Here is a 62,064-nt window from a genome sequence, read left to right as displayed (position 1 = left end):
CCAGTCCGTTACCTAGCAACCCAAGCTGGGATCCAGCAGCTTATTTGGATTTAAAGTGACAGGATTCCCTAAAACAGCTCATTCCGGAAGGAGAACAGATTAAAATCTCATTATCTAAGATTTTGTGCAAAAAAATGTGATGAATATGTTTTAGATATTCTAACTTGTTCAAGGAAGAATAACAGATTATCTTGTGACATAATGGGGGAGGGGGTCGGTATTTGTTTCACACCTTGTAGGAGCTATTCATTGCTGTTCATTTTTAGATTGTTCTTACTTTCTGTGCTGATGAAGCCGGGGGAATTCACTGGAATTTGAAAATAGATCAAATGTACACGATGGGGAAAAGTTACCCTGGATGGCAGCAGGGCTGACATTTCTCCCCCTCCTTCCACTGCAGTCGTTTCAGTCTCGGCCCAATACTAAGAAACGAGGTCTTGTATTACTTGGGGATTTCACCTGCACACCAGGCACAGCACACTCCTTACAGAGCCTCTCTATTCACTGTAAAACAAGCAGGTCCAGGCCTTGAACAGATCCAGGAAACTTTGAGACAATAACACCGCCACTACATCCAGCAACTGAACTTGGAAAAACATGAGGAAATTCATTGGAAAGGGAAAAGAAATTAGGGGAGGGCAAAGTCAGCCAAGAGCCAGTGTTAGTGAGTCAGTGGTGGCGGGAGTCCCAGCCCTGCAGAGGAGCCGAAACAAAAACAGCAGCAGTGAAGGTCTGTGAGGAGCTGCTGGGTGTGGGGGCGTTCAAACGCCGTTCCTCAATCTGGACTGGGCATTTAAAGATGACCTGTCATGCTTCCTTAAACAGGTTAGGATAGGTCTATGAACTGTAAAAATAAACATGTTTACTACATTTTAGCTCAAAATCAATCTTAGAGAATGAGATTTTAATCTGTTCTGAGCTCCTTTCAGAATGAGTTGTTTTAGGGCGACTTGACACTTTAAATCTTAATGAGTTGCCACTGGATACGCTCCCCAACTCAACATTTACACTCGCACATGAAAATGGCTCCAAATAGATGTACAATTAGACAACCATACATTTTTAAAAAGTATTAGTAGAGCCTCCTGCACAACCAACAAGAATGCAGCATGCAGTTATTTGACAGTAAATCAACAACAAAATATTTCTCTTTTCCAGCAGCCATTGTACAGAGCATACCAGCTGACCAAATGTGTTGGAGCTCAGCTTGAGTTGCTAGGTAACGGACTGAGCTTCACTGGGGTAGCACTAGGTAATGACACTCTGCCAGCTGATTTGTGATGTTACATTCCGGAGGTTTTTGAAAAGGATCATTTTCCAGACACCAAAAAACATGAACCTATTGTCAAAACCTTTTAAAGTCTTTCACCACAAAAACACAAAATCTTACAAAGTATTTTTGTCTAGTTTCTTGTGCTAATATATTTTCAGACATTAAATAGGACAAAACTAACTTACAATTAGCTTTTAAGTAGGATATAAAGGAACTTGTTGTAAGTCAAAAACTCCTTAATATTGATGAAAAAGTATTAGTGCCATTGTCAGATTATTTCACTTATAAATTTGGAAAATGTCTAAATACAAGTGAAATTATCTGCCAATATAATTAGAAACTAGACAGTTTCTAATTTGCTGTGCTGGGTTGTTTGTAGAAGCAGTAGAAACCCAAATGCAAATACAAAAATGTGCAAAATGAGAATTTGCATAATACGTCCCCTTTCAGGCCCTCCTGACTGTTTTCCTGTGAAAACATTCCCCACCCTCGTTCACGCCTCTGCCAAAAGATGGCAACACCAGACCTCACCGCCCTGTAAACCATGAAGAGACAAAACGAGGTGTGAACTCGAGGCGCTTCCTGCCCGAGGCTCTGACCTCATTGTTGTTCTCCCCAACAATGTGACAAAGTATTCATTCAAACAGTGGTCATTTTTAGACACGTTTTAACTAAATCACACATTTAATTTAGCTAAATTAATGTAAGCTGTAAATAAGAGTTTTAAAAAAGAACACAATGTATCTCCTTAACAAATGGAAAAGGTATTAACCAGTGATTTCCTTTTACTGCCCTCAACCTCCCACTGTTTTTCCTAGAGAGTTCAGATGTTAACTTACCAACAAGACCCACATAAAAACACTCAGTTAAATCCACACACTCATATAGTCAAACTGGGTTTTTTACTTTCTTTTGCTACAGGTTTTACGAGGCAGAATGGGTCCAATTTGTTTAATTCTAAAATTAGGAATCTAAGTAAACAAAGATCAGGCCTGGCGTTCCTCAAGGCTCCATTCTGGTGCCACTTTTGTTCAGCATACAGCTCTGGAAAATATTAAGAGATCACTTAAAATGATCAGTTTTTCTGATTTTACCTTTTATAGGTATATGTTTGAGTAAAATGAACATTGTTCTTTTATCCTATAAACTACCAGCATGTCTCTGAAATTCCAAGCAATCAGAAGCAGTCAAAATAATGAAAAAGATGCATAACTTTCAGACCTCAAATAATGCAAAGAAAACAAGTTGATATTCATTTAGAAACAACAATACTCATGTTTTAGCTCAGGAAGAGTTCAGAAATCAATATTTGGAGGAATAACCAGGAGGTTTTCAATGGGGTTCAGTGCTGTGGGCTCTTAGTTTTTACCAGAGCTGAATATATCCTCCTCTTTAAGCAGATTGTGGTGAACCGTATAGCAAGAAACTTAGCATTTCTGGGTCGCATAATGACCACAGCCCATTTACACTATATCAATGTGTCCACAATATCAAAAAGTGATTATTTTCTGATAAAATAGGACACTGAAAATATGCTGTGTGCTTCTATTTTCAGTAGGTTAGAGTATTTTGAAGTTATTCTTTTTTTAAATAAAGTTTTATTATTTGACAAAAGAAAAACACAAAAAGATTCAGATTTGTGGTGCACAGAGGCTGAATGCTGCTTTTCTCCATGTTTGGTTCTGACTCAATCTGCTGTGAGTCAGAACCATCGACGTAAAAAAAAAAAAAAAAGCTAAATTATTTTGTGTATTTAAATTTGTCGGCTCGTTCTTTCTAGACCAGACAGACGTGCCTCAGAGATTAGACCCGGTTCTGCTGCTCTGTGGGCAGCTGATGAGGGAGGAATGTGAGAGTGGGGACGTTTAAAGGGGCGGTGGGCATTCCTGTGACCTACAAACGGACAACAGAGTCCAGTTTGTCCCCCTCTGTGGTGACAAAGATCCACAAGAAGATTTTACTGATGTGAGTTTCTAACCGTCTGACATTTGTGTTGTGGTCGTCTTCCTCTTCTCCACACAAATATTTCTAATTTCTTCCAGACATCAATTAGAAACCAATAATCTGCAATATTTAACTGTTATTTTTTACATTCTGAAGACCAATTAAATTATATAATTCTGTGGATTCAGTCATTCTTGAGCCCTTTTGCATATTAAATCTTTGCATCATCCTACCCGTAGAAACAAAAAAAACCCATCCGAATAAAGAGCAGAATCTGTTGTTTTTTTACTTCTGAAGGCAAATTTGCTAAACTTTCACACCAATCTGTCAGGATATTTCTGAGAAACATTACCTTTAGTAGAAAGGAGAATCAGAATCAGAGTAAGCTTGTTTATGTTACTGAGAAGCTACTCTCATTCAAACACTTAAATATCCATATTTATAAATATAAGTGGCATCACATTTATGACACAATTGTGAAATTACAAGTAATTTAAATATGACCTAAATATAAAATAAATAAAATGAAAAAAAAACCAAACACAAGTATGAAAACATATGCATTTACCTGAGTCCAGACCAAATAAAATGTATTTATTGTGTCTGTTAAAAATTCACAGTGTAATCTGCATAACAAATGTTAGGATGCTGCCCTCTAGTGGTAACTCAGCTGAACTATCGGGGCTTTGCAATACAGTATGTGTATTCCTCTGTATTTTAGTTTAATTTTATTTTGAAATATAAATATTATTAATTTTGTTTCTAAAAATACATATAAAAACTTGTTGTTCCCAGTTGACATTCATGGAGAAAAAATAGGAGAAAGAAAGAAAGAAAGAAAGAAAGAAAGAAAGAAAGAAAGAAAGAAAGAAAGAAAGAAAGAAAGAAAGAAAGAAAGAAAGAAAGAAAGAAAGAAAGAAAGAAAGAAAGAAAGAAAGAAAGAAAGAAAGAAAGAAAGAAAGAAAGAAAGAAAGAGTGAATTAGACTCATCTCAAGACCTGAAAAGGTCTGAAAATATTACAAGAATAAAGTCAAAATAATGCGAGAATAATGACATAGTTTTACAAGAATAAAATTATAACATTATGAGAATAAAGTCGCACAAGAATAAAGTAAAATAATATGAGAATAAAGTTAAAATAATACAATAAATACGTAGTAATATGAGGGAAAAAGTCAATATTTCAAGGAAAGTCACAATATTACGATAATATAGTCATAATATTACCAGAAAAATATTATTCTCTATTATTATTATTTCAGTTTTATTCTTATACAATTTCATTCTCATAATTTTATTTTACTTTATTTTTATGGCCCACACACACCGTAAATGAACAGACCAATGTTTTTTGGGGGTTTTTTTTTTCAATAACAAACTCACAACTCAACCACTCTTTCCTCCAGTCAAACAGACCCGTTTCTCTTTAGGAAAAAATATAATTTTGCACAATTTAAATCTTGAGAATGAATCTGAGACGGGTTGTAATATAAAACAGTTTAACCTCCATCATTTTCTGTCGATGTTGTTCTTTTTGCTCCTGCTATGGAATGATTTCTTAAGCAAGCAGCTGCTGTCCCAGGTTCTGCCACCAGATGGCGCCATAACAGTATTTTTATGAAACAAACGCCGTCTGCTGCAAATGTAGGCAAACTAAAGACATTTAAAGTGACCACAGATGCACCGGGTGACGTCTGCTGTTGAACTGAAGCATCTTATGATTGATTGTCTAACAGATTCTTAAAAAAATATTGCGACTCAATTATTACGTAACACTTTATAAAATAAACTCCAGGATAAACAGAACCGCAACAGAATTAGAGGTGTGGAAAGAAGAAGGTCATAATTCATGAGATATGTTTGTAAAACATGATACGTGGATGAGATGTGGAAGTCTGATCATTTCACATTTGAAACTGGAAAGTGGAACTCGATAAGGACAGTGGCGACTTTAGCCTTAAGGAGGAATGTGGGAGTGAGATTTAAAAAAAACTCAAACTCTGGTTGATGAAAAAGGGAAGTCACAGCTTCATGTTTTCGTCATGGGTTCAGACTGTAGGATCTCCAAATATGTACATGGCACAAAACAACATTTCTGCTATTTCACACCACGTCTGTCACTAGAGCAGATAAATATGCACTGAGGATGTCCCGAGTTTTATTCTAATTATCTTCTGCTTTTGGTACAACAGTTTAAATATAGCTCAATTTTTGTGCTAATGGAAAAACTCTTTCGAGAGAGAAATACAAACAAAAAGTCAGAATACCTCATCACACCAAATACACAACACTGCAAAACTTCAATTCAGTTAAATTAATTTTAATTTATTCACACGCACACACTGTTAATAATACTCACTCTTTAAAACACTTTCTGCTTCTTTTTCTTTGTTTGTTTTGTGATATTTTTAAATTTTTTGGTGATGCTTTGGGCAGGAAGAATCTCTGATAGCAGTCAGTGCTACAACATATTTGAAGAGGCTTCTGACTGAAGACTGTTCCTACAGTAATCGGTTTTGTTGGATTTTTTTTTTTTTTTTTTTTTTAGGCGAACTGGAGGCAAATAACTGCCCGAATTTTCAGATTTTTATTTATTGGTTTACCATGTTCAGCATCAACAAAACATATTTAAATTTGAGGTTGTTGTGGACTCTTGTGCAATTTTCCATCTCTTCCTGAATTATTCTTATCTGTTTTTGCATGCTTCCGGTTAACCCAGTATGTACTCAGACTGGAAACATGTTAAACATACTTAGAGATTCCCACAACAAAAGCGGTTGCTAGCAAGCAGTGCACATGTTGCAGATCCCGTTTAAGAATACACATGACCTCTTGCAAAGGAGAAACCGATGGGAGCAAAGTTACATCTGAATATGATTGGCTTGTTATGACCTTCCAGGTTTCCTCTCCACTCGGAGATGTAGATATTTTAAGTCCAGAATGTAAGATGCATCAGATGTAACTTTAGCTCCTGATAGAGTGGGCAAGAAAAGAGGCTGCTGTTGCTTGGTTTGTTGTAAGATGGTGACGTTAATGACTTAATTACATGCAGGGCTTAGGTTTACATTCGCCAAGGGGGTACAAACGTTTTGCCACATGGGCCAAAATTGTGGACTCAAAGAAAAAACCCGAACATAAAATCAGGCAAATAAAGTAGCCCAAAGTTTAATGTAGATCCAAAACGTGAAAGCGGTTTTTACGACAGTGTATTATGGCCGTTGTAGGAAGAAAAACAGGAGTAAATTTCTACTGTTCTAGAAAAATTTTCTAAAGAAATTTTTCAACATTTAAAATTCTGAAATTTCCAAGTGTTTTTCTAGAAAATTTCTGAGATTATTCTCAAAATTTGCACTTTTTTAGTGTTTGTGGCATAAACTTACTACTTACAACTACTTTAATTTTGCAAGTTTGCTGTGTGAAAAGAAAGACATCTAGTTTTTAGTTTCCTTTACACTCGATTGAATGAATTTATTTTCAAGAATATACGTAGCCAAGTTTAAGAAATAATAAAAGCTGATTTGGGTGCACCAAAGTTTCCTTTTCAGTAAAAGTCTCTGGATGAATTTGGTTTTACCTTTTGTTAAAACTTGGTTATAAGAACACAAATACTTTGTGCAATAAATTCCATTTTCCCATGTAAGAAAATTATGCTGGTAGCAATTTTTACCCTGATTACATTCAAACTGGGCTGAATGAGAGACGCAATTTACTTTAAGGATTTTAATTTGTGCTGAGAAAAAGATATTTTCTGTTTTTCCTTTGTTTCCTACAATTAGTTCATCACAATGTCATTTTTTAAAGAAATATTTTTTTAAAAACAGGCCCCATGAGGAAAAAGTATAGCTTAAAAAATGACTAACAAATCACATTCATCACACCAAATACACATAGCTAAGACTTTTTCACTCTTAAACATTTAGAAGTGATCTCTATAGATCTATTCTCACTGATTAAAATAAAAAATCATTCCTAATGTTTTATTAATAAGTTAGAACTTGATTTCAATATGGTTACTAGCTTTTCAATTTCTAAAAATCAAATACTCTAGATGTTTTTCACAAGTCTGAAGAAACAATTTCAAGAACCAAAATAACAGAAATTTTATTTTGTTTATTTAAAAACAAATTTCAATTTTAAATGGAATTTAAGACCTATATCTCCACAGAAATGTACAAACTTTGTACAAAATTTGGATTTGCTTATGATAGATGCAAACAATGCTAGCTAGCTAAGCATATATTAGCAGCTAATTAGCAGTAGCCTCAACCACAGACATTCGGTAAATATAATAATAAGATAAAATTTACTACCTGGGAATAACATATTAAAAGCCAACTTATTTTTTATTGAATTTAAGATATTTTAAGGTTTTAAGTTTAGATAAATTAAACAAAGACTTTTTAAGGATGCCCAAACCAAACCTGTAGAATCAAGTAAAATCAAATGAAAATAAAGTACAAACCTTACTGATGACATGAAGTAGGCTTAAAGATCTCAAAACACAACACCTCATCCTTCAACCCAAATAAAATTCAAAAAGAGGTGAGAAAGAAAGAAGTTTGATCCATCAATCAAGAAAAGCTTACAATCTTCTAGGATTGTGGCATTAGCATGTTAAGCTAGTTCTGATTTTTCTTTTCGTAGACCTTCATTTATAATTGTTTTTGAAGGATTTTCACTCTTTTTTTTAACTTTCAGACAGTCTTCAATCAGAAGCTCTCTTCAGATTCATTGCATTACTGACTGCTACTGGAAATCCTTCCTGCCCTCAGCATCACTGTCCATGATGTTTGAAGATGATTGGATAATGTGAGTTAAGATCCAGTTGGCACAAATAAGGTATTTTCTTGAAAGCCTTTTCAATTCAGATTCATCAATGATGCCTTGGAAGAACCCAGAAAAACCACTGCAGGTCTCGCTTTCCTCTGACAAGGTCAAAGGTTATGATTGAGCAATAAGGAGGACAGAAATGGCCTCCATGGGAGAGCTGTAAAACCAAAACAATTGCTGACCAAAAAGTAAAGAAGAGGCCTAAATACCTGAATATTGTACCAGTCAAACATGGTGGAGGTACAGTGATAGTCTGAGTTGCTTCACCAGAAAATGAAAACATTAACTCAGTTGTCTAGCAGAAAAGCTTGAGGGAGAATACCAAGCCATCAGTTTGTCACCTTTAGCTTAAACACATTTGAGTTGCATGAGGCTCCTCTGAAAGTGAAATTCAAAGCTTGTTCATAAAACTCTTTTTTCAGAATTTAAAAAATTCTGTAAAGAGTTTGACCTCAGATCTTCCTGTTCACCAGTTAGCAACAAAAAACGGTCAAGTTGGTTTAGATAACTTTCTTTCCCTTAATAAATTCTCCATAGCTTAAAATTATTTGTTTTTATTAACTTAGGCTATGTTTGTCTGATATTAAAATCTGTTTTATAATTTGAAACATATAAGTGGGCTAAAAATAAACATCACAAGAAATTTGTCAACACTGTACATGTGCTATTCAAGCCTGTGGTGGACTATTAAAGCCTCAGCTCTGCTCTGGAAAAACACAAGTTTGTGTTTTCTAAAAATGACCAAATAAAGGCTACAAATGGAATTAGAATGTTCTCCAGGCATTGCAAACATCTAAATTAATATATGATAATCATAAGTATAAATAGGAAGTGGAATTCTGGAAAAAGAAAAACATGCAAAGAGCAGCAGATAGCATCTTTTCTGCTTCATTTACATCTGCATGCAAAGTACCAAGGATTTGACATCAGCTGTTGCTCTATTTTTCATCTAGAAGAGTTTACAAGATTTGATAAATGCTGCTTTTAAAACTATTTTCATCTCATACAATATACATTACAAAGGAAATCTTCTTTGTGGATCCCCTCACTGCTGTTCTCATAGTTTGGAAATATTTTTAATCAAACTTAAAGCCTTTTCAGAAGCTTAGTTGAAGTTTTAGAACAGAAAAAGGTGGTGCACAGAGAGATGGCACTGTATTTGTGGCAAAACATAATGAGATTAATGATTGGGCCATTACGTAAGTCTAAAACTTCTCAGAAAAGACTGGCAGAAATTCAAATTACTGGAGTCAATTTGAAAATAATGGTTGAAATTGAAGAAAGGATCTAATAAACTGTCATAAACAACAGGAACAGTCTGATAATACAGACTACAAGACAAGTAAAATAATTTATTGTGCTCTTAGGAGAATAAAAACAGAAATAAAAACAGATCAAGTGTTTGAGGATCAGTTTCCAGTTCAAAGTGGCAAAAAAAGAAAAAAAAAATCTACATAAAAAATTTGTTTTGGAAACTGATGGTGGATTCACTTTTGGTGAATTTTAAATTAAACTGACAGAAAAATAATTTTATTATCATAGTGTCCTTTTTTGGGGTCATATTTTATGAATTAAATATTTGTGTCCATGTGTTTGTACCATGTTTTGCATAACTTTTTCAACCATAAACATATATTCTATTGCGGTTTTATCTGACAGGATAATGCAAAGCAGTGCAAAATTGTGGAAAATTACACATGGTTTTCAAATTTTTACAAATATAAAAAAAGTTATATTTGTATTGTTGCTTCATCAGAATCAAACTAACTACATTTAAAGAAACTACTCGTCACCATCAACACATATATTTGGAACAATCTATTTGGTATTTCTTGCAGTTTATTTACAATTATCTGTTAAAATAATTAGTAATTTTGTACTTTTCTAACTTGTCCTACACACCTCATCATTTAATCACCTGTTCAGAATGGATTCAGATTTCAAAGTTGGTCCTCAGCTTTTAACTCCAAACGTAATATAAGTTTAACTAAGTTTAACAGAATTGTTAACAACAATTCAAGCAGAAAATGGGCACCGTTTGATTTGAAGACCAAACCACATGTCAGAATTCGTCTTATTTAATATATTCAATATAGAATAAAGTGTAATTCGGTGCATTTAATTGAAATGTTACAACCCCAGCTGTTGCCATGCCATGTGGCAACCTGGGCACATGGCATTGTACCCTGTCTGAAACTCAAGTCTATTGCTATTTGCAAAGCTAAAAATACACATGTGAGTAATAAATAATAAGATGAATTGCATCTTAAATTACAGAAACAAGCTCAGCACTTCGTGGGACTACCAGCTGATTTTATTTTTAAATTCTAACTCTTAACTTTGGTGCATTTTTCAGTGAATATTATTGAGTTCTGTTTATGCTTTTCATTTATTTACACAAATACAATGAACACTGTTTCATTAACCTTTAAAAAGGAAAGATGCACGGTACCAGATTATAGTAAAAAAAAAATGTACATTTTCACCTGGTTGGTGTAAACAAGCATCATAATCCAAATCTCACTAAAACCAAACAAACCAGACTACAAACTAGCAGACAAGTCATAAAACAATTTACCTTTCTTCATCAATAATGAGTACAAATGTGCTTATTTAACAAGTATGTTTTTGCCAAAAGTGGAAACATTTTACAACTAGAACATGGACTGCAAAAACATACAATTTTATTCTAGTTTTTGAGCAAATATGGTACTATACTTGAATTAAGAGAAAACCAACTTTATTCAGCAAGTTATACTAGGTTGTTTTAAGTCAATAATTCCTTAAAATGTATGACAAAGTACAAGTTCCACCAACAGATTATTTTATTTATAAAACAGGAAAAATGCCTTACTATAAAGGAAATAATCTGACAGTGGAGCTAGGACTTTTTCATCAATATTAAGAAATTAATTACTCAAAACAAGCTATTATATCTTACTGAATAGATACTCGTAAATTAGCAATTATTTCTCTTATAGCAAGACATCTTTCCCATGTTATAAGTGGAATAATCTGCCAGAAATCTCAGTATTTCATCAATACTGAGGAATTATTTACTTAAAACAAGCTATTAAGTAAATTGGCGAAAAGTTACTAAGTTAGTTTGGACTTATTTGTAGTGTACTGAGATATTTGTACACTATAAATTTTACTTATTGGGTAAAACTGTCATGTTTTTGCGGTGTGTAATCTCATTTGGCGAACTATTCCATCGCAGCAACAAAAGAAAAAAAAGTAAAAGCAGTGATACATTTATAACCACAGAGAATTAGGAAATATTCTCAATTTGAGCACATGCGCATCCTTTTTTCAAAGTATTTCTTCCTGAAAACCCTCTAAGAACGGCCTAAAAATACCGGATACTTCCTGTTTCTAAATGACGCAATCATTTCTCTCTCTTTTGTTTCCTATCCAGGAGTACCATAATGTTAAAAAAATGAAAGAAAAAGTAAAGTTTATCTCCGTGTGTTGCGGCTGCCAGGATCTACCTGCTGCGGGAAACGCTTTAATTCAGATTTAATGGGCTTTATCTGTGTCTGGGTCTCACTCCGGAGGACAATGCTGCGGTTCTTCGCTGCATGCGCGTCAACGGAATCCCGTAGTGCGTCATCAGACAGCCAGTCTGTTGGGCGGACTCTCGTGATTGGCTGCGGGTTGGAAACCTCCCCGCCCACCGCGCACACTCGCGTGGAAACCTCTCAGTGGCGTCATGGAGACATTGAAGTAAAGTATAAGAGCGCGGCGCGGAGCGGGGCGCAGGGACTGCCGCTCAGCTGGGAGACGCTGGAGATGATACATGGTCGCTTGTAGACGGTTTTGAACCCTCGTTCTGACCAGACAGGTAAGAAACGGCTTCAAATTTATAATAATAATAATAATAAAACATTCATACGTAAGGACTAAGCTTTTCTTTCTCTTTTGTTTCGGTGGGTGCTGTCAACTCAGGACGGAAAGCAGCTTGTTTTATAGTTTTATTGAGTTATATATTGTTTCATTTGCGTTAAATATCCATAGAATAAAGTTTGTGTTGGCGTGTTCATGTGTTGGCTCAGTCTTTAAACGGAACCTCTCTGCAACTTCGCAGCGGTTTCTAAACTTACTACGAAGGAATAAATGATAATGTGAGCAGCTCTAAACTTTATGATTTATGCCAGCAAACTCAGAGGGTCACAAAGCAGACAATGTGTTTAGTTTAAGAAGGAAGGTTATTGAATGAGTTTAAAGTTATATTTGGCGTAAGGTTTCCCTTTGATTACTGTGTTAACTTTGGTTCGTGTGCATAAACTCTGAAAAATTGGAAAAAACAAATTTTCAGCACAAATTGGAAAAATATATTATTTCAGTATTTATGAACATTTACTCACATTGCTACTACTTTTTGTTGAGATAATGCATAATTTTAAAGATTAAATAAAATGTGCCTGGTTTTCAAAATGTTTTAATCAATTGATTATAGTCAGTACTTCATAGTACCAGCTGTTTACTTCTACTACACTGGGAAGTCTGTTGTTTTATTCCTCTGCCAGCTTTAAAGAGTTAGAGACTATAATTATATTGCTTTATTTTTTGCAAAAATGCACAACCAAATTGTATGAAGAGCATCTGGAAACTTTAATTTCTTAGTCGTACCAGAGAGGGTTGAATTTCCAATCAACTATTACCTGTCTTTGATTGGAAAAATGACAATGACAGATTATTTCACTTATAACAAGATATTTTTCTTTTATCAGTAAAATAATCTGCCAGTGGAACTAGCACTTTATCATCAATATTAAGAAATTATTTACTTAAAACAAGCTCTTAAATCTTGATAAAAAATTACTTGTAAGTAAGATATTTGCACTAGAAACTGGTACAAATATCTTACTTGTACTTAAATACTTAGTAAGATTTTGTGTTCTTACAGTGTAGCTTATTTAATACAGTCAACTTTCTTAAATACTTATTTTGATGTTTTGAATTTTTGTTAGATTGCTTTATCAAAAGAAGATTCTCTTGTAAATGTGATCTTAGATCATTATTATTGATTAGTGTTTTTTTGTTTTAAATATCTGAAATGCTGCTGCCAAACCTTAAACTGCTCAACATGTTGTTGCTAGGTAACCAAAGAGCGAGTGAGTTAGTTGATGCCACCTACCTAGCTTAGCTAACTGTGAGAGGTCTTTCCTCTGCCTACATTCCCCAGAATGCTTTGTGGTTCTGTAATTCAGTGAATATTCTATCAGAGGTCTTATCTATTGATATTGATCACGCGTCTATCTGATATATATTGTTATTGATTTATTACCCAACCCCAAGTTTAAGGGGTGTGAATATTTTTAACTTCATTAACAGTTTTTAAAATATTTTACAGTTTTTCAGCCATGACTTGCATACATCCCCAGCACAGATCGCAGCTCTATGAGAACAGCATGAGCAGCTTGGAGTCTCAGGGCGCAGACATCACCTCTTGGCTGGACATGAGCAGCCCGCAGCACCTTTCCGCCTCTTCCCTGCCGAGTGCCGCTCAGGTGCTGCTTGCGCCCGCTGAGGACTACGAAGCCTACTCCTGCCAGTTCACTACAGCCCCAGCAGTCACGTCTCCCTCGCACCAGGAGGGACAGTACAACATGGAGGATCTACAAATCTACGGCTGTTACCCAGGGCCACTTATGCTGAACTATCCAGGGGAGGCCATGTCTCCCAGTAGATCGGATTATTACGGCAGCCCTGCCGCAGCTTCGTCCCCTTCGACGCCCGGATTTCAGAGCCAGCCTGCGTCCAACTGGGATTCAGTTTTTGGGACATATTCGGCCAGTCCTGAATGTTGGATGGCCAAGGACATCTCAGGACCAAATGCATCCACTTTATTTCCATTCGGCTCCGGGCCCGTGGAGGATGTGCCTCATTTTGGGACGTCGCTTTTGCAAGAGCAGGAACTTTTTACTTTGGCTCACCCTCTTCAATCCGGACTGACCTTCCCGACTGCGGTGAGGGAGCCGGGGTTCAGCCTCCATGGCAACGAACAGCTGGACGCCACTTTATCGCCCAAACTGAAACGTGGAAATGAGGGCGACTGCGCTGTGTGTGGAGACCATGCTTCCTGTCAGCACTACGGCGTTCGCACCTGTGAAGGATGTAAAGGCTTTTTCAAGGTAAACAGCTGATAAATACATGTAGAAACTGTTCTTATAAAGAAAAAGACATTTCTGTGCCGCTGTGAAGTTGGTGAAGTTCACACTAGGGTTATAATAGTTCTGGGTTTTTCATTATAGTTTATTGTATTTTGTTGTGACCTTTTGTTGGTTTAACTCAGGCTTTGCAAGCTTTATACTACTTAGAGTTTTTATTCATTATAGTAGTAGTTCCATGTTTTTCATACTTTGGTAAATTTTTAGCTGCAGGATTCAAAATTCAAAATTATGTGATTATGTGTGCATCAATTGGGTAATGATTATTCAACAGAAGACACCATTTTCAAACTAAATTTATTCATCTGGTGTTGAACAACCAACAGACTTTTTAGTTGCCATTTTGCAGACTAGCATAAATCCCTCCCAGTGGATTATGGAGTACCATAATTTGCCAACAGCTGACTTAAACTGCTTGTGTGGGGAATAAAAAACTATTTCACAACAGCTCAAAGGGCTAACAAATAGATTAATAAACACAAAAATGAAGGATATCAAATTTATGTCTTCAGTATGTTTTAGTCAGTTTTGTAGTTCATTTAGTTGTAGTTTGTCCTCATTAATTAACATTTTTATTTATTTTAGTTTTTGTTCTTTTGTTGGTTTTAGTTAACTATAATAACCCTTCTGTGTTTTGTTTTGCAGCGAACAGTGCAGAAAAACTCCAGATACGTTTGCAATGCCAACAAAGACTGTCCTGTGGACAAGAGGAGGCGCAATCGGTGCCAGTTCTGCCGCTTCCAGAAGTGCCTCGCTGTGGGGATGGTGAAGGAAGGTGAGTCAACCCGGACCTGACTGCAGATCAATTATTTACTATTTCTCTGAAGAGGAAACTGCTGCCAGATGTTGCATATAAAGATTTTCTCTTTGTATTACCGTGAAAGTGTCTGAGTTCTCTTAACTCTTGCCATGAGTTTCTTCCTGTTGTTTAAAAACATCGTTGCTCACTCTGGGGGCTCAAATTAATTATTCTAATAATCACCAAGTTAAACCTGCAACTGCACTGACAAAACTAACTTACAAATACAAAGAATACCTTAATATTGATAAGAAAGTACTAGTTCCACTGGTACTTAATTTCTTGTTATAGGTGAAATATTCCTGATTCCTGACTTAAAACAAACTCTTATTTCTTGCCAAAAACGTCCTCGTACTATAACTTTTTATTGTTGTACTACTACTGCCATATTTACACTAGAAATTAGACCAAAAGACTTGGTAAGATTTTGTGCTTTTGCAGTGTTAATAGTATTTTACTTACCAATCTGCAGTGGCTCATTATTATATCCAAATTAATTGGTTATAAGGGGAACCCCTGTTGCAGTCTGATTTTATTCTGACTCATTCTCTGTTGAAATAAATCCCTCTGCTGCATTAAAGCAAAAACTTTATGTAATAAAAAGATTTGTTTAGTGCATTTGCAACATGCTTTCAAATATTTAAAGATATGTTGGTTATTTTAATTCCTCAAATTAGATTTCAGGGATATTTTGCCACTTTTTACAATACTGTCACTACATGTTACATAAAAAAGCTTTGCAACATTTTAAGAAGTGTTCTTCAACCTTTAGGTAAAAGCATGTTAATTTTTAGTGCGTCCTCAAGTGACATAATTACAAGTAGTTATCCTAAAGCATAACAAAAACTTTATTTTGCTTTGTACTGTAGAAACAAATTGAACTTGAATGTTTTTTCTTCCTTACAGTTGTGAGAACAGACAGCCTGAAAGGCCGCAGAGGTCGTCTACCTTCAAAACCTAAAGTGATTCAGGACACGCCTGGCCCAGTATCCCCAGTAAACATGATTGCTTCCCTAGTTCGAGCCCAAACGGAGTCAAACCCCAGCATCAGCGCTCTAGATTACTCTAAGGTGAATAAATACAGTCTTTCCACACTTTTGAGTTGCAGTTTGACTAAAGCCTGTGACCTAACATCTGTTTTTTTGTATTTCTCTTTTAGTATGTTGAGCAGAAATTCAGCATGAACCAGAAGGAAGACGTCAGTAATGTCAAGCACTTTTACGACCTCCTCACAGCGTCTTTCGAGGCCATCAGGAAATGGGTGAAGGACATCCCTGGTTTCTCCAATTTCTGTCTTGAGGATCAGGAACTTCTGCTGGAATGTGCTTTCATTGAACTCTTCATTCTGCGTCTTGCTCATCGGTAGCTACAACTTTCAATCCTTTGTGTTTGGAACATTAAGACATTAAATTTACTTTAAGACATTAAAAGAAAGACTTCAAGCTAAACGTTGGTGTTTTTTATTTTTTTGAAGGTCAAACCCTGAAACGGGTGAACTCATCTTCTGCGACGGCACCGTACTTCACAAAACCCAGTGTGTTCGAAGCTTCGGGGAATGGATCGATTCCATCCTGGAGTTTTCTCAAAGTCTTCACTGCATGAAGTTAGATGAGGAGTCCTTCGCCTGCCTCACAGCCTTGGTCATAATCACTGGTAAGATTAACATCCAGATCTCCATTTCAGTTTAAATACCACTGAGCCTTGACAGCCGAGGCAAGAATACACACAGCAAATGTCCATTAGGTTTTATTGTATTCATGCAACATAAGACTGGAAGAACAGGTGTGTAGGGAAGAGTAACACAAGCTCCTTTATGACAAAATGTCATATGTCAGCCTATCGGAGTGAAGGGTAACATGTAGACTCAATGAGCTGTGCAACACAGTGTCCTGCAAAAGTTCACACACTCACTTAACTTTTTGTGCACTTTATCAGGTTACAGTCACTAATTTTTGTGGGATTTTATGTTGTTGTGAAGCGGAAGAAACATTATGCAATATTTTCTACATTTTTACATCCATCAATTCATCATTTACCAACCTCACCTTGTAAATACAGTTTTGGAGTTTGTTGGAGGACATAAGAGGACAAATATTTTCACGTATACCAAGAAACACAGCAGACAAGTCAGGGAGGAAGGTGTGGAGATGTTTAAAGCAGGGTTTGGTTATAAAACAGTATCTCTGAAACATTGTAGAGTATGGCACAACTGCAAATCTTTGGTGATTTTTGAAAATAAGTCATAATAAGTCTTGTTTAAAGCGTCATATTAAACATGTGGAAGAAGTTGTTCTGGTCTTACAAGTTAACTGAATACTGTGTGGGGTGGAAAATTTGCATAGCACTTCATCATGACCACGTCAGTCCATCCCACGGTGAAATGTGGTGGTGGTGGTTTTCTTCAGCATTGACAATGAAATCTAGACATTATGAATAGATGAAGATTAATATATGACAACTCTGGAAAAACAACTGTTAGAGGCTGCAAAAGACTTAAAAGGTGAAGGTTTACCTCCAAACAGGACAATAGCCCTAAAGATACAGCCAGAGCTACAGCGACATTCATGCCATCAAGGCTTGGTTCGTTTGGGGAATGCACAATCAAGCTCCAATGAGGACCAAAAAGTGAATTCTAGTCCACCAACAAACTTAGGTCTTGGTTTGGTTGAAGTGAACTCTGACGAGGTTCGGATGCATATGTGCACGCCAAGCAGACCGGAAACTGCTCCAAACGCAGGAAACAAACTGTAGGACAACCTAAACACGAGAGTCTGGCAACTAGAGGGAGAAGTGGCTCAAGGTCTTTTTCCAGAGACAAGAGAAATCCAACAACCGCTAAAATCTGGTGCTACTCCCCTTTTGTTTACATTTTTGTGAAGAAGAAAGTTGTGTTCAGTGTTTTCTTCAGAGGTTTTTGCATTGTTTCCTTCAGTAGTTCTTGGTACTTTGCTACCAAAAGTGAGGGAGTGATTAGTTTTTTCAGTTTGGTTCCTTTGACAGTGCAGTGTGAAAGCAAATACACCAGGTGAAAAGGTCACAAATGTTGCCATTTTTGCCTCAATCGAACCAAGTCTACCGGACTATTGGGTGTGAAATCGCCCTAAATCCAAGACCCAGTGGATTATGGATATAGGTTCTCTAAATCTGATTGAGAACCTGAAGTAAGACATTAAAACTGACACACAGACACTCTTCATCCAATCTGACTGAGCCTGATTTTCAGTGTGTAAAGCCTGTAGGAACATTCCTAACAGGTTGTAATTGCAACAAAATGTGGTTCTCCATAGTACTGAATCAGAACACAAACACATCCACCTAAACTCCTATTTAAATATACTGAAGTTAGTGGCTGTAGCATGACAAAATGTGAAAAAGTTCAAGGGTTTTAGATACTCTCAAAAGTCACTAGAAATTGTGCTGTTATGTTGTGTTTGTAAAAGTGTGAAAGACGAATCTCAGCATGTTTATCTGTTTCTAATTGCAGATCGTTTTGGTCTAAAGGAGCCCAAACGTGTGGAGGATTTTCAGAACCAGCTCATCAGCTGTCTTAAAACCCACATGTCTAGCTGTGGCTCCGAGTCCTTGCCGCCCAATTATTTGTCCCGACTTCTTGGGAAGCTGCCTGACCTCAGGACTTTGAGCACCCAAGGCCGCCAGCGTATATTTTACCTGAAACTGTCAGATCTTGTTCCCCAACCTCCGATTGTGGAAAAGATCTTTATGGACACGCTATTGTTTTAAATGTTTGGGGGAAAAAAGACATCTTCAGCTTGTTCACACTCTTCAGGTGAAATGGCAAGAAACAAAGAGGTGTTACAGTTTGGTGCTACTTCTTAGTGCTTGTATACATAGGATCTGGATCCAGTACAATATGGGTATCATGGTTTTAGATTGAAGGTGGAATTATAAAGGTCCATTCAGACCAAACGGTGATTGTTTGCAATGTGAGCATACATTCTCTATCCAGCAGAAGGTGTGAAGCTTGGAAATAAGTTACTAAACTTCTGTTTAAACATTAAAATTATTTTACAAAACCAACTTCTGATCCAGACAGGCTTCATAATTCTCAACATTTGAAAAAGAAGTCTCTTAAAACCCCATTACACTTTATATTTAATGCCACCACAATGTTTTGGTGATATTTTTTGTAGCTTAAATTTACAAAGCTATTCAGTGGTATCATTCATGTATCATGAATCAGCATTGAGCAGCTAATATACTGTGTATTTTTTTAAATACAGTCTGACACACTGGTTTTCTTTGTGTTTTTGACTCTGTATTAAACATGCAGCTGTTTTGACATAGAAATAATGTCCCAGTGTACAGAGATTTTGTTGTGTGTTTTTTTTACCTGTAACTGTGAAACTTCATTGCTAAAATGTAAATAAATGCAAAATATCACATCTTACATTAAATTGTCATCTTCACTACATATCATGAGGTTTGAAGATGTGAGTTTTTGCAGCTGACAAAGCAGATTGTCGACCTGGTCAAGTACAGACTCCTTTTAGCTCCTTGAGGACGACCTCAATGCACCCCCACCCAGTTACAGTATGTACTGGTCTCCTTTTAGAAAGCAATGGACCTCAATGTCTTGTCTCAAATAACCCAGACTGCTTCATCATTACGTTACGCAATTATTTTATAAGAAAACGTGTAGCACCACAAAATGCACACCTCTCAGTGGTTGCAGTAGCAGGTCCTTGAAGGAAACGATGACTCTTTTAAACGGGAAGAATTGGATCATCAGTGATTAGCAGTAATGAGCCAAGCTAGTCAGATTGGAGCAAAGAAGGAAAATAAAACAGAGGACATGGAGTACAGCTTAAAGAGGGGGAGAGGCATTATGCAAAATCAGCTGGGTTTTTTTTTTTTTAGCTTTTTATAATGTTATTCCATCATTGAAAACATACCTGGGTGTTGTTTTTTCATGCCTAACTGAGGAATCCTTTAATAGGTATTCACACAAATATCCCTCACATTATTGATAACTCTATTAGAAGGGGTGTTATTTACCATTAGTGTTAGTCAGTAAATAAAGACACTTTTATTGCAAAGTGGACTTTTAATGAAGATTTTAATGGAGCTTTGCTGTAAAAGAGTCATTTACCAAATGACACTTCATAACAGTCATAAGCATTCATGAAGGCTCAATGTTCATGACAGTTGTAACGTTTATGACAGTGTCATCTTATGCACCCCACATTAAATAAAGTGCGGGATCGTGTGGTGTGAAAATTTGTTTTCTATTATCGTGTTGCGAAATAAAAACAAATTTTGAAAAACCACTGCATCCTACACAAAAAAATAAACAGTTTTTTAAGATCTGGTGTATTTCCATTAAGCATATTTATTTTTGTGATTTATTTGCTCAATTTTATGATCAGTGGAAATACAGTTACAGTCCAGCTGTTCTGTTGTATGCTTCGCTTCACAGACGGTCCGGATCCTCGGCTACTGAAAAACGATTGCTTCCTGGAGACGTGAATCCTGTTAAGGTTTAAATTTGACCAAATTGCAAACTTTTGGCCGTGACATATGTAATGTGACAATTCAACTCTATAAAGCTGACCGGAAAGTACATGCACAACAAACATCCCCCATTACTGAGCCAAACAAGATGGCTGTTAATGTTAATTCAATATTTGGAAGCATGACCACCACGGTCTGAATGGCTTAGCTCACTTCCTCTGCTGCAGCTTCACTTCCTGCAATGGCAGCGGAGGAAGTGAAGCTGCAGGCAGAGTAAAATTTTAAAAGGGTGCAGAAAATCATCATACACAACTCTTTCTTCTGTTTACTGATTGGTCCAGTTAAAATTCTACTAGAGAAATTCACTTCAAAAGGGGGGAAGCCAGTTAGGCCAGAGGTCTGAAACCAGTCCTGATACCCATTCCGATCTACAGTGACAACAGCTGCATTTCCAATTACCTTAAAATTTCGCAAAGTTAAGTTTGCTTAATGGAAACACGACAATTTTGGAAAAAGGAAAGATGCGTTTTTGCACTCGTGAGGTGGGTTTTGGGCTCTAACTAAGTGTATTTCAATGGAAACACTTTTCGCATCACACGAGTGATGTGACGAACAACTGGATGTTACAACTGACGAAAAAGACAACAGGAAGTGGTAGGATGATGATGTTTTGAATGATTTATTGCAAGAACAAACTTATTCACGTGACTTTTAACCGTATTTCTTATTGAATGGAAATACCGCAATTGCAATTTTTTATTTATTTTTTTTATTTTTTACATTAGCGGAATATCAACAAAGTCTCACACACATTTGTAATGGAAACGCAGCTACTGTATCATAAACCGATGTTCTGTCATGCACTAATCTCAAGGTTTTTCCAGGCTAAAGTCTCCCAAATCCAGTCAGGTGCAGTAACGTAATATAAAACTTGGATGCTTTCATAACCTTGCAACCATGCAGAGCTTATGCAACAAGAGAAACTGGATAGTAAGCATCACCGTGATTACACAGCCTCCCCGTGTGATGGTACACTGATAAAGATAGCGCGGACAGCAGCTCCCTCGTGATAGGGCCAGCAGCACCATGCCTCTGCTGTAACTCTGTAAAGCGAGAGCAACGTGAACGTGCCTCGTTAGGAACGCAGACAATAATAGAAGATCACAAGCTTTGGGCAGACTCACAGGGCAGCAAGTGTCCAAGAACATTACTGTTCCTCGCACATTGCGCTGGACTCTCAGATGAAAAGAACTGAGCGAGTGTCAATTCACAAAGATAGGTCATTGGAGAGATATGCATTTCAAAAACATGCCTGAAAGGCTCTTATAAAGGCCAAGAGGCAGGTTTCACAGCCAAGTCGATCCAGCAATGTGATTTGAACAGGGTGGACCGCATCATTTGATCCAGTGAGGCCGGTGGCTCAGTCAAATCACCATGTCAAAAATGACCCCAATTCCGAATGTGTAAGCACACACTCTGACCTGATTCAAATGTGTGCCAGCGTCTGTTGTGCACAGTGGTGCCGTTAGCAGTGCTGTTGCCTTGCAAAAAGAAGGTTCTGGGTTCGGATCACTCTCTGCATGGAGTCTCCTAATGCATACCTATGTTCTCTCCAGGTACTCCTGCTTCGTCCCACAGTCCAGAAACATGTCTTAGAGCTAACAAAAATGGGTTTTTTTCTCCATATTTGTTACAACTGTCGCCTTGTTGTGACAGTAAAGAAAAGATGGATCATCTGGAACAAACTTCAAGAAAACTGCAAAACAGCTGAAACACTGAGTTCCTTTAAATCAAGGCTAAAAATCCCACTTGTTTAGAGTTGCTTTCAACACAATCACTGGAACATTGATCAACATATATGATATTTATTGATGATTTTGATAGTGGCACTCTATTTTATTTTGTATTGAGTTGTCAAATTGGTGACTGATGTTTTTACTTTAATTTTGAGTTATAATGTAAAGCATTTAAAGGGGCGGTATAATGTATTTTCCCAACACAGTGCCATTTTATAACATAAATAACTGTTACCTTCAGTTGTTATATAAACGCTGCTGCATATGTTAAACATAACGAGAGAAATTCAAAGCCTTGAAATTGGTCTCTGTCTCTTTAAGAAGCTCCTGCTCTTTCTGACGTTCCCCCTTCAGCACGTTATCATAATGCTACTCCATTATGCAGTTTACAACGGTTTGAGGAGCATTGTTGGTATAATAAGCGACAACATCATAACACAATAAAGTCAAAAAAGTTGACTTTACATCATACTTCTCCCTTTAACTCACTCCTATGACTGCAAGTGTTAAGTTTGGATTTTTGGTTACATCTGTCTTTTAGCAGGCTGTTAATCTGGGGCAGGATATAAAAGGCTTTTAGAGTTCAGATTGTTTGGAGAATGAATATGGATTTGACTTTAGATTTCCAACCAAAGGGAGATGGCTTTTTAAATCAACAATGCTTCATTACTCCTCAGTGATGTCAGAGAACACTTTGCATCAGGATTGAGACAGGAAATACAGTACAATAAACTCTGAACACTAAAAAAACCAAAATGAGTCTTATGTGTACTGATCTCTTAGGCAGCAGCGTTCTCAACACTTCTATTTATAAGTACAACTAAAACAGCCATAAAATGAAATCAATAATGCCACTTAAATATGACTGGGAGGAGCTGGCTGGCAGCCCACACACTTGTCATCCTGAGGTCATTCATAGTCAGCTGTCCTCACTGAGGGCTTTACAGCTACATGTTTATTCACTACAGGCGCCATCTAGTGGCCAGTTTTTTGGTTTCCAAATTTGGATTTTCTGAAGTGAAATATTTTGATATTCCCGCAATATTTTTAAATTCTGTAGATCAGCTTCCATATTCCTGTTTATTTTACCCATTTTTTTATCATTCAAATCAAATGTTACTCTGAACTGAACAGAAGTTCAGTTTGTGTGACAAACTTTGTTTTTGACCAATTTAAACCAATATTTTTCCTCATGAAAAGCTACACAATGTACCCATTATATATTGGGAAAGGTCATGCTTTTAAACTTATTTAAAAAAAAACAAAGAAAAATTCAGTTTTCAAACTACAGAAGTCTCAGTCTCTCTGGCATTTCTAAAGTTTGCTGTTTCAGGGTGATTTGTCTTAAATTTATTTTTCCCCCTAGATGTTACAACAGTACCATCCTTCGCCAACAATATGCTGAAGCAAGGCTAGAATTTATATTAAAAATGAAAACTGGTTTCTACCTATTGTTACCTTAATTTTTAGTTTAAGCAACTGAAGCAGACTCAAGTGTCAGATCCTGCTTACTGTAGTCACTTCCATCCAAAACCATTTAACACCAAGAAAGTAATCAAACTTCACTTTGGAAGTTGTAGGAAGTCAACAATTGAGTGCATCACCTTTGATTTAATGGAGAAAAGTGTTTCCTACAGGAAAGATTGTATTAACACCAAGATTATGTTGAACTTTTAAATAGACATGACATGTATGTTTGCATCAATAAAGACACTTTAGCACGAACTTCAAATGCTCAGAAATTTATTCAATTATCAGTGAGGGAAAAAAATAACTACTGAGCCTATACTGCAATCCTAAAGTAAACCTCAAAGCCTACATCTCAAACTAGCCACATCTTAACCCATAATTGGGGGATGGGGTTAAACTGCTGCTTAAATTACCATATTCAAGTAACAATCCTTAACTATTGTGTTCCAGACAAGATTATGTCTGGATTATGGGAACTTCTATGAAAAGAGTTTACATGCAGTGCAACGTTTTTAGTGCTTACAAAAAAAGTTAGCACATTTAAAGATAACTAAACCACACAATTCTTCAACAAAGGAAACTTTACTAAAAAAAATCTAACACAGCAATGTCACAACCTTAAAAACAATAAAACTTGCAAAAAAAATAATAAAAAAAAGATTGCTCAACTACAGGTTATATTTGTTGTAAAATATCCTCTGCACTTAGTGACTAAATGAGATTCATGCAACTACAAGCCATGTGAAGTTTCAAATAGTTTATCCACATTCAAACTGATCAAAACATGCAAAGAACACCCATCCATAGGAACAGCTTCGGAAGACCTTAGAGCTCGTAATTGGGCCATGGCAGGGTACTGGGAGCTCTGAAGTTTGGACTAAGGTTGTTACTGGGTCTGGTGGCCAGTCTGTAGAAAGAATAAGAAAAATAAAAAACAAGTCAATGTGAAGGAATATATGCACAGAAAATCTTGAGGTCAAGACCACCACTTACATTTGGTTCAACTTGGAGCTTACACCCCACACAAATGGAGTTTGAACGTTATCTGCTTCTGCAAAACAAGACAATTTGCTACCATTATATATGAGTGTAATAATTTATCCAGAGAATTATAAAATACATGACAATATGGGAGAAGTTTCATCTAACCAACCCTTTCTCAAACTGTGGTCTGCAGACCACAGACGCCCAATAGTGGTATGCAAGGTACTTTGAGCTTAAAATGTGTTGAATACAATTAACTTCCCAAAGATTTGCATAGAAAATAAGAATAATTTACTCAAGAGAAAAGCTGAAGATGCCAGTGGAAAGAAAATTGCAGGATTCCTTAAATGATCAGAGGAAGCCAAGTTATAACTGCTGAGTGTATTGATAACATCCACGAGTGATTAGATTCTTTTGAACTGCTTTATAATGTGAACGAGTCTTTTAGCGAGAACTGTTAAGTTATTTGCAACTAATGTCTGACATTATTGGAAAGCTTAGAATCCACCCTTTCAGAATCCATAAATAACTCAAAATAGCCTGAGCAATAGTTCATGGTTTTGTTGTGGCCATTCACATTTAAAACAGCACTCATCCATCCATTATGATGCACACTTAACCATAAATGGGGTGATGAGAGGTACTGGTGCCCATCTCCAGAGGTCAACAGGCAAAATACACCCTGAACAGACTGCCAGTTCATCGCAGGGTAACAAAGACAAACGGGACAAACAATCATGCACACCCACACCTAAGAAGGATTTAGAGAAATAAATTAACCCAACAATCACGTTGTTGGACTGTGGGAGGAAGCCGGAGTACCAGGGGAGAACCCACGCATGAACAGGGAGAACATGCAAACTCCTTGCAGATAGACCGTCTTTCAAGGCAACATTGTTACCAACTGCACCACTAGGCAGCCCCAAAACAGAACCATCTTTCTCATTAGGATGGACAAAGACAACAATAAGAGAGATGAGTAATATTTTAATTCTAGGTTTTATATTAAGATGTCATTTCAAGTTAGGTGGTTCGTGAGTTATTAAATGGGGTAAGTAGTCCTCAGTCTGAAAAAGTGTGATAAACACTGATCTGAATACATTTCCTCCAGACACATTTAATGTGATCTCTTCTAAACCTTTACATTTTAACCATACCCTTATCCCAGTCCTCAGTCATGTTTGGATTGACCCAAGTGTTGACTGGAACATCCCAGCCAACATGTCCATTTCTGCTTCCAACTGTAAAGACACATGTACATTACACCATTTAAAAGGAAACAAACCGCAACAGCTCTATTAGGTGGATAGAAAATAAAATAATCTCACCATCTTCAGTGTCCACAGATATTCTGTCCTCGCAGGTCTCTGTGTGGCGAGCAAGCTCATGCTTGGGAACCAGGTGGCGAGCATTAAATGGACAGGTTTTCAGCTCACTGGCCAGTTTTGGGTGATTCTTTGGCGAGAGATTTATTTAATTTACCAATCAATTGCAGCAGGACAGTCATTTAACTTACCCACTTCTACAATCCAAGAAGGAATTTCTTTAAGACACCAGAAGTGGGGAGGATCTTTAAGTTTGCTGAATTAGTAATACAAGCAGGTGATCACATGTTCACTGCAAGTAACCTTTACAATTATTCTGGTTCACCTTTTATCAGTACTCCAAACCTCAGGAAAATCACCAGTACTTCCATTATCATCGTTACATCTTAAAATTATTACTCCAAGTGCGGATTTAAGCCAACTACTAGTAATTTTAAAAAATTGCAGCCATATTCTGCTGCAGGCTAAAACCTACGTACATGCTCAACTCCATCATTGACTGATCTGGATCTGAATGTATGGGAAACAGTTGCTAGTTAGGTTTTTAATCAAATTCAAAAGTACTTTATTTATCCCAAAAGGGGAAGTTAAATTATTAACACCATGTAATCCAACAGTGTGATATTTGTATGTTATATACATTGATGCTAAGAAGGAATGACAGAAGAAAGTCAGCTCCAAAACTACAAAAAGCAATGTTTTGCACTTTTCCTGCAATTGTATTCACAGAGTGCCCAATAATATAGTCTATGACATGACAAACTAATCAAATTAAAATGTTCTTTTAAAAAAAAGGCCATAAATAGTATTAAGGAGCAACTTCTATGATATAATCCTCTAGGGTGCCAATATACCAAGGAGGGACAAATGTAGTCTGGTATAGTGGGTATAAATTCACTGAATTCAATTCAAATCCATTAATCTGGTAAATCTAAAATATAATAATATTTTATTTCTGGTAGAAAACAATTTTAAACCCACCAAACACTACTAAAGCGTTTCCATGAGTGCAGATATTTCCCAGCCCTTTACCAACTCACCTTCCTGCACTTAATCAGGTGATATGGGAAGCGGCAGGAGCGGATTTGGTGGTTTTTGTCAAAAGGACACTGTAGAAGTTTGTCTGGATCACAGTTTCCCCTGCTATCTAAAGTGGAGTGAATGGAAAATGGATTCAGATGGAAAACTGGAAGATTTTGCAGGTTACAAATAGTTACAAATCTTAAGCTTTACCATAATTTTCAACCTCTTTTACCCCCTCTTCAGAGGCCACCTTGCATGGACTAGTACTGGTTCCGAATTTTATGAAGGCCATGTGGAAGACAAATTTACTTTGGACGGGCCAACCTGTGAGAAAATAAAATGCTATTAGCATGAAGTGTAAAAAGCCAACGTAGATTTCAAATAAAAACAGACGCAATTTCCTAAAACATTTCGTTTTACGGAGATACACAAGGCGACGTATACCAAAAGTTTCACTTAATTCCTTTCACTCTAGCTCAACCAGTCACAAATTCATTTCTAATACGTACGCAGATTTAGCAACACATGACAAAAAATATAGAAAGAAAAAGAAAAAGTTGGCTCGTACCCAAATTTGCTAACATTAAGCTAGCTTCGCCAGTGACTGACCTAGCTTATTCATTATTCTTATTTTACAAATAAACGAAGTTAAATCGCATTTATGTAGCTTATATAAAGTAATATTAAGCAAAAATAAGTAAAAATTTGTAACTTAACCACACAAAAGGAACCTTTAGACCGCTGAAGAAGATAGTCTTCGCCTTTCTCTCAAACGAAGATTAACGGGCAGAGTGACCTCCTCCGGCTTTATAGTGTTCGTTACTCACGTGACTATCAGCCTGCGCGAGCAACAAATGTGAATTTAAGTTAAAATTCACTCACTAACTCCCAATTTTTTTAATTTCTGAAACATATACAAACGCCGGAACAACTTTAAACAACCAATTATGTTTAAAGACCGGTTAGTTTGCAATATTTCGAAAAAAAATGCCGCGTTCCATTTAGCTCGGAAATCGGAACTTTGGACCGTTTAAACGTCAACGGTACGTTTTAAACGTCTCAGCGTCAAAGGGACGTTAAAACGGGCGAGCATTTGGGAAATTTAAATGTTGTAACTCACGTAATCTAATCTTCAAAGATTCGTTGTAGATGGTGATGCTGTGGGCAGAAAGAATCGTTGGTAGCAATTAGTCCTCCAACGAATCTGGAGGGTCCTCTGACTGAAGACTGTTGCTGTATGACAATCTTAAGACTATCATGACATGCTAACAGCTCATTTTCTATGGAGCAGAGACGATATTCAGCAGAAACATGTCCTGGATGACTCCATCAGCTATTAAACAACCAATTATCTCATTTGCTATTGCCACACCCCTTTATCTCTGTCTGGCCATAACGTTAGAAAGCCAGGCACAGAAACAATAACTAATGGGGCCAATTAAATTGTTTAACCTTCATACTTTTATTTCAACAATGAATTAAAAATTAAGATATTGTAGCTTCAGTCATAATTCAATAGAATCCCAATTTTCGTCTGCTAAATCAGGAGTCTGAAAACTGAAGCTGCAAGTGGCTATCTGGCTCACCTCATATAATAAACGATCAAATATTACCATGTCATTTCTGATTCATTCTTTAGTTCTGTGCGCCTAACACTGGTCACACCATTCAACCCTGGTCTATAACCGCCACTGTCCCGGTGAACATTCTAAGCAAAGAATTTATTATTTTTATTTTCAGTAGTCATACATATGATCTAACAACTAAACATATAGGGTTAATAAAGCCCCATATTCAGCAAAAACGTAAAATAATGTGCGTTTCGTTTTCTGTGTATTACGGTAAATGATCAACTCTCAGCCTTCCCGTATATTAGCGTCGTCACGGTAACTGCTCTTCCTGTCAAACATGGCGCTTTCCTGCTCGAGTCTGTGCAGCCGGTTGTCTTTGACCCGACTAAGTGGTCTGAGCACAAACAGAATAACACATGGCCTTCATCTTCAAGACGTATCCTGCCAGTCCAGGTCTGTCTTTCCAGGGTGAACCTTTGCCTTTTTTCACCTTGTTTTATCATGGTTTGATAAGCTAGCTACACACCTGCTAAATAATCAAACGTTAAGTACATTTAAATCTCAATGCAGACAGTCGATAACCTGCTCATTATTTGAAAAATGTTTATCGGAGATGTTTACAAAAGGTGTCACTTATACATGTTCCGTGTCATATTATGTAGTGTTCTTGTACTTCTAACTCATTGTGATAGGACTTTTATGTATTTTATGTAACGTTATATGTTTTTTTACGCCACAGGTTAGTTTTGTGCAGACATTTTACTTCTTCTAAAGTCAGACGAGGTATTGGACGATATGTTTCCTCCAGAATCCAGTGGGCAAATGCCAAATATGAAGACTTTCTTAAAAGACGATTTCCTCGATTTTTCCTGCTTTATCACACCTTTAAAGTAGGTAAGAGCAAAATTCACTCACCTGCAACACTACTGATGTATGTATTACTGGAGCATTGACCAACATACTTAATGATGGCACTCAGCAAAATGTAATGTTTTTCACTGGTTTCACAATGGGTGACTGGGATGTTTCTATGATGCCTTGTTGCTAAAATGTGCTATGCAAATAAACTTGACTTGAAGTGAAAGGAAATCAGTCATTTGAATCAGGTATGTTGGTGCAAAGATGCATTTAAAATGGAAGGAAGAGTAAAAACCACTGGGGTAGATGAAATCAATTTATGTGTTAAAATGGCTCAGTTAAAGTCCAGACCTAAATCCAATGGAGAATTTCTGAAAGATTTGTCAGTTTTCATGTGAAAAACGTTTATAACGTTGTATTACGGCTTCTAGCTGATGCCCTCAGCACCCTGAACAAGACTGAGATGGGTTCATTCCTCACCACAGCTGCCTTTCCTGACTCTGCTTTTAAAAGAAATAGTGATCTAGAAATAGTGTTTGGCTATTTGTGTTATCTAGTTACACTGGAAATCTGACACCTAAACAAGAGTAAAGCCAAAATCTGTGCATATAATAAAGAAAAACCAGCTTACAGAGTAACTACACTGTGTATTATTAAAAATAATACACAGTGTTATTGCTCTCCTTGAATTCCTCTATCTTTATGAATGTTTCCTTGAATCTTGTTCAAGGATTCAGGATGCTGTTCCAGGATGCCAGAGATGTGAAGAGGATAAAAACCAAAATGCTGGCGGAAGGAGTGAAGTTCCACGATTTACACTACAGGGAGATGGAAAAACTCAGACAGGTCAGTGTCTTAAAGAAGTGAACATTTTCTGAGTAACAACGTCTCCCCCTGGTGGCAGCAGCCTTTCATTGTCTATGGTGCGCTGAGAAGATGCCTTTGATCAATACTGCATCTACACATTGTAAATCTGATTTCAGTCGATCTAGGTCCATAGAATAAATGTTAAAAATACATTTTTTAAATGTAGCTGACATGTGTATTTATGTTTGGTGGCTAAACCTAGAATGCTAAAACTGGCGCTTTCATAAACAAGAAAGTATAGAAAACAGATGAACAATGTATTTTTATGTCATTGTACAATAACAAGATTATGTCCTTTAACAAGAATTACAGAAAGACAACTGGATGTCCTATCACGACCAAACATGGGATCTCTATGAGACTCCCATCATATAATCTTAGGACTTAATCTTCTTACAGATTACTCACTTATGCTGTTTTACAAAAGCTACACGTAGTAGCTAACATTTAAGATCTCACTGCAAATACCCTCACCAAGTATTTTTAATCAAGTTTCTAGTGCAGATATCTTAGCTTTGTCTTATTTCAAATGTACTAACTTACAGGTAACGTTTAATCAAGATTCCTTAACATTGATGAAAAGTACGAGTTCCCTTGGAGGATTATTTCACTAATAAAAAGACATTTTCCCATGTTATATGTGAAATAATCTTTACTTTTCCATAAATATTAAGAAATGTTTGACTTAAAACAAGCTGAAAAGTTACTTGCAAGTTAGTTTTGTCTTACTCCAAGTGTGCTAAGATATTTGCACTAGAAACTAGAAAAAAAATACTTGTGATTTTGTGTTTTTGCTGAGCTTGAGTTTTTCTCATTTTATTGATTTCTCTGTGATGTTGTTGCATAGTAATGTAACCTATGCTTGTCAGTTTCGCAGAGACCTAATAAAGGCCATCCCACTTGTGATTATTACCATTCCTCCTTTTGCAAACTACCTGATTTTCTTCCTAATGTGAGTTTCACGTTTGCATGTTTTTTTTTAAATTTATTTTATATTCAGCAGAACATTTTAAAAAGATTAATGCTTGTGCCTGATTATACCACTGCAGTCGCTAACACCAATGTCTCCGTGTGGCTTTCAGGTACTTTTTCCCTCGTCAGCTGCTGATTCCTCACTTCTGGACTCCCCGGCAGCAGCTGGAGTTTCGGAAAGTGTATCATTCCCACAGGACTCGGTACCACCAACCGGTTCTCAAAGAGCTGGAGGATGTGAGCCATCAGGTCAAAAACGGTCACCTGCAAAGTCTTCTGAAGAACCTCTGCACTAAGGTAAGAAAATGTATCAGAAATTAGGGCTGCAGCTAATGATTATTTTAGTTACTGATTATGCTGACGATTAATCAAATTTTATCAAATTGGCACTTTCTGCTGGTTTTACATTGAAGCCTTTTTTATGTGATGAAAATGAATTAAAACAAACTATTCTGTTCCTTTTTAAATAAGAAAATAAACATTTTATTGTCTAAAATGCAGTAATTTAACCCTCTATGGCATGGCGTTGCCCTCAGGCAACAAACCACATAGCTGTACCTCACATTGCTCCTTTATTTTATTTTTTGGGGGGCATGATTTTTGACATATTTTTGTCCAAAAAATAGTTCTTTTATGAATATAGTTTTTGTTTGATTTGTATTTCATTTCTCATAATCAGTGTAGACAATCTTGGTGTTCTAGACCAATGTTACCCTGAGGCAACAAACCCAAATCTGGTTCCAGGAGGTGTCAGAGTCCGATTTTATGATTGACATGTAATTAGGGACCACCAAGCTCCCAAAGAATGCAGGAAAATATTTCTTCCCCACAAAAATAAAAAGTCATGCCATAGAGGGTTAATTCCTTTAGTGAATGCTTGATCATTTGTAGTAAAGGATACATCTGCAACTAAAATAATATTTAATAAATAATATCAACATGTGAAAACCTCAGGCCTTTCTGCTTGACTTAACATCAAGAAACTTTAGGGTTAACTTTTTATTATAATTATTATTATTTATTATTATTCACCAATCAATAGAAGGATAACAAAATATGCTTAATAGGAGATTTAATGTTTTGGGGGGGTTTTAATCAAAACAATTTGAACAGGATTATGCTAAAACTTTTACATTGAGCTCTGGGTGCAACATAATACATTTTTTTATCGTAAATCCAAAATGTGTATATATATTTGGCTTGCTTACTTCTCTGAGTATGTTGTTTTTTGAGTCATTACACTGCAGTACATTAACCATTTGCTAAATTAGTTGAGTATTACTAAAATAATCTAAAAAAAAAAAAAGTCACATCTCATGGGTGGCAATAAATGTGGTTGGTTTGAATATACAGAATATTTAATGATTTCAAGAAAAGATTGTTATTATTTGAGAAAATGGCATTTCGTTTCTGTTTTATTTCGCTGTAACTCCTTAATCTGATCCACGGCCGTGTTTAGACATGCTAATATTTGCGTTGGGCCCATCTTGCTTAAAAATGAGATCAAACTTGTTAAAGTGGCCTGTGATTTCTGGCAGAGATTGCATCTGTTCAGCTTTAACAGGATTACTTTCTGTTTGCATCCAGGTGCAACGCGGCGGAAACCCGAATGTCTCTGAAATCCTGGCTGTCAGAAGTCTGTTCTCCAAAGCTCCTCTGGCCATGAACACAATGAGCAACAATCAGATAGTGAGTAAAACCTTCTTCTCATTCACCTCCTCTCTGCTGCATCTGTTTGAGCTCATCTGTGTTTATGGCTGAGCAGAGACACATCAGCCCCCTCCTCTTCCTGACGCCCCGTCTCCCAGGCTTCCTGATTGGTCGACGTCTGAACAGCCATGCTGTGGAGCTGTTCCAGCTGGACCGAGCCCTGAGCCAAATGGGCCCTCACCAGCTCAGTGAGTGGGAACTCAAACAGGTGTGTCACTATGCGGGTTTTATTTCCCCAAGCTGAAGCGGTTTCTCAGGCTGATGTAAGACTTTCTTGTTGCAGGCTTGTTATGTGAGAGGGATGAACGCTGACAGTCTTGGTACCAGTCAGTCTCGTGAGTGGTTGTCCCAGTGGCTTCAGGTGTCATCTGCTTTAAAAGGTACTTGGATTTAAGAAGCTGTGTTTTGTACTTCACTGAATATACAGCTCTGGAAAAAAAAATTAAGAAACCATTTAAAATGATAATTTTCTCAGATTTTACTCTTTATAGGTTTATGTTTGAGGAAAATGAACATTGGTCTTTTACTCTACGAATTACTGACAACGTGTCTCTGAAATTCCAAGCAAAAGTTTAGTATTTATTTACAGAAAATTAGAAATGGTCAAAATAACCAAAGAAATGCTTTGCTTTCTGACCTCAAATAATACAAATAAAACAAGTTTATATTTGTTTTAACTAATATGAACTTGTTTACTAATGTTTTAACTCAGGAAGAGTTCAGAAATCAATATTTGGTGGAAAAATAAAAAAATACTTTCAGTAAGTAAGTTTCTCATTTTCTATTGGATTATATATTTGTAGATTATTGTACACAAGATCATGTAAGTAGATCATATCTGATTAAATGGGTTGACCAATGTAAAATAATGTGTACTTTTATCTTTAGCCACATACATTTATACCTTCTGCAGTCAGTAGAGGTAGACACCACTGCTGTGATGCTCCTTTAACAGAAACTCAATAAAAACACAAATCCTAAATTAATTTTCTATCACTGAGGGACAACAAAGTCTTTCATAGACTCATTTCATATCATTTTTTTTTAAGATTATTTCCTCATTTTAAATTTAAAGCAATGTGTCTTTAGCCTAAAGTTATACATTTGTATCTTTGTCTTTTTTTTAATTTGCAGAGTCAGAGCTGTCACTTCTGTTGCACTGCATGGTGCTCATGTCTGCAAACTACCCCAGCGCTGCGAGCCGTCACTGACAGGAAGCCTGCTTCTGTGATTATAGTTACTTTTGTGTTGCAATGCACACAAGAGTGTCAACATCTTCTTACTGCAAAGGAAAAAAAAGAAATGTAGAACATTTCCTGGTGAGATTGGGTTCAAAAGAAAAACCCACGCTGGACAGTGATGCTAATTTGCTCTGTGACAATTTAATATGGAAACATGACGTCAGTGTCTTTACCAGAGACAACAGGTGTTTCTATTTGCAGTTCTGATCCTTGGTGGGGAAGTTTAATTTCCTATGAAGCGCTTATCTGCTGTGCCATGCAAAAGTATTCACACTCTTTCATTTTTCTACGTTTCTTCACTTTAAAACCACAATTTCATGTGAAAGACCAACACAAAATGGGATCAGACTGTTTTTATTTCTTAAAACTAAAATCCTTCAAGATCGAACAGAATTGGGACTTTAACTAGGTGATTTTGTTGGGTCATTATCCGACTGGAAGGCGAGTCCAGACCCCAGTCTAATTCTGACCCAGCTGAGTAAAGCGACTCCCACAGCATGTTGCTGCCATTATGTTTCATCCTGTCCTTGGTGTGTTCATATTTTGCATGTTAGGGTTAGGGCTCTGGCTTGAACTGGATTTTATTTAGGGGAATCACAGTAAAAAGGCTAAAAACATGTATGCCATGTTCACTTTTCAGATTGTTAAAAGAACTTTGTATTTTGAACTTGGTATCATTTTACTCCCACTTCATAATTACGCACGGCTTTGTGCTGGTATATCATTGAGTACAAAAAGGTTCAAGGGGTGTGAATACTTTTCAAATGCTTGTATAAAAACTTGTGGTAAAATGTTTATTGTTCCTGTTTTTCAGGTTATTACTGCTTTAAGACATGCTGAGCTTCTGCTTTTGTCTGAGTTTGCACCTACATTTGGACAAAATGCAAGTTGGGGAAACAAAGATAATTCTACTTGAGAAAAAAAAATTAATGAAAAATTCAGATGTAAATCAGAAGTAATAAATGTAAGGAGAACTTTATTCAGAATTTATGGATATGTCATCAGACATGCTGTATTTTCTCTTGCTGTTACCTCATTTTATGCTTTACTTTTATTTTCCAACTTTCTGGTCATGACAAAGTTGTTCAAAAGACTAAAATTAGCTTTTATTTTGAGACAAAATACAGAAATTGGGGGATGAAGCCCAGGTGTAGACTGTCAACAGTAAAGTAAACTTTACTGTTTACTTTTTGAACCCATCATTTTGTTCATGTGGAGATTTAAATTCATGTATTTTAGCATAAAGTTTCATCCAATCTTTTCAAATACCTACTGAAAGTACAAAGGAGTACAACATAACTGGAGTTGTAAAGTCCATCATTATTCTTTCTGTGCCTTTTGTAAGTTTTGGCACTCAGCATCTGAAACATGAATCTTTTTGTAATTATATACTATTTACTCAAGTTTTGAGTGTTTTTTTGTGCCAATATTGCATGTCATTGTTGTCATTGTTTTTTGTTTTTGCAATAAATATATTGATGCTGCTTTTATTTCTTAATTGTTTTTATTGAAAACCCATGTAATTTCAGGAGACTTTATTACAAATTAAACCATAACATAAAAACTTAACTCAAAAATACTCTCCAAAGGTTCAACTGTACGCTTTAAAAACCTCCAGGCTTTCTCTTAACCCCAAGACAATCATCAGCTTTCCTCTGAATGTTTATCTTTCTCTATGTATTTACAGTATAAAAGCAGGATTAATGATCCAACGTGAAACTAAAAACTCAGATTTTGCTATAAAGGAGAAACTTAAAATCCTGTAAATAAAATGGGAACTTTAACTTGAATATTAAATGTTTTGAAATGAAGCTGCTAATAGGTAGGTCCTGACCACCCAGCATTTAAAAACCTCATGCCAATCACATGACTTCATAGCCGCCGCGGATGGCTCTCATCAACAAGCAAGCAAACACGATGCCCAGAAGCTGAAAGAAAGAAATGAAAGAATTAATGTCAACATGAAACCCCACATGATGCTACATTTAAAATATAACATTTTAAACATATGTAGTTATGTCTGGGAGAAAGAGGGTAAAATAAAAGTATACTTGCAAATAAAAACACAAGAATGCTGATTAGACTAAATTAGTCCTTTTGTTTTCTTAAAAGATGTAGAATAAGTATAAAAGCTGATTGGCAGGTCACACACAACGTCTTTTTTCCCCTTCAAATTATCAAACTCATCAAAACTAAGAACTAGTGATGCACGATATTGGATTTTTGGTCAATATCCAATAAGCCAATATACCAAAACTCATTTGGCCAATAACCGATAACCGATACAAATACCAATTAACTAAACTAAAACTATATTGATTTCTCTACTGAGGAATTAAAATACTGAATTATCTTTGTCAATTTATCCAAATGCAAAAAGGAGACTGGAAATGATGTAACACTTTCAACTTGCAAAATGTTTAATGTCAGATTTATTCATGACATCTAGTCTCTCTTAGACAATGGAGACACTCAAAAAGTGCAGACTTGAAGTGCTGTGCTGCAGGTTCCAGTGCCACTGGTTTGTCCTATGAAACAACGGCTTTTATATCGGTGAGTTATTTTGACAGAATGGCAGCTATTAAATCTTAAAGCTAACATCGGCCGATACCGATACCATGCAGACAATATCATGCATCACTAGGAAGAACTCCCATCCTTTTCTATGTAGGAGGACACAAACAATATATTTGTTTCTGCTCAAACAATTGGTCAATTTTTGGATATTGACCAAAAATTTTATATCGTGTTCTGTCTTTAATAAAATTTAGATAAAGATTTGGGATGTATGTTATCATGCATCCCAAATGGATAATCTTGGGGGATAATCTTGTAATTTCTTTATTTTTCTGTTTGTTTCTTAATTGCTGCCTCAATTAGGAGCATGTTTCTCTCTTTTACATCAAGATCTTAAGAATAAAAAAATGATATTGGTCAAAGAAATATCGACAGGTGAATCCTCTGATGATGTGCTTTGATTTACAGCCAGTACGTACCTGGAGGACAGCAACAACGATAGCTGCAATTATCACCCACTGAGCGTCTCTCTTTAGAAAGATCGACATGACGTCACTGCAACCCTAAAATACAAAACAAAAAGTGAGCAGACATTAACTTCCTAGCATGTGATCTGTAAGAGGGACTGAAATCTTTGGCTCCTGATCAAATTGCAAAAGTTCCTAACATAGTTTATCCATGGTGGACTGCTTTCTAACTTACTCACAGTCATTTATAGGGAACGCTTGGAGCAGCATATTTCCTTGCACAACTGGGGAAGGATTAACATTGTGTTGGCTTTCGTAATCCGGTTTGTATCACCTTGCTTTTGATTTATAGAGGCATTAACAGCAGATGTAATGCTGCGTCAGCACCCACCGTACTGCGCATGTCGCCTCCAGAGGATTAGGCAAAGACAATTATTTACAACACATAGCCGATTATTTTTCACTAGAAAATAATTTACATGTTAATAAGGAGTAAAGCACAAAATGGAGACAACTGATCTTTTGCTCTTCCAATTTTCTTTATTGGGTTGATTGTATTGTGGCTAACAAATGTTGATTGTGTCTTGTTTCTACTAATGAGGAAAAGAATAAAAAAATAAAGTAAAAGAAAACTGCATAGTTTCCTTTACACTTTATAATTACTTGCTAGTTTATATTGATCTATCGCATTGATAATACATAGTTCCCACAAGTCTGAGCCGGAACAGATCTTCGCCACTGATCCGCCATGTTGGTAGGCAAGTGCAGCACAGAGCATAGATGAACCATGGCTTCAAGATCAACAAAAAGAGAGTATAGGGGAAAAAATTACTAATATTGTTTATAAGTTAGATAGGAAGGAAGCAAGAGAAAGTTCTACGTCTGTTTATTGTTGTTATAGCAACTCCACAGCAACTGTAATGACAGTTTCGAGACCTACCAAGATGGCTGTAAGTTCCCAGAAGGGTGATGTCACACGAGAACTATGTATACATAAAAGTCGGTTGTTTTAATAAACTTTAAAGGCACAGCTAGCCATCAGGCCTAATAAACTCCTCTCTAAATCCAAGCATCATGACTAAGTCTTAAGTCTACATTTATATGTCTCACAGAAACAATTTTATCTAAGTGGAATTATGCTTCTCCCTAATATTTACATTCCATCTACATGGAATGTAGTCTGTGTTTAGTTTCGGCAAACTTAATATCTCGAGCTACCAGGACCTTATCCGGTCATGATGACTGGTGACATCCTGTTACCTACTGTTCCTGAAACTCCAAGAGCTAAAACAAAATAAATATATTTTACCCGCTGGTGCACTTTGGCGGTATCTGTCATGGTTCCGTTTCCACAGCCTGGTTTGACCTCTAAGCAACATGAGTCTGGCACCGATTGTCCATCGCTGCCGTAATCCTTCCAATCGCTGGAGTTCTGCGCGCCACAGCACTTCCACTGCAAATGAGCCAACACAAAACCTTGATAACAGAAGAGCCAGCTGTGACCTGGGCCAACAGACGGCGCAAAGAGTAATAATGTCACATGCTGAAGGACAAACAGGATGCAGATCTGTTATGCAAAGGTGTTGCTGAGCAATGTAAACAGTGACGAGGACAGTCGACGCTGAACTTACGGTCTCCTGTAATTTATCCAAAGTTTCTCTGAGTTCTGCAGAGCCCACCTTGTAGTTCGTGATCATATCAGAGAGATTGTTATCTATCATGGTTTTGACCTACACGGAAGACGCGAAAGAAAATTAAAACACCCCTCCTGTAGGGAGTTGCACAACATAACAAAGAGTGAAGTGTACACATACCTTGTCTCTGTATATGTATCCAAGCACTACTGCAACAATCTCAGCAATGACGACCAACGAGAGAAAGAAGGAAAACTGCAGAACAATTAAGAAAAGGGAGGGAGGTAAATGTAAAAAATATTGGTTCTCCTATCCAGATGATTGATTTTAATAGATGTGATTGGAACATCTAAACTCAAACACCCGGTTATGCAGGCTGCCGCTACAAACACGGTGAACTCAGTGAATTCCAGCATGTTACTGTGAAATGTTACCAGTCATGAAAAGTCCTCAGCTAAATATTCTACAGGGAACTGATAGTGTTACTGTAACAAAGTGGAAATGATTGGAAATGGCAGCAACTCAGCCACAAAGTGATAGGCTTAGCGGATACTGAGGCACATAGTCCACAGACTTTCTGAGTCTGTCAGTGATGTCAGAAGTGTTCTGCCCTCTGATTGGATGATAGATTCAAAGTGAATTTATCACCCCAAAGTTTTGCTGGCAAAGCATTGATATGTATTCATTTATTTTTATTTTGCACATTAATGGTTGATGGAGAAGGAAAAATTGATTTGGTGTAAGGAATAATTAAACATCCATTTTCAATAAGGACTGTTTCTAAAGAAAAATTCTGAGGATAATTGCAAATTAAATTGCTGGGATTTGCCAAGAATACAACAAAGAACAGAACATAAGAAAGGATTTGTTGATGAAACTGAGACAAAGTTTATCTCTATCACGATTATTGAAGTTTTGCTGTGTAAAGCGAGGAGAATTAATGTTTTCTTTATAGGACTAATCATCAACTGAGTGAGAATTATGTGTTTTATTTACATATGTGGCACATATATAAATAAAGCACCAAATCTCTACACTCTCTACAGTAGTGTAGAGATTTGGTGTTGCCTTAGCTGATTTTCTTAATAAGAAAATAACAACTATATTCACCCTCAATACGCGAAAAGCTGTTCATAATTAATTACCTCTAGGCTAGTTCATGAATAAACACTCCCTATTTTCATTCTGGAAAAATAAACACATTCCTAAACCTTTTGAAAACTCTTTACAGAAGAGTTTAAGCTCTTCATCACATATATTTGTGATGGCAGACAAGCATTCATTTTGAACTATAATAAACATTAAGACACTATTAGATAAATATTCTACAGGGAACTGATAGTGTTACCGTAACAAAATGGAAGTGATTGGAAATGTCAGCAACTCAGCTGACATTTCCAATCACAAGATGCATTACAAACAGTCTTCCTGGTTATTACAGGATTAAACCCATAGGAAGTTATGCTTTAAAAACACTGATAGATCAACAAGAACAAAAACTAAACTAAAAAATAAATAATGGTGGAAAATAATTATAATACAGTTTTAAAGAAATAAAAAAAAATGGGAAAAATAGACAAAACTAATACATTAGCTGTTGATGCAGTTTGTGTTATTATTATACCCATGTTTAATTGATTTTAAAGAAATCTGTGTATACTCTGCTCTGCTATAGCTTTACTTATGACTGTAAAGGATGCTGTGGATCAGTGGATTACCGTGGCGACCATGCAGTGGTTCTCTTTCCAGGCTCCGCAGCAGCCGAAGAATGCGACGAAGAAAGTCAAAAGACCCACCACGATGAGGATAATGGGGCCTGCAGAGGCGTTGACGTCCATGATCCGAAAGGTTTTGTGCATAGAAACCTGCACGACGACTCCCACAGCAATCAGTGCAAGTCCACAAAACTGTAAGAACAACAGGAAATTAGTTTAGTTTTCATGCCAGCTATATCTTGTTGAAAATTAAACTATCTGCTTGTTGTTTAAATATACAAAGCAAAAAATAGTGATTAATGAGTTTTTAACTGTGATAAAACTCAGGTCTAATCTTTAATGTACCCATCTAGAAATATTTTGATTTTAGCTCTAAAAAGAATTAAAGTTATTCTTCGTTCTAAAGAGATTATGTGAGGTTTGATTATTTTGCACATCTGTTTTATACACAGTTATTTTGGACAAACCTATTTCCATTTCATACCCGTAAACAAATCGTTTTGTACTCATGTTATGAAACTTTGCATTTTAGTTTAATTTGCTTTAGTTAAATAATTTGATGTGCCATAGAAGTAAAAAGAAATAAAATCAAAAAAGCTTAAATCTTTGTGTATTTCAGATTAATTGTTTGTTTAATTTTTGAATATGTACAAAAATACAGTATGAACATAATGTCAAAACTTTGGAAGTATAAACCTACCAAAATGTCCTCTCCTTTCCACAAGCAATAAATGTATGGAATATACATGTATTACTTGTACAACCCAGACATTAAACAAATAAACTGGTATTTAATAGTTAACCCATCACTACAGTATCTTTTTAACTTTAATTACAGCGGACGATCAATAAGAAAATTACCAAAACAGTTACCAGAAAACATTCAAAAATTGGTTAAGACTAAGGAGCAAATTAATATACAAATTCAGAAAAAAAACTTTTGTGCATCAGTCAAACCGTGAAATAATTTGAATATTGAACTTAGACGGTGTCCAAACAGAAAACTGTTCAAATTACCAAAAACAACAAGTAATTATTGTTGGATACGATGTATAATATTACAGTCAATTATTGTCCAGCTGTCTGTTCTTTCACTATGTCAACTAATTTTAATAATTTAGGTTTTACAAATGGTGTGTTAGTGTTTCCTAAATATCCCACCTCAGGGATTAGAAATTGAATTTTATTATCTAAAGCTTTTACACTGCCACTAATTGTGGCTGTTCAACTCCTATGAAATATGACAGATTCTCACTCCTGATCAAACCAAAATGTTTAAGAAAATTGTGACAAAATAACCTTGAGTCATGTGTTTTCTAAGCAGATATGAACTGACCCAGGGTCAGAAGAAGTGGATTCTTTTAGAACCCCAAATAGTCGTGTACAAAAATGCCAAAACTACAGAAGTAAGACCTGCTAAATGTGAACAAAGAACAAACTGAATTCTCTCAATCTAGATGACTTACTGTTGCACCTAAACAACTAAACTGATGGGAAGTTACAACATACTTCAGTTCCTGAATGTGGAAAATTATCAGATGATACTTTGTCAATCTTCTGGGTGGGGTGATGGTAGCAGTCCGGACCTTTAACAAACAGTGTGTGTGTGGGCGTGCGCGGGTGTGTGTGTGTGTAATCTATTTGGCTATGATCAGCTCACACCAAGCAGCTCTTAAGCAAACAGGGAAGTACATTCAGTGAACTGTGAATGTGTTTATTAGAGAAGCATGGCTAAAACTTTTTTTTTTTAAAAAAGAAAACGGCTTCTCTAGAAATAGAGACTTGGAAATGTTCTGTTATCTCAGTTTAGTTAAAAATATTCTGCTTTTGCAAACTGATACATGGCTGTGATGACATTAAAACAGAAAAAAAACAGCCCAAAAAACAACAAAGCTGCTTTAATTCTATGTTAGAATATTTTATAAAAATGTTAGAAAAACAAACTTTGAATAATCCATAAAAACTTAAATGTATTATTAGTTTTCTACCTTTCAACATTACTGTAAATATTTATAATACATTATCCGGAAAACTGATGCAAATTTTAAAATTGACTCCTTTATCACAGAACATCAGTGAGAATGTTTGGATTGAAAGTTTGAGGACAGGATGAAGAAAACTCACAGAATGAAGCATGGGGAATGTGTAAAAAAGATATTTCTAATTATTCTACATATCTTTTAAGAAAACATTTCTTGCATTCAAAAGGGCTAATATAGCCTAACACAAGAATCAGTATTCTTGTGTTTGTATTTCTAAGTATTTACTTTTTATTTTACCTTCTTACTCCCAGACATAACTATCACTGTACTGTTTACAACTTTATTGAAGTTTAACAGTAATCATAACCCGCTGATAAACACACCAACAGCAGACTACTACTTGAATATAGCCAACGAGAATAAAAAATATGCCAAACTATCAATGGTAACTATTTCTCATCTTTGACTTTTATGGTGAAAGTCATAAAGGTTACAAACGTTTTGCGTTTCTATTGTTTTTCTGTCTATGCAAAGGGAAGAATATCCAAATTATCATCAACTAATAACTTCTGATTTTCATTTTTACTTCTGCAAATGTATACTTTTAACAGCTGGAGCGTGTTCAAACGTGATTGGTTGGATTTTGAATATCATATATTTGTAAATAATGCCGCTTTTGACCATTACTGTGGTCTGCTCGTTAAACAAGTCCAGCAATTTCTCACCTTGATGTTTAATCTATAAAGCAGTAAGAGATTTTTGCTGCCAAAATATTTTTTGTTTCTTCACAATTGTAGAAAATTGTTGTTTAATAAACTTCTTTTAATCACTGCACCAATTTCATGCATTGAGTCTTACATAAACTCTTCAGCTTGTGAACATCTCCAACTAATGCACACCATCCATTGATTTCCCTGTAACCCGTGCTAAGCACTGGCTTGAAATGAAAACCTTTTCTTGTTGACAATGTAAATATTTGAGCCCGGGTCAATTGGGTAGCTGGTAGCTGACACTGGGGAACAAAAAAGGAGTGAAGACAGCAGGTGAATTGAGCCAATAATGTCAAATAAATCCTGGAATATATTATGTAATAAAACAGAGCTTAATTCAACTATATTTGCTATTTTCTGAGTTGCTAAAACCTAAATATATAAATCTGACACAAAGTGGTAAAATAAAAGCACTGATCCTGAAGAAGAATGGTTAGTCAAACCTAAATTTAATCCTCTCTGCACAAAAACAGACACAAAATGCATTAGTTACTGAGTAACATCCAGCAAATTTTCTATGATGTAGTAAGATAAAAAATCAGGCATAGCCAGAGTGTTTATTTACACGCTGTAACACCTGCATGAAACTTCTAACTCTTAAAGTCGAAAGGAAAGCTAATGTTGAAACCATAGCTATATTGCTTAGTCATTTTGGCTTCCTCATGTGCAAGTTGAAGTTGCTGTATAGTTGCAACCCAGTACAGGGTTTGCACAATACATAGCTAAGTATAGCACAAATAAATAAAAACTGAATACATACTGATTTGAAAGAATCACATGACTCTGATAATCTGGTCAAAAGATTCACATTCCACAATCGCCACCTCTAAAACTCCCAGACTGCAAACAGGCAATAAGCCGGAAAAGTTTAATCTCATCCAGGTTTTCATAGATGTCAAAAGTAAACAAGTCCTGCATATGGATGCCGGAAGAAGAGGAAGTTGTTGTGTGATCAATGTGAGTGTTCATCAGCTGACTTAACAAAGGTTTGGTTCAATTTTAAGTCACAGGCCTGTTCAAGAAGAGACACAAAGCTCTTTGTCCTGTTTAACTTCTGGCTCCACAGGTAAAGGTTTTAGTGAGGTTTAAATCTTTGATAACGTGAAACTGTGGTATTTTCATGCTGTGAAGCCTGTTAGTGAAGTTCCTAGTCTATTTCCACACCCAGTCTGCTAACTTTTTAACAATAAACGTATCAGGAGAAGGGGAATTTGGTTGTAACTTACCAACGAAATGAAGTTGAAGCAGAAAAGTACATATTTGACACATTTCATTCCACCTTCCACAGCCATGGCAGATGATGAGCAGGATCCTGATTTTAACAGAAAGGAAGCCAAATCAGAGATAAATTAAGAGATATATTAAGGATTACATAAGATGTAATTAAAAAAGTGGAAGACCTGACTCATTTTTAGGAGGAAGCGAGTACCGAAAAGCAAAAAGCTCCTTGGTTGAGCTACTGACACATCACAACGTCTCAAAAAGCAGAGGAAAGAGTTTCCAAAATGTTCTTCTGACTTATTTAAACTTTTCTTTTTATATTGGGTATCTCAGAAAGTACAAAGCAGCCGTAAAAAACCGTGAACAGCGGGAGCAGAAAAATGCGCAATGTAAAGAAAATGTGACAAAAACTCAAAACAAAGTGATAAATTTTCCTTTATTAAATTAAAATGTTTCAAAGTTTGCTTTTTAAAGTCACTAGTAACCGCGTACCTCCGTAACGACCCGTTAATTACCACCGACAACAAAACCAGCTTTGTCATCATCTGACCAAATTACAGCAATCGATTAAATAAACAACCATTAAATCACTCAGGTTTAGTGTGAATTAATTAAACTTACATAAAAACGCGTAGTTACCCCTTTTATTTTAGTTTCAATCAAAAAAGGCCACAAAACCCGTTTATTACTGCACACTTTGAAACGGTTAAACGGTCACTTCAAAAAAAAAAAAAAAATAACAGAAACACCCAAAAGGAAGATGCCGAAGCAACGGTATAATTTAATATTTCGTGATATATTTTTACTTACCGTTGAGAGAAACTTGATTTGAGTCCTTTTAGGGTCAAAAATCGGCAGTGTGTCGAAGCTTTGGACCAAGTTTATGAGATCACACTCTCTGCTCCGTCCTCTGCTTTCTACTCAGTCTCCACACACAGCAACCTCCCCTACTTATGCTGCCTTCAGGGACCGTCCGTTAATTACACTACTCTACCTTGGAACCAGGGTGTAACGTGAAGGTTAATGGGTGGAGAAAGAAATTTGGTAAAGTTATAGTTTGTTATGAGAGAAAAATACGATACATTTTTAATAATTGAAAGTATAAGTTAGAACGATGTATTTTTAGAGGGTCATGTTTATGTGTTATGGTAGAACAAGTGGGAAAAGTTAGCATTTCTAAAGTATCATCGTATTTCATGATTTCTACGTAGTTATGTAAATATTAACAGTTTGCCTTATTACTGATTAATCTAATTTACAATAATAAAATAGTGTCTCATAACTGATTTTTTTAAAATCTCATACAAGTTAGTAACATATTATTTTGACTTTGCTATTTTATTGTGATGAGATAATATCTTATTATTGCTTATATTTAAGAGTTTAATGTTACTTTTCTTGTGTTTAGACTGAGGTCTGCTATTATTTATTCTGATAATGACTGAGTTGGTTCACATTCACTGTTACATTTTGCAATAATTGTGAAACAACTATTGCAAAATGTAAAGTGTTTAAGCATATCCACATAATTACCCTTTTTAATAAAAGTAATGCTTCTTAGAAATATGTATTGAAATTGTTTAAATGGATATTTTCTTCATTTTCTGCAGTTCCTCAAATTACTATGAAAATACAGTCTAAAAGATACTATGTTTTCTAGCGGGTTTCCTGTGATAAAATTATTCTTACAGATCCTTTTTTAACATTAGTTACTAAACATTTCTATGTAAATAATGCAAATGTGTATGCAGTTTAAATGTTTAGTTATTTCTTTCAGTGTTGCTTTGAGTTTTGTTTCATCTAAATAAAAATAAAAAACAATAGAAGTAGTATTCTACTACACTGTAGATATTCAGGTAACCCCTCTTAAAAAGTACCTGCCTTTAAGTCACTTTATATTCATTATAGAAATTGTTAATTGCAATAAAAGTCTGTTAATAGCATCTAAGCACAGTGTAGTTAACTGAAATCAATCGTATGCAATATGCTACTAGTCTCCCACGTCTCATGAGTACTGCTCATTAATATTGTGAATGTTTCAAATATTAACACACTTAAAATTATATTTAATACTCATTCCTCTATCTTCTACACATTTAAGAATACTCTGATCATGTGGCATTCTACGTGCAGCAATAGTAAAATCATAAAACTCTTTAAACATTTCCTCTTTGACCTACTAAGTACAGAAAAGTCAGTTGAATTACTCATCCTCCTTGTGAAATAAACCCGATGTCATTGGCCGCCCAGTCTTGCATCAGTAAGCTGCAACTTGAAGATGCATCTAAGGCTTTGCGAAATACATTTGATAAACGTGACAAAAGTCAAATTTTAAAATGAATGTCAGAAAATTATTTGGATGGTGTCCACACTTCTTTTTAAATGTTTACTTTCTTTAAAATAACTGTGGAAAGCTGTTTGCTGTCTGAACTACTTTACGCTTCAGCTGTTATGGGAGCTTATCACCAGCTGTCACCAAATACATGTTTACTTTGCAATAAAATATTTAAAAAACAAACAGTTGAGTCAATGACATGCCTGAGCAGCTCATGCTGGATTATGAATAGCCTACAATGAAAAACATAGATATTTTAATTTATGATCATAAAGTGTTTGCAGTAGATAAAAGGTAATAGCAGTGGCATACTTAGATGATGATAAATTTCACTTTAACTCAGAAGTATCTGTCTTCTACTGCAATAAGCAGTATAAAGCTGCAATGAACAAAGAGTAAGTGTGAGAGTCGACTCTGTTTGCAGTCTCTGGAGCTCAGATGTTGGGTGGAGTTCAGGAGGACAACACTCCATCAAACAATCCTTCAAGCAATACCATTGGTGGGTGTTGATTCTGACATTGCTGCGTGTCTCTACAGCGCACAGAGAAGATACAGATGCAGCTGCTGAGCTTTTCTGGGCTTGTTTGTGTATGTGGAAAGAAGGTTCAGCTAATCATTCGTGCATTAAGCGGAAAAACAGCTTCAGAACTGTTGCACCACTACAGCAATGATACCACAACTTAATTGCAGATTCATGTGGTTCCTCTACTCTCTAAGCAAATCGCTAGTTTAATCAAGACGCTCCAAAATTACCATACTGCTTTCAAAGTTTCTAAAGTAAATGATTGTTGTTAAATGTTTTAATGTAAAAACATCATCAGGCGTAGGCTGATGGTGATGAAGGTTTTTGCAGGATTTCCTCATTTCTGACTGAAACATTAATTGCTGTTAACTCGGATGCTGGCAATGCAGCAGATTGGGTATTCTGTGTATGCTCAGTGACACAGCAAGTCTGGAAAACTTATATTTTAAAACACAGGGGAAACAAATGGTAAACGTTGCCTAACGCAGTTACTGTAAAAATGTATATTGCAAAAAATCTGACTTAAAAAGCCAAACAGAAAACTGTATTACTAAAAATAATAAGGTTTTAGATTATTTCAGCAGGTTTTGTGTTGCCAAGTGAAACGTCATTGTTGTTTCTCCATCTGTCCACCAGAGGAAGCTAAGAGATAGATAGATAGATAGATAGATAGATAGATAGATAGATAGATAGATAGATAGATAGATAGATAGATAGATAGATAGATAGATAGATAGATAGATAGATAGATAGATAGATAGATAGATAGATAGATAGATAGATAGATAGATAGATAGATAGATAGATAGATAGATAGATAGATAGATAGATAGATAGATAGATAGATAGATAGATAGATAGATAGATAGATAGATAGATAGATAGATAGATAGATAGATAGATAGATAGATAGATAGATGAAGGATTAATTATTGGTATGAATTTTCATTAAATATTTTTCTAAAACTGTAAATAAACTGAACTTGTTTGTTTTGTTAAATGTCATGAAGTAATTTCTATTGTGGATTGTGGGTTACATAAATAACCTGAATTGTAAAGTAGTTTAACAGACTAAAAAAGGTTCTTAACTATCAAGAGAAATAAACCATTTTTAACATTTACGTCTTTAAAAAAAGATCAAACCAAACTTTCTCTAATGAGAAGGCAGACTTTTGGCATAGTATAAATAAATGTCATAACGTTAATAACAAAGTCTGCATAGTGTAGTTTAGAAGACTTATTCCTGGCTATTGGGACGTAAATGTGACTTTTCACACAGTAGGACTTTAACTGCAGATTATGGATTCCTGCAGTACAATCTGTTTACTTGACCAAAGTGAACTGAAGCAATAAATCTTGGGATAATAATGTAAAGTTTGGGGTTTTGGTTTGGTGTATTTTAAATTTTGAGTGGATTTATGTTCTGTGTTTGATATTATCGTTGAAATTAATCAAAAATAACACTCATATTCTTTGTATTTTATCTCAGTTAAAGGTTAACGGTACAACCCAGGCTTCTGACATATCTCCTTTATATTGCATTACTTAAAAAAAATGCAAGATAAAAAACAAACTCAAATGTGTCATGTAGACACATGGAGTAGACACAAGAATGCGTCATGTCATGTGTCATGCCAACTGCTGTGACTCAGATGCAACATATGATTCTTTGGCAATTCCTCATTTAGCTTAATCATCAGTTTGATAACCCAAATTGACGTATTCGCAGCCTGTCTTTGTAGTCATGTGAATATGGGTTTTTATGACATCTTCTCCTCATCTCTGACAGAACCAGCTAATTTTAAAAAGACAGGGCTTTTTCATCACCCACTGTCCAAGGTCACTAATTTAATCCAATAACAAGTCCTGGATTATGCTTAATTTATTCATAGTTAAACGTACCTAATGTAACAGATTTACATTAGGTAATAAATGGTTGTGACACCTCTGTCACATCAAACTTTAAACATGCCTAATATGTCTAAAGTAACATTTGTTTTTAACGTATCAATCAATCAGACATTTGTAACATTTCTCATACTTTGTGAACACTGAATCAGTTATAATATTGAGATTTTTGACCTGCTCTAAAGGTTTAGTTGCCAGTCTTTGATGTTTGTTTGCAAGTTTCTGAATATTTTTTTTCTGAATTCTGAATCTATTTCAGTAATTTGATTAAAAATGTGAAACATATTTTTACATAGATTTATTACACAATAGATTTCATACATTTATCTCTCTTAATTGTAACGGTAATGGCATCTTGTTACTGAAACCCCAAAATTCAGCTTCACAGAAAATCTTTAAAAATGTTCAGTATTTGGTTGTGGTTTCTTTTGCATGGTTTGCTGGAGGAGATCAGCCTGTGGCACCGAGGAGGAGAGAGGAAGGTTACTTTGAAAATGGCCTTCAGCTCATCTGCATTGGTGGATTTGCTTGTGCAACTTTTTCTACCACATAAACAGTCAACTTCTTAAGCAATGTCATTTTCCTCCTTTTAGAGGGTGTGACAATGACTGTGTTGGACTTCCCCATTAAATAGGGCAAAACACATATGATTTCTGAGTTAAGAATTCTATTTTTGTTGGTTTTGAGTAGTTGTTTTTTTTAGAAATTACATTTTGGGTTTCATTTGGTATACATAATCATCAAAATTGAGTGAAACAAACATATATATAAATCTAAATAATATGTGTTTGACTTTGTCAGTTGAATTAATGAGAAAAAAGAGCTTTTCTTATTTATTGAGGTGTATCATTTTACAAAATGGGTGGCGTTAGATAAAAATGGGTAAAAAAAAAATCCTGTATTGTGTAAAACATGCAACATACTTAATTACAAGGCTCAGCTGCTTCAGCATTTATGTCTTCTATTACTGTATCTGTGACAGCTCTTAAGTACAAAGCAAGAAACTAATTACTTCCAGGTAACATTCAAAAGCCTTTTCTTTTTTGGACACTTTGTTTTTGTTGGCTATTTTTTATTTGTGTTTGAAATAAAATCAATGAATCAACCAGTCAATCAACCACTCACATGACTTAGAATTCTCCAGTAAGGAGATATAGTTCTGGCCTCTTATGTATTATGGCTTAACAAGGTATTGTCATTAAACAAATAAACAAACAAAAACTAAGTTTGTCATTCAAAGAGAGAAAAAAAGTTTGACTCATTCACCTTAATTTGATGTTGCTTACAACGGAATTTGAGACAATTCCACAGGTTAAACTTGACAATAAATGTCTAAATATCTGTTTTAGTAGTACATATTCTCCCAATAATCTCGCAAAGAAAGGAAAATGGCAAATTAACAATATCCGAAACGAAAACGTCAAACCCTGACGATGACGTCATCTTGACTTGTTTTCTGATTGGCTGTCCCGCCTGTAACTCATCGAACGGTTGCTAGGCGGAGGAAGCAGGAAGAGACGTTAGAGGAGGCGGGAGTTAGCAAAATCATCATGGCGGGATGCATGAAAACTATAAATGGTTACATCTCAGCAAGTTCGAAGTTAATGGTTTTTACAGTGCTTTTTATGTGTCTACCTCAAACGTCACACCAATACACAGGTAAGAAGCTGTGTTATAAAGCAGGTAGAATGACCTTTGCTGGTATTTAAAATATATTTTACAAGCTACGGCTAATACACATTAGCTACTGTTTGTCTCCATTTACATTTGGACTTTGAGCGAGTCAGTGTAACATTTATGGGTTTTTGAAAGACTAGCAGTAGTTTTAACGATTGTTTAGCTTCATCAGACAGCAATAGACGTTAATGCAATTGATAATTTCCTTCGGGTCTTGTTCCTTCGTGGAAGCTTGTGGCTACCATCCATTGTTCCGTTTGGAAATTTGCACCCTGTCATTTTTGTAGGCGTTAGCTTGACATCCCAGAACACGCCCAGGTTGTTTTCATTGAGGCCCTCACTAATCCGAGTTGTTTTGCTTGTAGAAAACGTAATGAATGATAGATAGGTCATAATATATTGCCTCAGTGAATCATAGTCAGTATTTGTACTGAGGAAAGCTGAGAAATTGTTTTACAGAGTTGGCTGAAAACACATTTTTAGGTATTTGTATATTTGTGACAACTTTTTAGAGGTTTGAAGCAGGTAAATGCTAGTTTTTTGCATTTTCGTTTGAGTTCTTATCGCAAAATAAGTTAGTATTTATTTTTTATTTATACATATGTATATCATAATGTAAACATTAAAATAAAGACACAAGGCTGCACAGTAAATAGCGAATATGTCATCGTCAGTTTGTGCAATATTTACATGTCAAAGACTGTTTAAAGTTTAATAATTGTTGGCTAAGTGTTAACTTGCATTGTTCCTAATAACATCATGTTTAGCCAGTTGGACAGTCTCATGGTAGCACAGGTTCATACTGGACAAAAATGGCGTTGCCCCAAACTGCTAAAGGTCACAAAGTGGCGAAAACACCGATGAGAAAGAGAGAAAAGACAAAAATAGTCATATATTCCAACTGATATCATTACAATATCTACCAATATTATCAGCATCACAAAACTTTCTACACAGACAGGCTACTGGAAAACATGAAAGGAGAAAAGTCTTATTTGCTTTGACTTTCAAGTTTGTTTGTTTGTTTGTTTGTTTTTTTTTATTTTGTGATACAGTCACACATTCTGCTTGTTCAATCTAGGTGACATCCGTCCGATAGTTGATCTTCATGATGGCGAGCAGTACCTTACGTTGGGGCCCAACCGGTTCTGCTACAAAAACACAGTTGTTCCAACCTGGAGGCAAACGTGGACAAGAATTCATGCAAGTACCACAAATTACACTGACTTAAGTTTAAAACCTATTATTCTATAAAAGATTTTAAAAAATCCAAATTATAACATGTTGAAACTTGGAAGTTGCTCTGTTAGCTTAAAAATGTATTGTAGGAAAATCCTCTGTGCATGATTGTGATTGTTAAACAGTAAATTAAATGCCTTTTTCTCACAGGTGAAAGTGTGGAGTTCAAAGGTCTTTAAGGTGGAAACTGTGGAAGGTGAAGAAGAGCTGCAGGAGCTGGAGCGCTTCAGTGTCTGGAGCTGGTTTCGATTTTTTCTACGTGAACAGCAAAATGAAACTGTCATTAACATCAACCTGTTCTGCAAAAAGACATGCTTCAAGGTGGATCCTACAGCAGGAGCTCAGTACACCGTCAAACCAATCCGCAGTAAGTAGGAGACCAGTGCAGATCACGTTCTGACTGGTTAGTGACAGATGTAGCACCTTCACAATAACTGGTAGAGTTAAAAAGAAGAGTACATTATAAAATTATTATTATTAACCTGAAAATTAAATGTTTTGCTAAAGATTACAGGAAGAAATGTTACTTTTAATATACTGCCCAGATGTTTACCTTCTCCTTTAAAGGTAATTTTATTTATATAGCACATTTTTAGCAACAAGGCAATACAAAGTGCTATTTTTAGAAAATAAACTTAGTTATACAAAAGGAATACTAAGCAAAGGCAACAAATAATTGTGAACAGCTCACTAATTCAGGGTATAAAAACAATTCAGATTGGAAGAGGATCTAGTTGGTGTAATGGCAAAAGATACTTTTGACTCTCATTTTCAATTAATTTGATGGAAATAAATTAATAAGAGAAAGATGGAGTAAGCTTCAAACCTTCCACATATACCGTAATAAAGATGGACACAAATAATCTTTACCTGGAGTTGAGTAGGTTTTGGTTGTATCCCTGTCAAAGTTCTTTCAGCATTCTTAAATAAAAAATAATGGAGTTTGACTCAAAAATAAGCAAAGAGAGTGCAATGATAAGCAGTTGTGATCAACTAAAACAGTATGGTTGGTAAGTCTCACAGTTCAAAAACTTGTTTGATTTTTCTTCTTTGGTTAAGATTTTTTTTTTAAACTTTCATATGGAGAACTCATCAGGCAGGAGTGAGCCATTCAGAGCTCTTCCTTTGTAATCTTTTCCAAATAAAACACATTTTTTCACGTTGATATCGACACATTACAGATTCGACACAAGAATAAAGGAAGTTTCATATTGAAACCTTTGTAACTTACAAGTTTTTGTAAGTTTACGTGAAACAAAAAACTTACCAGTAAAATGTCACTAATATAAGAACAGACTGAAGTAGGAATTTACTAAGACAATAAATGTTATTTTAAGTGCACAAAAGAGCAAAGTCTCTTTGGAAAGGAAAGGTCAAAGTCTAAGCAGGGTTGCTACAAGCTTCACAGATAATTACCAGCCAACTTTCCTTTCCTTTCAGAGTTTGACATCTATCTGTTTTTGGTCTTCCTCTCCGGGGCGCTGCTGTTTGTTTTTGCAGAATCTCTGAGCAGGTATTTATCTGTCCAAAACCCAGTCTTACATTTTAAGTTTTAACAGGATTTATTACAGTTTTCTTTGTGTTTTGATTCTTTCCTGAAGGAGTCAAATCTTCTTCTACTCTGCTGGAATGAGCACAGGCATGATCGCCTCTCTGATCATCCTCTTTTTCATTTTGTCTCGCTTTTTACCAAAGGTAAGATATTTAATTGCCTTTAAATATTTTTTTTTCAGAATTAAAGTCTTGCTGATCCAGTGGTTAATTGTACCCCTGCTGTTTTCCACAGAAAAGCCCCTTTTACATGCTTATTGTGGGCGGGTGGTCTTTCTCTCTGTATGCCATCCAGCTGGTCTGCAGAAACCTGGGGGTAATTCTGCGAGAGCACTGGCATGCTGCATTAGGTATACACTCGCCAAAAACACAGACTTCAGGCAGAAAATAACAAAGGGGAAGAGTTACAGAACCTTGAAAAAATATTCATTAGTGCTTGAACTTTTTTAATTTTTGTGTTACAACCAGAAACTTGGATAGACCAACACACAGCAGTGCAGAATTGTGAAGTGGGAGGAAAATGTTCCGTGATTCTCTGTTAAATTAAAGTAAAGATCTGAGAAGTGTGACAATATTATAGTTAGTCTGAAAGCTTTAACCCTTCCAGATGGAACGTGTCAGCGACGACACAGCCAAATTTGCAGTATTGTAATTCCGCCATACTTTGCGCTTTCTAAAAAATTCCAGCAGTTTCTGAAAGGGGAGACATTGCGCTTTGAAGCCAGTATCAGGTTATTACGGTAATTTAACACCCATCGTTGCAGGAAGTCAAATTAATCAGAGGGACACTCTGATTTTTCATATTGTTATTTTGCAAAAACATTTGAATGATATTTTTCATCCACATCATAATAATAACCATGCTATGTGTTTGTCACATCAAGCACTTCAAGTTGAAAACAGACAGAAAAGCCATATTTTAGGTTGCAAAACACACTGCATAAATTCTTCTTCCTTGGTTTTTTCTGTCAGGTTACGTAACGGTGGTGGGATTCATCAGTTTTGCTGTGTGCTACCGCTACGGCCCCCTGGTGGATGAGAAGAGCATCAACATCCTGTCATGGACGCTGCAACTGTTTGGACTGCTTCTAATTTATCTGGGAATTCAGATCCAGCAAGTTGCCTTTGCTATCATCCTGGCGTCTTTGCTCTCCAAAAATCTGGAGTACCCAGTCATTCTGGCATTGACGGTGTGGAGGTATGCAACACTCAAATGCTGACAGAAGAGGGCGCAAGAGTACAGCAAGAAATGAGAATCTACTGTAGCAACTGTATGTAGGGAAACTGAAACCAAAGTTGTATTTAAATAAAAAATAATAGTCGTCCAGCTTAGACAGGGAAAACAGGCAAAAGGTAGAGCAGACTAAATACATCATACTGGGTGTCAAATGTTTGCAGCGTTTCTCAAAATGGCGGCTTTTCAGTGATATTTAAGGGAGCATCTCTTTAATGATTGTTGCGCAAATGGAAATTAAACTTTTCTCATTTTCATTCAATTAATTGATTTATTGTTTATTGAGACAGGCTTAGTTTTGAGTCAAAAAAAGACTTTTTCAGCAAAACTTTAGTCCCAATAAAAAAAAAGAACCCCATTGCATAATACTGCCACCTCCACCTTTTAGAATCATAGTTAAAAGTTTGTGCTTGGTTTCATTAGACTGTAACTTGTTTTTTTAGTAAGGTCACGGTTTCCATATTTTATTTACATAAGCCTGACTTTCTTTCACTGCCACTGACTCATAAGTTTGTGCCATAAGATCAGTTTGATTGTTTATAACCTTTCTGTAATCTGTGGCTTTAGCTATAGGATGCAAATGAGTAAATGTTAGAAAACCCCTCACAGGTCATCTGAATTTCATCTGCAGATTCAGCGTTTTCAGAGATTTATTACAGTTTTCTTTGTTCAGTCTTGAAATGTTTGGAAATTTATAATTTTTCCAAGGCTGGATACGTATGGAAATATGTTCCAGACTTCATCTTATTTCATTATTTGAAAGATAAAAATATGATTTTCTTTTGTTTTTGATGGCATGTATTTTTAATTTGTTAGATTCTAACTTTAGTTTTTGTCCACCTAATTATTTGTGTTCTTCTATTTACTAACAGTAAAACACATTCATACAAAAATAAAATGATTTTCACAGTTTGGTCTGTGGATTCTAAAAATAAAATTCTTGATTTGACTTTTATTTTGATGCGAAATTTCATTTTTATGATGTAAAATTAAAGAGTCACTAATTATAAATTATTATTCAATGGCTCAATACCTAAACTTGGATGATCTGGTCCGCATTTATCAAAGATTAAACATTTTAACTACCTATGTTCTTATAGATGCCAAAAAATAAGGGAAATGACCCTTTACATATAACTAATTTAGAAAGTAGATTTAATGCATTTTCTCATAACATGAAAAAGACAGATCATAATAATGTCTATCATAATAGACATAATAAAGACATTAAGTAATACATTACTTAGATATATTAGTAATGTATCCCTAATGTTAGTAATGTATTAGGTAATGTATTAGTAATGTGTGTGTATATATATATATATATATATACATATATATATATATATATATATATATATATATATATATATATAAAACTTATATTTTAAGTAATATTCAAATATTACTATAAATATATTTTATTACATAAATGTGAATGTAATATTTTCACATTACAAAAAAGAATATGAAAATATTCTTTTATGTAATCAAATATTTTACTACATAAAATGTGATGTAATTATAAAATATAAGAATATTTTATTTTCATTTTATTTATGAAAATAAAATATGAAAATATTTTATGTAATATAAAATATATTTTATATGATGTATTATTATAAAAATATTTACAATTACAAATATTACAAAAGATATAGAAGTTTAAAACAGTATCAGTTTTAGGGGTACAATCTGCAGTATTTAGCTTTTCCCCCTCTAATATGTTGGTTTTTCAGCTAACTGAACAAACTTTAGAAATTATTTCTCAGGATCTTTACTTTGCATTTTAACCGGGTGATGCGGATGTGTTTTTATTTTTTATTTCCATCACATCATTTTGGTTTGCAGGAAAGTCAGAGGTTACATTTACTGGAAGCCCCAGCCACGCCGCCTGCTCACTGAGGAGGAGTATCAGAAAGAAGCAGAAGAAGAAACCCGCCGTGCGCTGGAGGAGCTGCGTAAATACTGCAACAGCCCAGAGTTCAGTCCTTGGAAGGCCGTGTCCAGGCTTCAGTCCCCAAAAAGGTGCCCGTTTGGATTTTTAGACTTATCTGTGCAAAACGTTTTTGAAGAAAGACCGTTGTTGCATTTTACTTCAGAATAAAAGCGGCGAGAGGCCAGCAGTGATTAAAAAATATTAGAATACAAAAAAAACCCAGATGAAAATATGCGTCTGCTGCTTTGTTTTTCACTGACTCACAGGTTGGACATTTTGGATATATTACAGGTTGAACAATAATCCAATCCTTTGAACTTCCTGAGTTTACACAGAGTTGATTTATTTACCTAGTGAGGTCACTGTTCAGATAAAAGATGATTCAGTGTATTTTTAGAGCTTCATTATTCATAATCAAAAGTCAAAATAGGAACAATGATAATTAGACAACTCAGCTCGGTCAGCCCCGGTTTACCTCACAGCTTGATTTCTGATTAAGTTTGTTCATTCCTGGCTTCTGCATATTTTCCTCTTTACATTTTTTCAGTTTTTTAACACTGTGGACATGCAAGTATAGAACAGTTATTTTATAATAGACATTTCTTTTCCTCCTGCTCCACAAATCATGAAACATCCCAATGCCGAAGTTGGGTTCTGACTGATTAGTGAGAATAAGGGCTGTTTGACATCATCTCTGATTTGCAGGAGGCCGCCTGTGTAAATATTAAAATTGCAGAAAATCATGTCCTACATGTTGATACATTTTTTCTTTAAAAAATTCTCAGTTTGTAAATAGTTTTCTTGTAAATTGGTGATGCATTTAATTCAACTTATTTCTAAAGCACGAATAAATGTCACCTCAAAATACGGTCAAGGAAAATACAGCTCTGAAAAAATTAATAAACCACAGCACTGAACCCCATTGAAAACCTTCTGGTTATTCCACCAAGTAGTGATTCCTGAACTCTTCCTGAGTTAAAACACTAGTTTTGTTGTTTCTAAATGAATATGAATTTGTTTTCTTTGCATTATTTGGGGTCTGAAAGCACTGCATTTTTTTTTTGGTTATTTTGATCATTTTTCATTTTCTGCAAATAAATACAGTATTTTTGCTTGGAATTTCATAGACATGTTAAGGTTTCCCCTAGAAAACCTTCTAAGCCTGATGGTCAGAGCGCTCAAGCCGTCATTCATCCAGTGGCCCGTTGTGTTTTTGAGTTAAAAAATGTTTAAAATTGACAAGAAATGGGGGCGTGCCGTGGTGGCGTAGCGGTTAGCGCGACCCATATTTGGAGGCCTTGAGTCCTCGACGCGGCCGTCGCGGGCTCGACTCCCGGACCCGACGACATTTGCCGCATGTCTTCCCCCCTCTCCTTCCCTGTTTCCTGTCAGCCTACTATCATATAAGGGACACTAGAGCCCACAAAAGACCCCCTGGAGGGTAAAAAAAAAAAAAAATTGACAAGAAATATGAAAATATCACTTATTTATGTGTGAAAAATGCAAATATTTTTTAAAAACTTAAACAAGCAATGCTTAGCCTGGTGAGGGCACAAGTAAAGCCTGGTGGCCCGCCAGGCTAATAACACACTAGGGGAAACCCTGCATGTTGCCAGTAGTTCATAGAATAAAAGAGCAATGTTCCTTTTACTCAAATATTTACCGATAAAAAGTAAAATCAGAGAAACTGATAATTTTAAGTGGTTTCTTAATTTTTTCCAGAGCTGTATAATCAAACCAGTCCAATATGATCTATTTATAAATTCAAATTTCATCCTAGTTATAGGTCAAATTCAGGAAAAATTGCCAGTTTAAGGATTATTTAGTCTGCAGTAACTCGTCATTCTGAGCAAGCATGTGGTGACAGTGGAGAGGAACAACTCTCTCTTAACAGGAAGAAACCGAACAGAACCAGCATCAGTGTGAGCGGCCATCATCTAGGAGAGAAATAGGCTCTATCTAATGGGATGGACAACAGGGTTACGCAGACTCGGTTTCACCTGTTAAATTAACATCATATCCATAATCAACAGGTTTGCCGATTTTATCGAAGGATCCCCACACTTGAAGTCAAACGAGGTGTCCGTCCACGTGCAGGAATACGGTTTTGGAGGAAGCTTTTTTGAGGACGAGTTCTTCGACACAGACGATGAGGAGGACAGTGAAGAAGAACTGAAGCCTATGAAGAAGCTCGAGTGAGAGAGCAAAGGAAGAAGAATCAAACTGCACCCTCTCTGATGGGCAGGTTGGGGAACGCCTCGCTGGGGTTGTCCAGATCTTCATGCTTGATGGAGGAAATCTCTGGACTGGGCTCCAGCCAGAGCGATCACAGACGCAAAAGAAAAGTTGAGCACTTCAGGCGTATGAATGCATTCTTCAGATGCTAAATGGGTAAATTTACATTGAGAGTTTTTGAGTGAGTCACATCAGGTTTTACTTTGACTAGACGTGCGTTTCAAACCAAAAGGCTGTGAATGGAGAGAATCCGCTTCACGTTTTCTCCACACTGAGACTCCTACTTTTGTAACTATTATTTCAGAAGAAAGACTGGTCATGTGGTTTCTTCATGTTGATTTTAATGGAAATATCTGTTGAACTGTCCTAAAATATTTTGAATAAAAAAATTATATATTTGTGTTTGGGCACCTAGTGATGCTTTTGAAACTTAAATATATATTTTTTTATGATTTATCCTGTCCTAAAATATGACTACTTTACTATATTAATGCTCTTTTAAATTATGTTCCAGATACTGTGGTCAAGACATGGTTTATTTATTAAATGTGTTGTTCTAGATCAGTCTGAATTCACACATCTGTTCCCCAACACAATCTTCCACAATCCAGTAATTATTACTATTGAATGCTTGAAGTAAATATTTACTGTAAAAGATTCAATTCAATTCAAAAATACTTTCCTTGTCACAAAAGGAAAATAAATGTTGCTGTAATTCATATTAATTCAAGATTCTTCAAAAACGTTATTGCACTTGGTAATGGTTGTTGGCAGCAGTCTGTATCACAACGAATTTGAAGAAGCTTCTAACTGAAGATGTTTTTTCAAATGAAATCTTTTAAAAATAATTTTGTTGCAGCTTGTTCCATGTTGTATTAAATTAATCCGTTTCTTCAAAATTCTACACACAAATATGCGTATTTATGCACATATAATGTGCACATTGTGAGAACGTGCACATTTATTAAAAATAATAAGCAAAAAACTCACATTCACATAATTATTAACATTCTTTGTGCTTCATGCTAAAGTATCACTCCAGGCTTCATGTTTGAAGAAAACTCCACCATCCCTACAGTGAGGCATGGTGGTGGTGGTATCATGCTGTGGGGATGTTTGCAGCGGCAGGAACTGGCAGATTAGTCAGGATGGAGGGAAAGATGAATGTGGTGACGTACAGAGACATCCTAGATGAAAACCGGCTGCAGTCTAAGGAGGACGCCTAAGGTTGCCCATAATTTTCTTAGCAGGAAGGCGGCGATTGCATCATGCTGAGGGTTTGTGTCATGAATGTTCTGTTTAGTCACAAACCAACTGAAAGTTCAACATTTTTGGCAGTAGTGGTTTTTATTGAACAGTCATTTTCTCCACAGGAAGCGCCCAGTTATTCAATTTCACCTCACTTCAGTGGCTACTTGACAATAAAACCAAACATATTTCTAAAAAAGGTGTTTTGCTATGGAGAAAGGAGCATATTATTCAACTTAAAGTCTGAAATTTAATGTTACTCTTCTTTAAATCCAAGGAAATCTTTCCATTTAAATCAACTCTGTCAAGATTTGTCAAATATCTGGTGCAGCTTTATGTCTGCGTGTTTTATTTTAATTAGAAAAAAATCCACAAATTTAATTTTTAGCATCCAGCTCTTGATTTTATTGTCATTGATCCATAAATATGTGGCGCATAGTCACTACAGCCTGAATGAAACAAACACTTTCAAAATGCCTCAAAGCCCCAAATAAATGAAATGTGTGTAAAGTCCATGTAAACTTCTGACTGTAAATGTATCTAATTGTCTCAGTTATTGATAGCTGGGTTAGGTTGAGTGTTGATTTCTAAGTAAATCGTAAAACTCGTGTTTTTACCACATTTTTTAAAAAAAAAACGTTGTGCTTGGTAATCTGCAAAACAAGATCAAAGATAATTCAGAAGAAATTTCTGACCTTTTTCATATCTGTTCATTACTTAAAACATATTTGTCTTTCCACGTCAATTCAAAACTTTAAACAAGCAGCTCGCTGTGCACTGAAACTTTTTAAATCTGTTGCTCACAAACTGTGACATTATGACTGATGTTAAATTCAAAGCAGAAGCTGAGCCAGGAATACATTTAAAAAAGAAAAACAGCTTTTCAGAGCAGATAATGTTATCTTTCATCAAGCGCAATCTACGTTTGAAAAAGAAAACCCAACGGCTATCCTTTCTCTTTTACTCTCCCACTCTAGTTTCAGTGACATCTTGGGGACACTGTGACATTTAAAGGCAGCAGCAGCGAGAATCCCACTGCAGGTTTCTTTACAATCTGCGTGTGTCCACGAAACGATCAACACCGTTGGGAATGCTTGCAAACAATTACTCAACAGGTTTAAAACAGCTGATACAGCGAGCAATATTTGCATGTATTTCCCAGGCTCAGCTCAACCTAGGCAACACTCACACACCGCTGTGTTTCCTTTGAACTACTTCCCCGAAACATGCATTACAAACAGGGAAAGCCTCGCTCCAATGCAAACAGGATTCTATTGAATGCAGAAGGGGGGAACCCCTTGGACATACGAGCATATGGAGAAAACTGTGACAGCCTCCTCATGTAAAGTGTCTGGACTTCCCCACAGCTTGAAAACTGGCCTACGTGAGGCCAATGGGATCCTTAAAAAGTTTTACATTAATGTACCTAAAATTAAGGCCTTAAAATTTCTTTAATTTATTGAAAAGCAACAAGTTAGCTTTAAAAATGTTAATCACAGGTCTTAAATTTTGTTGTGGCAGGACTAATTAATGTAATGTATTCTATGTTTTTCTTGCAAG

The 62,064-nt window shown here is 35.7% G+C and overlaps 6 protein-coding genes across 13 annotated transcripts in view; 3 read left to right on the top strand and 3 right to left on the bottom strand.

The window, feature by feature from the left end:
- Positions 1-11,769: 11,769 nt before the first annotated feature.
- On the top strand, positions 11,770-19,417 carry LOC102220936 (probable nuclear hormone receptor HR38). 3 transcript variants are annotated; one of them, XM_023341939.1, is made up of 7 exons: positions 11,770-11,892; positions 13,441-14,185; positions 14,867-14,996; positions 15,927-16,090; positions 16,180-16,382; positions 16,495-16,673; positions 18,505-19,417. In XM_023341939.1, exons 2-7 carry the CDS (start codon positions 13,463-13,465, stop codon positions 18,759-18,761), a joined length of 1,656 nt encoding a protein of 551 aa, XP_023197707.1. In that variant the 5' UTR covers positions 11,770-11,892; positions 13,441-13,462; the 3' UTR covers positions 18,762-19,417. The 3 variants fall into 3 exon arrangements, with proteins under 3 accessions (XP_023197707.1, XP_023197656.1, XP_005799011.1); XM_023341888.1 differs by having other exon boundaries at positions 13,436-14,185; XM_005798954.2 differs by having other exon boundaries at positions 13,405-14,185.
- A 4,597-nt stretch (positions 19,418-24,014) lies between these two features.
- On the bottom strand, positions 24,015-28,343 carry LOC102230894 (gametocyte-specific factor 1-like). 5 transcript variants are annotated; one of them, XM_023338949.1, is made up of 7 exons: positions 28,211-28,343; positions 27,301-27,414; positions 27,108-27,214; positions 26,071-26,197; positions 25,900-25,983; positions 24,752-24,809; positions 24,015-24,665 (listed from the first exon to the last, which is right to left on the bottom strand). In XM_023338949.1, exons 2-7 carry the CDS (start codon positions 27,380-27,382, stop codon positions 24,584-24,586), a joined length of 540 nt encoding a protein of 179 aa, XP_023194717.1. In that variant the 5' UTR covers positions 27,383-27,414; positions 28,211-28,343; the 3' UTR covers positions 24,015-24,583. The 5 variants fall into 5 exon arrangements, with proteins under 5 accessions (XP_023194717.1, XP_005798966.1, XP_023194706.1 ...); XM_005798909.2 differs by lacking the exon at positions 28,211-28,343 and adding an exon at positions 27,808-28,074; XM_023338938.1 differs by lacking the exon at positions 28,211-28,343 and adding an exon at positions 27,822-27,887.
- Positions 28,344-28,988: 645 nt separating this feature from the next.
- On the top strand, positions 28,989-35,793 carry letmd1 (LETM1 domain containing 1). 2 transcript variants are annotated; one of them, XM_005798908.2, is made up of 9 exons: positions 28,989-29,114; positions 29,401-29,555; positions 30,250-30,365; positions 31,256-31,338; positions 31,469-31,655; positions 32,946-33,047; positions 33,124-33,276; positions 33,352-33,448; positions 34,203-35,793. In XM_005798908.2, exons 1-9 carry the CDS (start codon positions 28,999-29,001, stop codon positions 34,277-34,279), a joined length of 1,086 nt encoding a protein of 361 aa, XP_005798965.1. In that variant the 5' UTR covers positions 28,989-28,998; the 3' UTR covers positions 34,280-35,793. The 2 variants fall into 2 exon arrangements, with proteins under 2 accessions (XP_005798965.1, XP_023193706.1); XM_023337938.1 differs by lacking the exon at positions 28,989-29,114 and having other exon boundaries at positions 29,472-29,551.
- Position 35,794: 1 nt separating this feature from the next.
- On the bottom strand, positions 35,795-45,584 carry cd63 (CD63 molecule). The gene is made up of 8 exons (XM_005798907.3): positions 45,426-45,584; positions 44,621-44,706; positions 40,646-40,834; positions 39,108-39,182; positions 38,925-39,023; positions 38,603-38,746; positions 37,306-37,389; positions 35,795-36,237 (listed from the first exon to the last, which is right to left on the bottom strand). The coding sequence occupies exons 2-8, from the start codon at positions 44,684-44,686 to the stop codon at positions 36,172-36,174; spliced, it is 723 nt and encodes a 240-aa protein (XP_005798964.1). The 5' UTR covers positions 44,687-44,706; positions 45,426-45,584; the 3' UTR covers positions 35,795-36,171.
- Positions 45,585-50,895: 5,311 nt separating this feature from the next.
- On the top strand, positions 50,896-59,656 carry LOC102220675 (nuclear envelope integral membrane protein 1-like). The gene is made up of 9 exons (XM_023346713.1): positions 50,896-51,040; positions 52,140-52,261; positions 52,448-52,664; positions 53,738-53,810; positions 53,899-53,992; positions 54,084-54,198; positions 54,821-55,046; positions 56,934-57,110; positions 59,055-59,656. Exons 1-9 carry the CDS (start codon positions 50,932-50,934, stop codon positions 59,218-59,220), a joined length of 1,299 nt encoding a protein of 432 aa, XP_023202481.1. The 5' UTR covers positions 50,896-50,931; the 3' UTR covers positions 59,221-59,656.
- Positions 59,657-61,135: 1,479 nt separating this feature from the next.
- Positions 61,136-62,064, bottom strand: part of ormdl2 (ORMDL sphingolipid biosynthesis regulator 2) — a 9,910-nt gene continuing 8,981 nt past the window's right edge. The window contains exon 4 of the mRNA XM_014468728.2: positions 61,136-62,064. This exon is cut by the window's right edge and continues 1,411 nt beyond it. The gene's annotated coding sequence lies outside the window, so the exon portion shown is untranslated.

This window comes from Xiphophorus maculatus, chromosome 1, assembly GCF_002775205.1.
Source record: "Xiphophorus maculatus strain JP 163 A chromosome 1, X_maculatus-5.0-male, whole genome shotgun sequence".
In the NCBI taxonomy this organism is placed as follows: Eukaryota; Metazoa; Chordata; class Actinopteri; order Cyprinodontiformes; family Poeciliidae; genus Xiphophorus; species Xiphophorus maculatus.
Note: the sequence above shows the minus strand (reverse complement) of the source record. Positions and strands in the feature narration are given on the sequence as shown.

What these genes read in the sequence shown, in the direction of transcription:
- LOC102220936 (XM_005798954.2), top strand. Translation starts at nt 13,415, where the DNA reads ATGACTTGCATACATCCCCAGCACAGATCGCAGCTCTATGAGAACAGC. An exon ending in ATTCTGCGTCTTGCTCATCG is followed by an intron (nt 16,383 to 16,494) that starts GTAGCTACAACT and finishes ATTTTTTTGAAG; the next exon opens with GTCAAACCCTGAAACGGGTG. An exon ending in AGCCTTGGTCATAATCACTG is followed by an intron (nt 16,674 to 18,504) that starts GTAAGATTAACA and finishes TTCTAATTGCAG; the next exon opens with ATCGTTTTGGTCTAAAGGAG.
- LOC102230894 (XM_023338919.1), bottom strand. An exon ending in AAAAGAGGTTGAAAATTATG is followed by an intron (nt 27,215 to 27,300) that starts GTAAAGCTTAAG and finishes ACTCCACTTTAG; the next exon opens with ATAGCAGGGGAAACTGTGAT. An exon ending in ACCTGATTAAGTGCAGGAAG is followed by an intron (nt 26,198 to 27,107) that starts GTGAGTTGGTAA and finishes CTCTCGCCAAAG; the next exon opens with AATCACCCAAAACTGGCCAG.
- letmd1 (XM_005798908.2), top strand. Translation starts at nt 28,999, where the DNA reads ATGGCGCTTTCCTGCTCGAGTCTGTGCAGCCGGTTGTCTTTGACCCGA. An exon ending in AGATGGAAAAACTCAGACAG is followed by an intron (nt 30,366 to 31,255) that starts GTCAGTGTCTTA and finishes TATGCTTGTCAG; the next exon opens with TTTCGCAGAGACCTAATAAA. An exon ending in CAATGAGCAACAATCAGATA is followed by an intron (nt 33,048 to 33,123) that starts GTGAGTAAAACC and finishes ATGGCTGAGCAG; the next exon opens with AGACACATCAGCCCCCTCCT.
- cd63 (XM_005798907.3), bottom strand. Translation starts at nt 44,686, where the DNA reads ATGGCTGTGGAAGGTGGAATGAAATGTGTCAAATATGTACTTTTCTGC. An exon ending in ACCACTGCATGGTCGCCACG is followed by an intron (nt 39,183 to 40,645) that starts GTAATCCACTGA and finishes ATTGTTCTGCAG; the next exon opens with TTTTCCTTCTTTCTCTCGTT. An exon ending in TGGATAAATTACAGGAGACC is followed by an intron (nt 38,747 to 38,924) that starts GTAAGTTCAGCG and finishes GCTCATTTGCAG; the next exon opens with TGGAAGTGCTGTGGCGCGCA.
- LOC102220675 (XM_023346713.1), top strand. Translation starts at nt 50,932, where the DNA reads ATGGCGGGATGCATGAAAACTATAAATGGTTACATCTCAGCAAGTTCG. An exon ending in TGTCTCGCTTTTTACCAAAG is followed by an intron (nt 53,993 to 54,083) that starts GTAAGATATTTA and finishes TGTTTTCCACAG; the next exon opens with AAAAGCCCCTTTTACATGCT. An exon ending in CTGGCATTGACGGTGTGGAG is followed by an intron (nt 55,047 to 56,933) that starts GTATGCAACACT and finishes TTTGGTTTGCAG; the next exon opens with GAAAGTCAGAGGTTACATTT.